General features: G+C 41.4%; 1 protein-coding gene across 2 annotated transcripts; it reads right to left on the reverse strand.

The window, feature by feature from the left end:
• Window positions 1-14,913: 14,913 nt before the first annotated feature.
• ttc14 (tetratricopeptide repeat domain 14) lies at window positions 14,914-28,733 on the reverse strand. 2 transcript variants are annotated; one of them, XM_080032977.1, is made up of 12 exons: window positions 28,216-28,733; window positions 25,057-25,184; window positions 24,498-24,697; window positions 23,314-23,398; window positions 22,264-22,393; window positions 21,764-21,919; window positions 21,444-21,515; window positions 20,607-20,726; window positions 19,864-19,986; window positions 18,236-18,353; window positions 17,145-17,251; window positions 14,914-16,310 (listed from the first exon to the last, which is right to left on the reverse strand). In XM_080032977.1, the coding sequence occupies exons 1-12, from the start codon at window positions 28,347-28,349 to the stop codon at window positions 15,335-15,337; spliced, it is 2,349 nt and encodes a 782-aa protein (XP_079889103.1). In that variant the 5' UTR covers window positions 28,350-28,733; the 3' UTR covers window positions 14,914-15,334. The 2 variants fall into 2 exon arrangements, with proteins under 2 accessions (XP_079889103.1, XP_079889102.1); XM_080032976.1 differs by having other exon boundaries at window positions 25,057-25,187.
• Window positions 28,734-72,089: the final 43,356 nt, after the last annotated feature.

Consider the following 72,089-nt stretch of genomic DNA (forward strand, 5'->3'; position numbering starts at 1 on the left):
TTATGTGAAACACATAATCTCCCTGCTGCACCATCATTGCAATATGACAGCCAAATTTCATTCATCCTATCCAATTTCTTCCTTATTTAAGGAAAGAAAATTACTGGTCCCAGTAATCAGATATGTAGCGAGGCTGTGTGCAAGAGTTAAGCCCACTCCCATTAGGCTTTCTGCCTTGCTCCGGCTATAGACCAACACACGCAGAAGCACAGACACACATACACACACAGAAAGACAGATACACATGTACCACATTTCTGACCCTCCTAATATGAAAAGCATCCCCTTTTTCACCCATTTCAAGGACTGTTATTTGGCCTTGATATATATTCTCTACAACATCATCCGTTAGCGATGCCAGTTTGAAACACAGTGTCCCTTAAGTGGTTTAGAGAGCTGCAGACAGGCAGGAAGGCATACACACACACACACACATCACATTTCAAAGTATCTCCTCCTCTCCTGTCTTCGGAACAAGGCCTGCACAAATGTTCCTTTTCCAAACAACAACATAATTTTTTTAAATTAGGCTAAATTAGATAAGAATGCCATTTTGTCTTTTCTTCTGTGATTATCCTTAACAAAAAATATATAATGATGACACATTATTGTTGGTTGAAATGCATTCCTTGTCTACCTCTCTTTCTCTTTCTATCTCTGTGGACTAAAATCACCAGTGAGCCGCTATATTGAAAACACCATGTCACTTATTGCTAATACACTCTGAATATCATAGGCTCCGGTGTTCACAAACAGAGGGAGATGTATTGAGCCTATGACTGTTTGTTCTCCCCTCCGCACATGTCCAATTTCTCTCTCCAATCGGGAATGCATTATAGGTGTAATTGAAAATTAGTAGTACATCTTTCCATTTTTCTTTCATTTTTTTCCGGGGGGTAATTTATCAGGCTTCATTGTTCCTGTGTGACACCTCCAGGGCCTGTTTCTAACGAGGGAGCCTGGAGCACCGAGAGGCTTTCTGCCTGCCCCGCCGTGCTTTCTCTGCTTTGTCACTAATTGTGGCCTCCCCTCCGCTGAATTGCGATTCGGGTAAAAGAGCTTGTTGGCTCGATGCAATGAAGCTGCCGGTGACGCTCTCGCCATTATCAAAGATACTCTTGATCTTTTCAAAAGCAGGAAATAGATTTTTTTTTCTTCTCCCAAGCCCTTGTTCAATCACACAGGGGGTTGGAAGAGGATGGGGTGGGGGGGGGGGTAGAAAAAGTAATTTGCAATGCGTCCATTAGTTCTTCATTAAAGCAAGATTAAATTGCACCTCAAATCACATCTGCCTTTTTCTAGAGTAAAGGGTGACAGTTTTAGGGCCAAAACTAATTACTAGTGCCAATGAATGAGAGAGGAAAACAGGGCTGTTTTTACATGAGATAGTGTGGCCTGTCATTATATTCAGACTAATTCCACTCTGCCTGCTCTCTTAATGAGACCAGAACGTCCTCACATCTCTCTCCCTCTCTGTATCTGTAGCTGCGCGTTCTAAATGTATAATTTTGATAGCACTTGGAGTTTGCATTAATTAATTTTTCTGAGAGAGCTGCTACAAGTGCCAAATGTATGATGTTCTGAATTATCATTTAGAGAGAAAAAAACAGACAGACAGACAGACGGACAGACATAAAGACCGACAGGGGCCAAGAGAGAGACACACACAGACAGCTGCTGGAACAGTGAAAGAGGAGAATAAAACTGAGACAAACTTCATTTCAGTTCTCCTTTATTTGCTAGTTATGAGATGCCATGTCACTGTGAATCCCGTTACTGTACTTTTCATTTGCCGTGTCTTGAATGTGCTTACTCTGTGTGTAAGTTATTGTTTTACAGCATCATCCGGTTGGCAACAAGATTAAAATTCAGTCAGTGATATTTAATGTCAGATTCAACCAGAAGAACTTGATGTGTGATCGTTTACCTTATTTAAGAACGCTGTTTTTGTACACTATAGGTGGTGAAAGCCACATTCAGGGAATAGTGTTGTGTTCAGAGTTTTGCCCGTTTGAAAAAGAAACTGAGCCGAAACAATTTCAAACTGCTGTAATTTGAATAGAACCAAAACAACTAGTTGATTGATCTGAACATTAACTGAGCCTTTTCCTATTGTTTGAGTCAATTGTCATTAAAAAATGGAATATACATTCTCTACTTTTAGCTTCTCAAATGTAAAGAATCATTTTGACAATTTTTATGCCATGTTTTGGGCTGTTGGATGGACAAACCCAGACACATGTATACATCACCTTGGGCTAACACTGTGATCGGCTTTATTCTCTGTTGCTTTTTGCTCGTTTGTTTCTTTAAATTTGTCATGCAGCTCTAATACAATGACAATTACAGTATATCCATCATGAAGACCAGATATTAAAAGATGCAAACCTGAGCACAACAGTCCTCTGACTCTCAATAAACATCCACCCTCTAGAGTCACTCATGTCAGTTTGAATGTTACCCTGTTGGAACTCTTCTGTATTGATTGTAGTTACATTGAAAGAGGCATCGAGAGGATCGTTGGAGGCACATTCAAACAACACCATTAATGACTAGTACGGCTACACAATCAGCTTCATAAGTTATGTTTTCATGTGAAGTAAATGACCTGTTTGCTTTTTTTTGTCAGTGCTAAACTTTCTTGTATTTATGATATTTATTATATTTTCAGTATGTTACCACCAGCAACCTTGACCATTCTTATAAATGTACTGAAGTTTGAAAGTTCCTGTTGCAGTGTGCATCATCATTTTGGCCTTTTTCCGAATGCAGCCACATTAGCCTATCATCTGCTTGCTAAGAGGCAAAGTACCATTGCACTTTTCCATTTGCAAACGACCCTGTTTTTCTTAACTGATGGGAAGAATTTGCATGTGCAGTAATGCAAAAGGCCCAGCTCCTTTCCCATCTGCCTGGATCGACAGACGCTCTTCTCCTCCTCCTGCGCTGGAGGTTGAGGGTGGTTAGATTAGTCTTAGAGCTGAGAGCAGCCAAGTCTCACAAACAGGATTTAGCATGTTGTCTAACAGTGGCAGCCCTGCCTAGGATCACATGGTGCTGATGAGCCCGCCGAGCGTAACATGCTTATGGCAGATCCACTGCGATTTACAGAGACAGGAGAAGTGCAGAGTACACCAACTTAACATGAGTGCATTTGTTAACAGTGCACAAAGTTGAGATGTTGGCATCTTTAAATGAGTCAACAATGTTGCGAGGCTTTACCTCCGCGCTGTGTATAAATCTCTTAATGCACATTACAGGCTTTTCAGAGTTGCCAGCTGATTAGCCCTCTCAAGACGATTTCTGCCATCCTTAAAATATAATATTTTTTTTTACATGCAGTGCATTTTTTTCTCCTCACAAGGTAGCAAACCTCCTTTCCTTGCAGAAAAATATATATGCACTAGCACTAATTTTTTAAGCAGAGGAATCACCCCACTGGTTTCTGCTGAAGTGAGATTTGGGTGCAGAGTCCGCGGTGGTTCCAGAAATTCAAACCTCATACCATTCCAGGCTGGGCTTATCCTAAGCTTGTTAGTATGTGTGATGCCGGGACCGATAGAGACCTCTACATTACCATAACGCTGCTGAATTAACTATGATCTTCCACTGCACCGGGAGAAAAACTGGCCCACTGAAGTTTTGCAATATGCTGCGCAGGATATTATGATAACATGCTATAATAAATGTTTATAATCTACTTAGTGGAGGAGCAGGGTTCAAATATGTTTCTATATTAGGCTTATTAATGCTCCTACAGATTTTCTGTTCCACCGTCAGAATGAGCCAGTGAAATATGCACACTTAACCAGAAATGGGAAAAATAAAAGGTCTCGGAGTAGTGAGTGAATTAAAGTGGAGATTGTGAAGCAACACAGAGAGAGAGAGAGACAAGTGCTGCAATTTGAATGTAGTCGATGCAGCAGCAAACACAACCATCGAGGATACTGAGGACATGTCCTCGGTATTGTCTCTTAGGATTTGGGTTTTTAGAACTAACTCAAGAGTTTACGTTCTGTTTTTTTTCATCAATTACAAATTATGAGGTTTTTAAAGCTTGTATTTAGAGTCAATATTCAAAACCTGTGTTTGGGTAGTTAAAAAAACTAAAAATATATCCATAATTAGCATTTTGTAGAAATAGCAGGGTGTTGCAATTTGCTAGAACAATGAAATAGACAAAAAATGTTGGGTTATGATGATTTGTTGGTCAGACGCTCAAGAGATGCTGGCCATGGTTGGGCTTCTTTAGATAGAGCCAGGCTAGCTGTTCCCCCCGTTTCAAGTCTTTATGCTAAGCTAAATGGCTACGCATGTGGATAAGAGTGGTATCAAAGTTCTTGTCTAACTCTCAGTGTGCAGAGTGCATAACCATATTTCCCAAAATGTAAAACTATAGGTTTCAGAATCAAATAATTGGACTGTTCTTTTGCCTCATTTTAAATATGCAATTCCTATGACACAACAAAGGAGTCTTACTCCAGCTAAATACCACTGTTCTGACTGTATATAAATGCATAATCAATCATTGCAGGAGCCAGAAGTGCTCTTCCCTGACCTGCCCTGTTAATCTGACTGCTGGGTGAGTGTTTCTGTAGAAATACCATAAGGCCTGTACACATTCAAGACGCATTAGACGATGCATTCCTAAAGTATCCTTATTATACTGCTCGTCTTATTTTGATAAACAGTAATTTGGTGTCACGGAGGGCAGTGAGGAATGAATGGGACTTGTCTGTCTATCTCTCTCTCTGCCACTCACACCATTTGTCTGTTCGGGTTAAGACTCCCCACTCTCTCACTGTCTCTTTCTCTGTGTTGACACATATACATATCACACACCAGGATTAGCATGACGGTGACTGTAACAAACCTCTCTTATGAAAAAAAATAAGAAGAAGAAAGAATGGTGGGGGAAAGCGCCCTATTCTATAGTGGAGGTGCCCAGCCAGAAAATAGCATACTTAGACAACAATGGCGTGGTAAGTACCTTAGCAAGGATCAGCGCTGGCAGAGTGAAACACATTACAAAACAATGGCTGACTGCCTGCCTGCTTGGCTGCTTGGATGGCTGTCAGGAGCCGTGGGACTGCCATGCTGTTATTTGTCAGGGGAGAGAAAGGGAGACAGAGACACACATCATCATCTCGCTCCTCATCGCCCCATAACGGCGACTCTAATCCCGGCAGTAGACCGATCTCCCATGATCCCCCTATGCAATGAGTGGCGTGTGATGTTGTTCCACTACATGACAATAACGTGGACGTGTGGATGCACACATGACAGGAGGGGTTATAAAAGTGTCAATCAGATGGGGTTATGATCACTGCAAATTTAAGTTTGCTCACAAGAACCAGAAAAACAGATGATTAATAAAAATGATGTCAGTTAGTCTTCAGCTATTCTGATTGCAAATTCCTATTTTCAGTCAATATAAAACATATTTAATGTTTTATCGCAAAGATTTTCTATATTTTCTATCTCTGTAAACTGACTATTTGGGAGTTTGGGATCTAAACAAGACTCTGGACCCATGGGAGGAACTGATGTCTTACATTTCATAAGCCCTGAAAAAGCAATCAGTTAATTGAGATATCAAAATAATCTCTCCTTGAAGCCTGAATAAATATGATATAAGAGTAAAACATGTCCAGTATCTTCATAAAAATGAGAGCAACAGTAAGACTAATAACACATTTCCGTGGGTTTTGAGGCCAGAATTGGATAAATTAGAAACGGCTCAAATCGTGCTTTAACAAAAAAAAAAAAAAAAAAAAAGATTAACAGTCCGAAACAAATTAAAAAGCAAAATCATAATTTGAGGAAAAAAAGACAAATAATCCTGCTGTTGAATTATTCTAAAATAACACAGAGATTATCCAGCAATTATTAACCTCCAATATCGTGCGTTTAAAATTACACATTTACATTCCAATATTTTGATAGGATCTAAATCAGGAAGTCAAATGTATTCCAGTTTTATTATTGGGCCAAAAATGAGCAGAGATTGTTTAATGCAAGTTAAAATAGGGAACGGGGCTTCTGTAAGTAGAGAGGGGCGTTACTAATGATATAAGAGCAAATGTTGAAGCATCTCCTGGAAATCTGGCAGAAATCCTAATGTCGCTCCTGTCCCCCCTTTTAATGCAAACCAAATGAGCCTGCAATGTAATAAGAAGCTTCCCAGAATTAGTTTCCGTTTGCAGAAAATTGCGAGAGAAAAAAACCCTAGTACTTTTATCTATGAATTTCACTCCAGCATAAGCGGAGGGGGGGAGAAAAGGCAGACCCTCCTCCGACATTATTTGGATGACGTTCCATCAGTAGCAGCAGCAAGAAATAACATTGTGCAAATTCTATGCATGTTAATGATAAATAGGAATCCACCTGCTCACAGATAAAATGAGTTTAATTTCCCCCCCACCCCTCCCCTCCACCCACGCCCATGTGCCTGCCTGGCCTTTTAGAAATTACTTATGCACAGCTATTATTAAAATAGGGCCAGAGCAAATGAGAAAGAAACGCTATCTCTGGAGAGAGTGGCTGGGTTTAGACTGCTGCTGCTTCCAGGACTCTCTGCTTCTCACAGTCAGCGATTCTCCCTCACACACACATATGCAAAGACACACACACCCATGCAAACACACACACACACACACACACACACACACACACACACACACACACACACACACACACACACACACACACACACACACACACACACACACACAGACGTGTGTTTAAAGCTTCTCCTCACCTCCTCTCAAGCCCTGTCTGGTGGCAGCTCTGACCCTGTGTTTACTAAATTAACCCAAATCCTTTTTTTGGAGGGGAGTTTTGAAGTGTAATGGAATTTTGCAAGCTTTGTGAGAACATCTATTTGTGTGTGTCAATCTGTATGTATGTGTGTGTGTGTGTGTGTGTGTGTTTGTTTGTGTGTGTGCTAATATGCATTTTGTGTTCCAGTGTGGGAGTATGCATGTGTGTGAGTGTGTGTGTTCCAGCATACATATATTTGTAAACTTTGGGCGTGCGGGCCTGCTTCGTATCCAAGAGTAATTTTGTTGTCGGGAGGAAATTTTCCTTAGGGTGCACAATGTGCTTGTCTCTGCATCTTCAGAGCAGCTGAGGATGTAACAATTGAATGCTGAAGGCTCGGAAAATATCAGTCATAAGTGGTGACTGGAATATTTATCATTGCAAGGCTAAAAGGGAAAGTGTGTGGGGGGGGGGGGGGGGCAAAAATTGGGAAAGCAAATGGATAGAACGTATGCCAGGCGTACAAAAAGGTCAACAGTTTTAATAAATAAAAATATAGGTCAGAGCAGGAGTGTTTTTGCACACATGGTGCTGTATATTCTGTGCCACCTCTGGCCACATTAGCAAATCAACAGATTCCTCTCATCGCTCACTTTGGCCTTGAACACTTCCACAACATTCATCCTTTTCATCAACACAATCTGAAGGATGTTCTGATGGCTGGCTGCACTGCCTCTCTCCAAGCTGAACTCCTGCCTCTTCACTGTCTCAACTCAATAATGAGTGGAGCAGGGGGATGAAAAGACAACATCCAAACTGGAACTCATTAGGTGAAAGTAAGAAAAAAAATCGAAGTCGAGACTGAATTGAACACTCCAAGGTGACATTGTGACATTGTATGAAATTAAAAACTGTCTGGCTGCTCGGCACATTTCATATTCAAGGTGGAGTCAGCGATTCTGGAGAATGCTTGTTGTCAAAACCACTTTTTGTCTAAATCGGTGAATATCTCCTCATGATCCGCTACAAGTGCATACTGTGTGCACACTGAAAAACATCCAGTGTTAATATGCAGCCTAGGCTCTGTTAACGGGCATGTTGTTAGCCATGGTGGGCCCCTTTTGTTTACATACCCGTTTACAGAGCCTAGACTGTGTATAACGCCAGATTTTTTCTTTCAGACCACACACAGTACGGACGGGTAGCAGATCGTGAGGAGATATTCACTGGTTTTGAAAAAAAGTGATTTTGACAACAAGCGTTCTCCAGAATCCCTGACTCCACCTTTAAAGCACAGTACTTTAATGGCAAAGTATGTTTAACCACACAGGCCTCTTTGGAGATGAAATGAAAGACACATTACACAATTCTGCCGGGCGGAATAACTCAAGAGGATACACTGATGATGTTTGCATTTTGTCTCGGGGGCATCCTGCTGTGTGTGTGCTTCCTAATGACGGCTCCATGGGAAGGAAAATGGCCCCTGGGGGGGAGTTAAGACTCTCATAAATAAGGGTTCACTCTCCATTGCATGCACTCTCAGGGCAGCAATTATGTCAAAACAGTGTTTCTGGTTGCAACTAACGAATATATTTCTGTCCTGTTGAAATGGGGACCTCCTATGCTTGACAGGTTTTCTTTATGTGCTAGGGCTGAAGTTCAAAATTACTATGCTGCTTTGTGATGATGTCACTAAATGATGTTTCTAAATGATATACTATAGTTTACAAATACTGTGGTTATTATTATTATTATAGAGACCCTGGAGACGTGCTTTTGTGTTGACACACTTCATCATTTGATGGCTGAAGCGTATAGTTTAAGAAGGATGATGTATGTAGAAACACCTATATTCTGTATGGACACAGTTCGGATTAGTATTTAACTCTGTAGAGTTGATTAAATGCAAGAGCAAATCAGTTTGACTTTTGTTTGAATTCATACGTCAAAATCTTGGGGAAATATAAATGAAGTCCATTTGAAAGGCCTTATTTGTGGTTATTGTTAATCCAAAAAGGGATGATAAAGTCAACATATCTCAAATCAAATGATTGGGTTTATACATCTCACTGCACCCCCACCCTCTATGAATCTTTGACAGGCCAGCAGAAAAAGATTATTGCCCATATGCTTTATATTATATCAAAAATATACAGTATATGGTTAATACGCCAGTTTTGAGACGTATAGGCTATGTATTAACACTTGATTTTCCAGATACATAAAGCGGATTGTAAGGAGATATTCACACATTTTCACAAAAAGTGAATTGACAACAAGCATTCTCCAGAATCGCTGACACCACCTTTAAGTGCATTCCCCAGATTATACTCACATTCATTAAACAGTGTGGTAGCTGAACCCCAGGATGAGCTGACGCCCCAAGACCCCCTTCAGCCCACTTCTAGAGGACTACAGAAATAAATTCAAAAATGTGTCTCCACGTACAAGAACTTTAGGCCCCTGTGCCGTGTTGGGGCAGTGACAGCGACGGGGCGAGAGTGTGACTGAATGGCAGCAGAGGAACGTACATCTTTAAATTCCTCATTATCCACTAACACACAAGACGCCACGTCTGCTCCTATTCCATTACTTACTCCATCCGTATTGTCATGCTCAGAGAATTCAATGTAGAACCTTTTATTGTAGAAAATGAAAAAATGTCATTTTCTCCCCTTCTCTCCTCCCTCTCTTCACACTAATTTAAAATGTCTCATCTCCTTTCTGCGTGTTCAACAGTGTGATTGCCTCAGTGCAGAAGAAAGAGGCCTAAGAGGAGGAATCCCCCTCTCTTTGTGAACAGGAGTCCAGGTGGGAGCAGAGGAGGAGGAGGAGAATGGAACGGGGTGATTTTGTGAAGGTGAGAATCTGCAGCTTCATCAGAGTCGGTCAAGCAGGACAGCTGCTGCTGCCGCCACCGCTGACCTGCCCAGCTATTGGAGAGACCCACACACCTTCAAGGACTAAAGGTCTTCTTATGTGTCATTCTTTCTTTTCTACTTTTTCACTCTCAGCTTATTGCGACAGCAGCAGGGTTGGGTTGGGACTTAACCTCTCAGAGAAATAAAGTATTTCAGGTCTGCAGAAATAGAACAGTGGCCAGTGGCACCCTGCAGTGTACATGAACATGTGTTTATGTGCATGGCTAAATGAGGTAATGTGTTATCTAAAGGACGAGGCATGGAGGAAACACTAAGACAACTGTGGGGGAAAAAAGCAACAAAATAAAAATGTATGGTTTTACTCCAGAAAAGTCTGAATGTAACTTATACTGATAACACACTATGATATATACAAAACACATCCATCATTAACTGATCAATAAAGTTGCTAAAGTGTAATGCATGCTGATTCATCCCCAATAAATTTAAGCAAAACTATCAGAGTTTTGTTTTGTGCATTTTCACCATTTTGATTCTGATAAAAAAATAAAAATGTTTTACCTACATATAATCCTTTTTTTATTGATTCCAATAGCAAACATTTTCTGGTTGTAAACGGAGGATCTTTGATCTGAATATGTAACTTTTGGATCTGAGAAATTGTGATGGGCATTCTTTTAAACATTTTACTGAAGAAAAGAAAAACATATATTGATTAATTAAGAAAATAATTATTCGTGGCAGCCTTAGTGGATTGATCTACTATCATGTTCTTATTATGTTATTATTATATTTGTTTTTTATGATAGTTGATTTTGTTTTTTAAACACTGCCCTGTAAGGTGACCTTGAGTGCTATGAAAGGCGCCCTCAAATAAAATGAATTATTATTATTATTATTATTATTATTATTATTATTATTATTATTATTATTATTATTATTATTATTATTATTATTATGTCTGGTGGTACATTGGCTTTTTTGTGTCTACAACTTTTTTGTGTCAACACCTACTTCCACTAATTGAATTTTAGATTTGCGGTTATGTTTGTAAAGTGCCTTACAAAACTTTCAAAAATGTCCAGTCCCCGCCCTGCTCACAAACAACACACAGGCTGCAACTTATAATGTTCTTGTGAAAAAGATTGTTGTTTCACATTAACTCACATGTGGATCTGAATATAAACACATATATTAATATACAAAAAAAAACACTTTTCTTACTTAATTAGAGGTAGGCAGCTTCATCAGTTTGGATGGAGATGTCTACTGTGTCTACTGAATCCTTGTCCTAAAAATCCACCTCAGGAGTAGTGTCGCACTGCCCTCCGGTGGAGAGCTGCAGAACTGATCGGGTTTCATCTTTTGTCTTGATATTTGAAAAACATGTGGGTCAGAGGAGTTGTATATTGTTTTATAGGACATACAGAAGTGACATTCGGACTTTGATGTTTAAAATCTCTGCTGTTGCATCATCGAAGACCCTCTGATGCATACAACATGTTACAACTAGTTTAAAAGAGATAATACAGAGCTTACGCTGCATTTATTTTGCGAAACACACATCTCTGCTTATTTGAAACCAGTAAAATAAATGTACTTTCTCCTGCTTGTGATATTTTCCTCACTGCTGCAAACGGAAAAGTGACGACAGTTTGCTTTTACCATAAGAAAATAAGTAATTGGAATTAATGTAATAGATCTTAATGAACAGAAAATGACTGACATTATCAGATTTCACTGTATTGTCCATTTCTTTCTGTGTGTTTCCTCTCCTGTTTTTATTGTAGCCTATGCAGTGTTTGACAACTATAATTGAAAGTGTGGAACAGCCTATGCTATCCATATACCAGTCATTTTAAGGCAACCAGGATAATCCATGTGCTCAGTGATGCGTCTTGCTCAATGCTCGGGACCCAAAACTCCTCCGATGGCTCTTTATAGAACTAATGATGACCCACAGAGAGAGAGAGAGAGAGAGAGAGAGAGAGAGAGAGGCACTGAGTGAGACCAGCTGCAGTGCCTCCTATATTCAGTATTTATAAAGATTAAGATGTCAGGCACCGTCTGAGACATAACGCACAGGATCAGGAGTGTGTGTGTACAGTATTAGATGAAGAGGCTTCTTTACTGCCTGTATATTAGTGCCTAATCTGCCCTAACAAGATAGACTGGGACATGTGGCCTCTCCGCTGATGATGGAACCAGTAATGATGGAGGAGGAAAGCGAGAGGGTTGGCAGCTAAGCCTGGAGTAAGCTACTTTGGCACGGGGCGACGCACGGCTGGTCGCACAGCCACTGGAGTGTGTGCGAGTGTGTGCGAGTGTGTGTGTGTCCAGTTATTGAATCAAATATGTGACTCCAAGTAGCTTAAAGCACCAATAAGCCATAATGCCACGCTAAGTTTAAAATGTAAAGTTGAAGGTTGAGAGACAGGAATTTGTCATGTGTTTTCAGGCAGACACATTTGAATGACTACTTTGCCCTCTGCAGCAGGAGAAACATCACTAAGATCATCCACTTCAAATCTCTAGTCGATAACAAATTATGAGATTTTATAATTGATTTTTTGTTGACCTTCAGCCATTTCCTTTTAGACAATTTACTTAAAGGTGCCAGGAGGAACTTTTAAATATTTCTGAAACATGATCATATATTACATGTTACAGAAGACAAGACCATCAGTGCAACAAAATTCTATTTTTATATAGTTGTCACCCAGGAACAACAGCTGGAGTAGTAAAAACACTACCGCTTTTGTCCAAAGATTAACACAAACTGAACATTTCTCAGAGCACCTTTTAACATCTGGACGAATAAGCACATTGGTTTTCTTCAGTTCCAACATGACCCCTTACTTTGACTAAATTCAAAATACAAGCACAACTTTTGTTCATTTATTGTTATCACTTATGTAACCAAATAAGCTGGTTTGAAATGATGTATACATTTTTAAGTACTTATCTCCAGTTCCAGTGAGTGATTGATGGTGACTCAAAGGAAATATAGTTCAAGCTCTACATTATCTAGGTTCAACTAGTTCAAGCATTTTTTTTGCATCAGAGGGCCTTGGATGATGTACCCGCAGAGGTGTATTTGAACATCATAGAAAGAATCTCAGTTCTGTTAGTCTTATAGAATGTATTCACCTCATCTGACCCATGAGTGAGTAAATGTTAATCAGATATGAAGCATTATAAAGGAAGACACCTGATCAGTTCTGCTGCTCTCCACTGGAGGGCAGTGTGTGTCTTTGAAAAATGCTAACTCCTGATATCAATCATAAGGACTTAAAAGGAACAGAATGTTGTTTTCACACTTGAAATGCTTTATTGATTCAAACCAGTTTTACTACAGGAGGAAATGGGTTGGTACACAACTGGAGCACATGTATTGTTTCAAGCTTGAACAACTGTTGCAGTACTAACAGGAAGAATGCACAAAATGGCACAAGGCAGTAAACATAAGGCATCACCTTTCTTCAGCAGAAACAAGTCTTAACAGAGACTGACACTAAACAAGACACACGTAGCATATTTAGCCACGGATGCAACGTTAAACATGCTAAATAATGTGTCAAAATGTACATTAAAATAAACCTCTGAATGGAGAACGCCCCCAAATTACAATATGATACACTTAAGATGCAATATCTATAGTTATACAGTATCTCACAAAAGTGAGTACACCCCTCACATTTCTTCACATTTTTCTTTATATCTTTCCATGGGACAACACTGAATAAATGACACTTTGATACAATGTAAAGTAGTCAGTGTACAGCTTGTATAACAGTGTAAATTTAGTGTCCCCTCAAAATAACTCGACACACAGCCATTAATGTCTAAACTGCTGGCAACAAAAGTGAGTACACCCCTTAGAAAAAATTTACAAATTGGGCCCAAAGTGTAAATATTTTGTGTGGCCACCATTATTTTCCAGCACTGCCTTAACCCTCTTGGGCATGGAGTTCACTAGAGCTTCACAGGTTGCAACTGGAACCCTCTTCCACCCATTTATGACAGCATCACAGAGCTGGTGGATATTAAAGACCTTGCGCTCCTCCACCTTCCGTTTGAGGATGCCCCAAAGATGCTCAATAGGGTTTAGGTTTGGAGACATGCTTGGCCAGGCCATAACCTTTACCCTCAGCTTTTTTAGCAAGCCACTGGTCGTCTTGGAGGTGTGTTTGGGGTCGTTATCATGTTGCAATACCACCCTGCGGCCCAGTTTACGAAGGTTGAGTGCACATGGTCAGCGTCGTACACAGAGGTTGGCTTTGGAAAATAGACGTATGAGTGCTGCCAGCATTGCTGAAGGGCTTGAAGGGGTGGGGGGTCAACCTGTCAGTGCTCAGACCATACGCCACACTCTGCATCATACTGGTCTGCATGGCTCATCATACCAGAAGGAAGCCTATTCTAAAGATGATGCACAAGAAACCCCACAAAAAGTTTGCTGAAGACAAACAGACTACGGACATGGATTACTGCAACCATGTCCTGTGGTCTGATGAGACCAAAATAAATGTATTTGGTTCAGATGGTGTTAAGAGTGTGGAGCGGCAACCAGGTGAGGAGTACAAAGACAAGTGTGTCTTGCCTAGAGTCAAGCATGGTGGTTGGAGTGTCATGGTCTGGGGCTGCATGAGTGCTGCCAGCACTGGGGATCTACAGTTCATTGAATTCTAACATGTACTGTGACATACTGAAGCAGAGCATGATCCCCTCCCTTCATAAACTGGGCCGCAGGGCAGTACTGCAACATGATAACGACCCCAAACACCCCTCCGAACGACCACTGGCTTGCTAAAGAAGCTGAGGGTACAGGTTATGGACTGGCCAAGCATGTCTCCAGTCTTAAACCCTATTGAGCATCTTTGGGGCATCCTAAAACGGGAGATGGAGGAGCGCAAGGACTCTAATATCCACCAGCTCCTTGATGTCGTCATGAATGGGTAGAAGAGGGTTCCAGTTGCAACCTGTGAAGCTCTAGTGAACTACATGCCCAAGAGGGTTAAGGCAGTGCTAGAAAATAATGATGGCAAAACAAAATATTGACACTTTGGGCCCAATTTGGACATTTTTTCTTAGGGGTGTACTCACTTTTGTTGCCAGCAGTTTAGACATTAATGGCTGTGTGTCGAGTTATTTTGAGGGGACAGTAAATTTACACTGTTATACAAGCTGTACATTGACTACTTGACATTGTATCAAAGTGTCATTTATTCAGTGTTGTCGCATGGAAAGATATAAAGAAAAATGTGAAGAAATGTTAGGGGTGTACTCACTTTTGTGAGATACTGTATATACAGCCAGGTTATCTTTTTAATGATAGTGTAAAATGCATTTTTCTTGAAATCAGCAGTAACAATAACATGTTATCACGTTATTGGGGTTTAAATGATAGTTTCCGCACATTGAGAGGAACATTTTAATACATTTTGACCAGCCATTATCCAGCAGCATTTACTACTACTTCTACTGAAGAATAAGACATTTTTAAAGTATAAGGACTTTTCTCTGACACTGAAGGGGACAACAACTTAGGACATTCATCCATCAACACATTTGGCTCTTGCTGTAGCAGTGTTATCTTGAAGTCCAGGCCAGAATGAATAAATTCATGGTACACACAGTCTCGTTTCACTAGTATTGGGCACATTCTGGGCATTTTGGTTACAAAGTTATCATTTGGGCCTGACGCCTTTCTCCTTCTCAAACTTGGCAATCTGATTGAAAATACTCAGCAGGTCACAGGGGAGGGCTTTCCTAGGCCCCGCTCCTGCCCCTTGGGTCAAACCGCTCTGGTTGTTTCGATTCCCAGCCACTTCTGATCTTTTTCCTCCATCTGACTTGCTGCTCGCTTCCTCTACTACCCCCTTCCTACCGTCCTTCTCTCTTTTTGCCTTTTCTACCATTTCCTCCCTTCCTTTGTTGTCATACCTACCACCGTCGAGGGAGTTCCTCTTGGAAGAGTTGTGCCTTATCCTACTGTCCAACAGTTTGGACGTGGAGCTCGAATTCATGGATTTCCGCGAATACCCGGACTCTGCGGACGAACAGGATATTTTTCTCTTTCTGTTCTCGTCTAAGCTAGCCCTCCTCTTGGAGTCGCTGCTGTCTCGTCTGTCTTTCCCTCCCTCTGTGCTCTTATCCCTCCTCTCCTCCCTTTTCGGGCTTCTACTCACGCTGTTTTTCCCACCCCTTGCCCCGCTCTCCTCTCTGTCCCTTCCCCTCCTATTTCTACGCGAGGAGTCGGACTCCTCTTCGTCGTCGTTGTCTGAAGCGGCCGACAGAGAATACAGTTGAGAGATCCTTCTATCTTCCACTTCCTTCTCCTCATCCCTCTCTCCAAAATCCGCTGGCGCCCCCTTCTGGTTGAGGAAGGTGGCGGAGGTGTTGGCGGGATACCACTCTACCTCCTCCTCCTCCTCTCTCTCCCTCCGGTCTCTCTCGCTCTTACCCTCGTCACTCCGTCGGCTCTCCCTGGAGGAGATCCTGCGATGGCGCTTACCGCTACTTCCTCGTTCTGACCTCCTTCTCCTCTTCTTCTTCTTTTTGTTGGACTTCCTGCGCGCTGAAGAAGACGACGCAGAAGAAGAAGAGTTCCTGGAGGAAGTGGAGACCGATGAAGAGGAAGATCTCTTCCGTTTTTTCTTCATCCTGTAGAAAAGACAAGATTAGCTGAAAAACTTATTCTGACTTATCCCCTTAAGTCCCTTTATCTGCATTTACCTGCTATACCTTTAAGGAGGTAGATATCATGAAACCAGTTGGTTACTTACATTTATTTTAAACAATAATTTTTTGCATTGCAATTTTTTCAGAGACTCTGTTTGAATATGCATGCAAATTTGGCAGTGTATAAACGATTATGTGGAACGTTGCCTCTCTTTAAAAAAAACTAAACATCTAGATGTTGGATAAAGACAGAGCTTAAATGTTAATTTAATTTCTACAAAATTAAATTAGATTTTATGTAATTTTGTTATGTAAAATTAAATTAGATTTTACAAAATTAAATTAGATTTTACATAACACATTTTGGATACAACCTTTCTTGATTTTATTTAAAAAAAATGACTATGTACAGTTCTTAAATAGGCCTTTTCTGCATGTTTCTTAGAACGAAATGTATCATAAATCAGACAATTAACAACGTATGAGCAACTCCTTTTGTAATATCTTCAGAACAGTACTAAGAAAATTAAGGAACCTTAAGTTGATGAAAGTGCTTTAGAAGTTGATATTTTTGGTTCAGACTATTGAAAATAACAAATTTTTAGATAATGGCTGTAAAAGATGGTTTAATTGGAGAGAAATACAGACGCAGGGGTAGTAAAATAAACAACTAAATCTACAATTTATTTATACTTTAATGAAAGAAAACATGTTATGTTAATTAAATAGACAAAATTTCGCAAAATGTATTAGTGCTTGAAGAAACAATGTGTTTGGCTGCAGTGTCTCGCCTTAAAAAGATCAAAGCCAACTCACCTCTTTTCCTCTTTTAAGATCTTACGCAATTTCTCAGCGCTGGTCTGGCTGCTCGTAGCCTTCGCCTGCTCCTTGGCCAGCGCTTCTTCTCGCAGGCGAATCGATTTCTTTACAGTCGCCGGGCAAGGCATGACAATGGCAGCCAAAAGTCCACACAGACATATCCAAACACATACATGCCATAACCCAAGACAGACATGCAACAGACGCCCCCCAAATGAATTTATTCGGCCATTCGTGTTGGAGTAGACAGAATGGAGAGAAATAGAAACGCCAAAAGGTTTGAGAAAAGACAGAAAGACGTCACAGTGACAAACCAGAGATGAAAAAAATTATCGTAAAACATATATACGGCGAGTCAATTATTTATTTACCGCAGAAGAAGTAGTGCGATCCGAGAGAACGATAGTTGGCATAGAGAGCAGATGGATGGACAGAGGTACAGGCAGAGATGTGCATAGAAAAACAAAGCATTTTGTTTGCCCATTGAGACAGAGAAGGTTTTCAACGTTACCAGATTTGGACCGGGGAGACACACAGCGCACAACAGTTTTCAGTGGAGGAGTCGTTGTAGAAGTCGTTGTGCAGTTGGTTTTGTTTTTTTACGCCACCCCCAGCAAGGCAAGTGACAAGGACGTGGCAGTTGGAGGGTCCCAGGGTCGCAGACACAGACACACACACACACACACACACCAAAACACTTCATCAGTATTACAAACCAGATAGCATGTTCATAGGAGACAACAAGCGTTCTCCAGAATCGCTGACTCCACCTTTAATGTAGAAATATTTATGGTTCCTTTATGAAAGGAAGACTGGATCATAAATCTTTCTCACAAAGACGCACAGCATCTTTTACATGTGTTTTTGACACATGACTAAATGCCTATGGGGACATAGTCACAGTTCTCTTTCTGACACACCCTCACCAGAGGCTGTTGTCTTTACTGTTTTATCTGATGGTTGGTATCGGGTCCGATATGGATGCATTCTACGTATCGGATATCGGACAGACAACAAATATTTTTTTTAAATCTAAATTATATGAAAGCGCGAGTGTGTGTGTGCATGTGTGCTTGTGACCCACTCACCTGTATAGTGTCTGAGATCTTGTTCAGGGCCTCCTGTGCCTCAGGGTTTAGGTCATCAAGAGACAGAGCTCTCCTGTATAATCCCTCAGCTGTTACTAGTTTCTCCTGTTCTTCAAGTCTGGACACACACACACACACACACACACACACACACACACACACACACACACACACACACACACACACACACACACACACACACACACACACACACACACACACACACACACACACACACACACACACACACACACACACACACACACACACACACACACACACACACACACACACACACACACACACACACACACACACACACACTTCTTCAAAAGACAGTTCACAAATATTTCACAGTAACAATTGATTATAATATCCCTGTAACCACTCCCATCTACACAAGCTTTTTCTATTACGGGAAAAAAAAACAGACGCTCACTTGGCAGCATTTCTGTCATTCTTTTGTGAAGTCAATTCAATGTTGACTAAGTTCAAACCGTGTTCAAACCCTGGTGATGATTCTGCAGTCATCTACATTTTATTTTAATTGTACACTACTGCAAGAGGTTTGACAGGGGAGGAACAGCCATGTGAGCAGAGCAGACAATAACATGTGCTTGTGGTGCCTTTTCTATCATACATGTGGGCTTAGCAGCATAATTCTGATTAGTTTTGGATATGTAACTATTTAAAGACAAGCAAATAACAAAACAGATTAACTAGAATCTGTGGCAATTTATCTGAGAAAAAAAGGTGCATCAAAAAGGCACAGGCCCTCGATTTGGGCTGTGAACAAAACCTTGCACTTGGCCTTCTATGAACAAAAATGCAATTAGTTGAGTTTGTGGCACAGCGATACAGTATATGCGTGGGAGTTAGCACTGCCTGACAATCTCAGCTAAGGTCAAGGCAGTCATTTAACCTAAAGTTGCAATAGAAGACTGCCTGCCTGTCTGCTTGAATTCCTGTCTTGAAATTGAAGTTTAATGCCCACAGTTCCATTAAAAAAAAAAAGAGAGACTCGGTCAAATCATCGGCAGATACAATATTTCGTCAGTGATTCAGCATGTAAATAGTTCATTCAGATAAGATTAAAGTGAGTGATTAACTTCTTATCAGGAAGTAAAACAATTTAGTTGCAATGAAACAAGTGGCACAATTAAATGCTGCCTGGCATGATTAACCAGTGTTACCAAGTGAACTAAATCTTAAAAGTGATGCAGCTCTTGAAAAAAACAAAATAATGATGGCCCAAAATTCTTGCCGTTTGTCTGCAGCACAAGGCAAGGCAAGTTTATTTATATAGCACAATTCAGACACAAGGCCATTCAAAGTGCTTTACAGGCACAAGCACGGACGAACCCCTCAATCTGAGTACCATCATCCCTATGAATGAAAACCATCCACTTTTAAAACTATTACACCAACTGGAGGTGGGGAAAGTCATTTTTTTTATTTACTAAAACAACCTCGACAGATATCCTTATCCTTGTGAGGAAGATGCTACAGTATGTTCATGCATTAACACGGCTTGATCTTTATAATTTTCCCCTTTTTATTTTCATGGTAGATTTCAAAGATGTGACACCTCTGAACTTCCAATCAAAGCAAAGGGTAGCACTGCTTACTGTTTCCCTCTCTCCACCAGGGTCTGGCAGAGGTACTTCTTGGCGTTGCGGTGATCTGGACAGCTCTCCAGGGCCAGTTCAAAGTCTGATATAGCCTTCATGATGCTGCCTTTGTTAGCATACCTGCCAAATACCAATGAAGGAAACACACAGTAAGAATACAATGACAAAAAAAAGAGACTCCTTATTTCTACAGGAAGTCACACAACTGAGAAACACTTACATTTCTAGAAGGATTTGAATTTTCCTTAATAACCTCAAACTTCCTAAACCTTTTCCTTTAGTATTACCGACTAGATTACATTGTTTTAATCTATTACGCATTAATTCATACAGGGGGATTCTATAGTCTAGGTTGCAGTTTAAGTGTGTATAACCGACAATGAAGGGGTTTCTGTGAACAAATGGTATCAGTGGTTCATCAGGGTTCAAAGTCATAAATGTGTGTGTTGTTATACTGAGCAGGCACTATGCCAAAGACATTGAAATGATGACGGGAAAAAGGTTAGGCTTTAACAAATGTACAACATTACTGCATCAATTATCTATTCTATTTATAAAGGAGTTTTAATCCTGTAATATAACAATCTCAGAGTGTCATTAGGGCTTAAACTCAAAGGACTATCATTATACTGAGCAGGCACCAAGCCAACAACAGCTTACAATTATGACTGGAACAGGTGTGGTAACCAGAAATATTGTTATAAATATTTTCTTCCTATAAGAAAGAAGAATAGACTCACAGAGCTCCGCGTGCCACCAGCGCTTCTACATTATTAGTGTCGATGTCCAGGGCTTTGTTGTACTCGTTCATGGCTTCCACGGGATGACCATGTTTGAAGTAGTCCACACCGGCACGGACACTGAAAGAACAGACACACACAAGGAAAAATACACTTTTTTAAGTTTGATATCTATTATAACATTTTTATTTATATTTATTATTAAGCATTTATCATTTTGTATTTTTTCATTATAAATACACAGCCACTTTTCTCCATTTCCGATTAGTGGAATTGAATAACTGCAGATACAAATGCTGATTCCAATATCAGAGCTCTTTATTCTTTAATATTACATTATTATTATGGTTGATAGTATGTGCATGTTTTCATGAGGCTGTTGCATCAAATTGAAATGCATTCCCACTGTTTTGAACTGTTTTGGACTGTTTCTACACACAAGTTCCAAAATATAATAACAGTATTTCAGTATTTCAAAGAGTTAAATGGCAAATTGAAAACTCCACATGGTTTTCCAAGTGAATATTTAGAATAAAAGTTCAAGAACTGTGAAGAGAAATAAATATCTGCGGTATCAAAAAATATTCGAGGATTTTGGACCAAACAGCCCAAAAAACATGCTGGTTTGCATGCTGCAAAATGTGAGCGCATGTTAAGGACATCCAGGTATTTTTGTCATACTGCATGTTACATGTATTGGGAAGGACCTCCCAAATCTTAATAGCATGGAAGTATGGGTATTGGACCGCACCCTATGAGAGACAATGAAATCAAAGACTTTGAAGGTCCTAATCCATCTACGTTTGTCCTGTAGTAGAGTTAAAGTGTAAGAATTACCACTTCAAGGCCCATGATGCAGACTGTTTCTTCCGGATTGCAGAGGCAAAATCCTCCTCTTGGAAAAGCTTACTGTGGAGAAAAGAAGCAGCGCGAAGAACTCTAGTGACCTTCAAAGCAGTCCCCTCTCAACAATGTACAACACTAATTGAAAAAAAAATATATATATATATGATAACCCGTAAACAGTGTCTTTATCCTTTTTTATTAAAAAATAATAAAAATAATTATTTTTGTAAATAAAAACGAGTTCTGTTTTTTTTTTGTCAAACTCCACAAAATGTGGTGATAGTAGATGTGAGCCAGTGAAGCATGTTTACCTCTGTAGTCCTCTCATCATGGAGGGCGGGTGGTTGTCACTAATCCCCACCTTGTTCAGGAGGAAGTCCACTACAGAGGGGTTGTGGTAACCGTGGCAACTCTTCAGTATACACTCGTACCTCTCACTGGAGTTGGTGGCTGCTTGCACGCTGCGACTAGGAAAATGAAATTATTTTAAGTTGAAGCAAATTCATAGCAGGATTATCTGTGATTTAGTGGCTTTATGTATCTCCCATGTTGAAAGAAAAAAACATTTATTAATTAAATATCACAGGATCACATGATAGGCTGAAATGGTTGCAAATGTAGTTTTAAACAGATTTACTAGTTTGATATTTTTATCTGCATCCCATATTCGACAATCCTGATAAAATATCAGTATTAATGTTTTGTTCAGAAAAGTTTCTCCCTCAAGCATTTCTCAAACTACAACCATTCCGGGCCTATTTTAATTCATTTTTTTACACATAGTTTTTTTCATGTCTTGTGGTGCAGTTACATGTAGTGAATAGGCAGCTCCTCCCGGGTAATGACACCCAGTTTGATGTCTTCCAGGTTGGGAGAGAGAGAGGCCTTGTGCAGGGACACTGTGATTTTCTCCTGGTAGCGGTCGATATCCTTCACTGCAGCTGCACAACAAAAAAATGAGATGGAATAAGAAGAAGTCTATCACAGCACACTTAAGATCTTTGGGGTTTTCCACTGGCAGTCGAACAAATCCTTTCATCTTGGACTATGGAAAAGAATGGACATTTTATAAAACCAAAAAGAGAAAACATAATTGTTCCAGGCAGCCCTTATGTATTTGCTTTTTCTCACAATATGTAGTTATAGAGCAGATGAGAGAAAGACATCGCTGACATCCACACTTCCAGCTAACTGAGTACAATGTGCAACAGCCACCCTTCACCACCTATCAATGGTTTTGTTACACAAAAACTTATTGGCATCTTAAGTTTGTCAAAGCTTGTCAGTTATCAAAACACTGCACTGTAATTGAAACAATGAAGAAGAAATATTCTGCATAGTTATCACACCTGTATCATTATGTTCTGAGTCAAGACAAGGTGTGTTGTCAGATGACAATAACATAACAAGTTGAGCCAGGCTAGGCTTTCAATCAGAAACTATCCTATTTTGTTTATGTTGGAGCCTTTTGCTGGATACTTTGCATTTCCTGGTAAAAGGAAACAACTAAAATGTGCATGATGCAAACCTATATGAGGATTTAAGGTGGAGTTAGTGATTCTGGAAAATGCTAGTTGTCCAAATCACGTTCTGTCTTGTACTGTATGTGCGCTGAAAAGGATATCTGGTAATACACTACTATACAATACTGTTTACTGAGTCTAGGCTGTGGAGTAACTAAGGCTGAATTTTTTTTTCAGCGCACTTTCAGTATGGACATGTAATGGATTGTGAGGAGATATTCACTGATTTTGACTAAACGCTATTTTGACAACAAGCATTCTCCTGAATCTCTGACAACTTCCAGAGAAACAAGCCAAAAGGTTTGGCAGTCAGTGACAGTCGGCACCAAAACACTGACCTCTGATGAAGTCCCCGTTATGGTAGTAGGACAGAGGATCGTCATGGCTACCAGTGGAGGGAATTTCTTTGATGTGACATAGAGCCTGGCGGGTGAAAGGAAAACAAAACATGGGTTTAATTTATATGGGATATTTTAGACCTATTTTACACCCAAACTGGCAACAACAACAAAAAGTGTCAGGATGTGAAGCAAAATACCCACAGCACCGCAAAGTAAAATAATTTGTTCACATTCAACCGAATTCTATGTTTTTATGTTGGTTTTGGAGCATTGTTACAGTGTGGTAAATACACATATTTAAAGCGAGTATGACATTTTCAAGTACTGTTAACTTCATAATCGAAGCAATTTTTAAGACCTGACACAATCGTATTAAAGACATTTTTAGGCTATATGGCAGACCATGGTGAACTATAGCAAACACTAAAGCCTGATTTATACTTGTGCGGTACCGCGTGCGCAGAGCCTCCGCGGAGCCGCAGAGATCCTGTGCGGTGGCCTCAGACCCCCGCAGAGCCAGGTCGCATACCAACTGAAAATTGTGACTACGCGCCAGATGCCGCAGACGCCGCAGAGATTTGGTTGGGCATCAAAGCAACAAGGAGGGATTTCAACAGCACAGGAGCTCTTCCTCATTGTCATCAAACTCAAAATCTTCCAGTTTTCATTTGTTTAGCAACGGATTTCGCCGATAACATCAAAAGTGCAGTGTGCAATCTGCGACACGGGCGAAACTACTACCAACGGTTCATGAGAACGTTCGGTGTCCGTGCTACCCAGCAGAGAACGCAGAGGCGCAAAGCCGCACAAGTATAAATCAGGCTTAACAAGTTTGCAGTTCACTCATAAATGTGACTGTAATACAAAAAATATGGGAATCAAAATAAACCTGTCCTATTGAATACATGGGAGCATATTTTGATATCCAACCTCACTGATCACAGAGCGTTTGTCTTATCCAAATAATTACAGTAACAGAGAGAAACTAAGATTAAAAAAATGTGCCTGATGAGTCACAGTGAAAAAAAGTTAACGGGTGTGCTTATTTTTTTGTTTGTCTTTGGCAAGAGTTTGGAGTTGTGAGGCACGCACATAGTTTACTCCCACTGCCAGTCATTCAGGAACTCACAGAACAATGCTGGACTAATTGCTTTCGATCTGTCGCATTGTTTTTGACTTACCGACAACTCTAGGTCTTCAATGTCTCTGTTTAGTCCTCCCGCGGTGCATAGGAGAGTGAGAAAGAAGCCGTATTCTCTGATGTTGTTGATCCTCCCCACCAGAATGTCTCCTTTTTCCAAGTCCCTGTACAGCATGGCTCTTCTCTCCTCATAAGACACTTCCATGAATAACTCCAGCGGTGGCATGATGGCGTAGGGCTCTGGTGAAAGCACAGGCACAACGCTGGATCAAACATTTTGCATAGACACGATGCATTTCTAGACTGAGACAAAATCCACGTTAAAAAGGTGGAGTCAGCGATTCTGAAGAATGTCTGTTGTCAAATCACTTTTTGTCAAAATCAATAAATATCTCCTCACGATCCGCTACGTATGTAGAGTGAAAAATCCAGGGTTAATACACAGCCTAGGCTCTGTAAACGGTCCGGTTGCTAGCTAGAGTGGGCCCCCTTTACTTTGTTTTACATATCCTTTGTTTGCCAACCAGTTTACAGAGCCAAGGCTGTGTATTAACACCAGTTTTTTTTTGTTCAGTGCCCTGGTTAAACACAAGACCCACCTGTGGCCTCCTCCGTCTCCTCAGGCTCCTTTTCTTCATGAATGGCGGTCCTCCATGTAGGGCAGAACAGGATGTCTGCCTTCCTGGCAATGAACTGCTCCACCAGGGGGTTGTCCTGCCCTTCAGTCCTGCTGCACAAAGAAAAATCCTTATAATGACAGTACAGCTGAATTAACCATCAACGTCTGCTGTCCTCAGTTTTATATCGTAGTAAACTAAATATATTTGGACCGCTGGAAAATAAATACCCCTTTTTTTTTTTTTACAAAGATTTTACAGTCTATTGAAGACTGCCAATGTGTCAAGATTCATAAAATACTAACAAAAAGCAGAGAAATAGAAAATGATAAGATGGGTGGGCAGTAAGGGATTTGTTTTCTACATGAGAAGCTCACAGGGTTCCTTAAGCTAGTGGCAGGTTATACATAAGACTCTTTCTTTAATTATACGTACATTTATTAAGGAATTTTTTTTTCAATTTACTAAGGTTTATTTTTGCATTAAAACACGACTTGTGTTGCAACATGATTACATCTCATGCCATGGTTATCATTTGTAAAATGATTTAAAAAATGTATGTAAAAATGTAGAAAAAAAAAACTTCTCCCCATGTCTCAGCATTTTAAACACTTTTGAAGGATTGATTTAAGAAATGTAACTACTAATTAATCTCATTATATGATGAATGAAAGCCTTTAAAGGCTTGCTTTTTTAAGAATCTGTGGAAATCCTGAGCTAATACGTCCAATCTCAGAGTAAATTTAACCCTTGGGTATCCTTAACTTTTACTACGCCTTGGTTACCTTAGAGGACAAAAACGTCCTCTCCCTATAAACTGCCATAAAAACATTATACATTAATATTTTTTTCTACTTTTTTTTTACAAACCTTTTATCTCACTTGACCTCTTCACATACATATCAAATATTCATTCATTTGTAATTGCTTTTAACCCTTTACATGCAAGTTTATGTGATGACGTGAGCCATTTTTATTTAAAAAAAACACAATAATTGAAAAATTTCTCTTATAATAGATGCAAAGTGGATTTTTTTAAGTGGGATAATTAGACTCTAGGATATGTTAATGATTTGCAATAAAACTGCTTTTGATATATGTTTAGTATTTGTGCAGTCACAGATGCAAATAAATACTCCCTCTCATGACCTTAGAGGACAAAAACGTCCTCTCCCTATAAACTGCCATAAAAACATTATACATTAATATTTTTTTCTACTTTTTTTTTACAAACCTTTTATCCCACTTGACCTCTTCACATACATATCAAATATTCATTCATTTGTAATTGCTTTTAACCCTTTACATGCAAGTTTATGTGATGACGTGAGCCATTTTTATTTAAAAAAACACAATAATTGTAAAATTTCTCATATAATAGATGCAAAGTGGATTTTTTTGAGTGGGATAATTAGACTCTAGGATATGTTAATGATTTGCAATAAAACTGCTTTTGATATATGTTTAGTATTTGTGCAGTCACAGATGCAAATAAATACTCCCTCTCATGACCTTAGAGGACAAAAACGTCCTCTCCCTATAAACTGCCATAAAAACATTATACATTAATATTTTTTTCTACTTTTTTTTTTTAAAACCTTTTATCCCACTTGACCTCTTCACATACATATCAAATATTCATTCATTTGTAATTGCTTTTAACCCTTTACATGCATGCTTATGTGATGACGTGAGCCATTTTTATTAAAAAAAAACACAATAATTGAAAAATTTCTCATATAATAGATGCAAAGTGGATTTTTTTGAGTGGGATAATTAGACTCTAGGATATGTTAATGATTTGCAATAAAACTGCTTTTGATATATGTTTAGTATTTGTGCAGTCACAGATGCAAATAAATACTCCCTCTCATGACCTCCCTATAAACTGCCCTAAAAACATTATACAGTAATATTTTTTTCTACTTTTTTTTTTAAAACCTTTTATCCCACTTGACCTCTTTACATAAATATCAAATATTCATTCATTGTTAGTTGCTTTTGACCTTTTAATTCCAGTTTCTTTGATGATGTCAACAAATAACAAAGTAAACCTGCAGCCACCTGAAAACCCACAAATTGCACATTACAGCTGCACACATATGCATGCGCACAAAGACACACACACATACACACACAGTAATTTCACAACACACACACAGACACAACCCTAAGGTATCCATATGGATCCACACTTTCCATTAATTTCTCATATTTCTTATGTTTAGGCCTGCAACTCTAAAAAATTACAAAAAAGTACAAAAATGGTTTTAGGGAGCATATTTGATCCTCAAAAAAAACTGAAGAAAATAAATGATTGAGCTAGATAAGGCTAAAAAAGCTATTTTGGTGTCTTAAGTGTTGGATTATTGCCTAATATCATCAAATTTACATGTGTTTGTCATCATGGCTATGGTTTGAAAAAATAAAGTTTAAATTGGGCCATTTTTTCCATACACGTTTGAGTTTGTAAAGTTTGGCTGTGTGTACACAAACACACACACTATATTTTCTCAATACACACATATGCACCTCACACTAGCATCCCTACCAACACACTCACACCATTTAGGTTGAATTTTTTTTTTTCTATTGCACTGTGGGGGGCAGGACCGAAAACCTGGAAAATGCTTGTAATTCAACCCTATGCCAAATATAGGGAAATGGCTCAAAATTTTGATGGTGTTGAAAATGATCAATTTTGATGCTTTGTGTCTAGGATGAAAGCATAAAATCATTGAAAAAAATATTTTATGCTGTAATGACAGCAGGATCAAATTGGTGAAAAAAGGCCATTTTGAATGGGAGTCAATAGGGGACAAAAACGTCCTTAGGGAGCTGAGAGGAACAAAAAAGTGTACAGCCTTTATAATAGATGGTACAAAGTTGCTGAGTAGAAATAAACAAAATATTTGAAAAAAAAAAATCCCTGGCCAAAAATATTTCAGCTAACATAAGCACAGCCAAAGTTATACACAAAAAAGAGCGTAAAAAAAGTGCGAAAGGACAAAAACGTCCCCAAGAGCACCAAAGGGTTAAATGACAGTAGAGTTAAACAACAAACATTTTGCAAAGTAAATTAGATGTTCTACTCTCACACTTGTATGATTAATACCGTGGAGCTGGAATAACATAAGTTACCTTTGACACGTGGCCTTGCACAGGTCAGACACCACCGCTTGGAAATCTGGGTTTTCTGTTTGTTCACATTTCAGTTTGTTGAACAGTGATTGTCCATGATATGTCAGACACTGCCTCAACAAGTCTCTGTCCATTCTCAGGTTGTTCGTTGTTTATTTTCTTCAGGACTACAGCAGCCAAACCATCGATTTAGCTGTTCTCAAAAGTTAGCAAATGTAATATACGTCTTGCGGTAGCGACATCTTTTTTTAAATATCAGTGGACACATCCATGAAACAGATATGTGAAAGACATATTGAGTTCGGATAACAATGTGGCTCTGAGACGCTTAGATGGCTAGCAAAACAAACGCTAGGTAGTCGTGCTAACACTACAAACACGTCCAAATGTGGGCTGTGTTACCTCCGTGAAAACTCAAAATGCTCCGACAGTTTCAAGCAGAGTTCCAACGTTACAGAAAACACAATACATAAATGTCGTTTTTGTTTTCAAAAGTTTAAGCAAACTAAACTAACGCTGCTCAAATCACCGTGTAAAGCTAATAGATATTGTCTAGTGCGCATGCGCACGGTGTGTTACACTGAAACTGTCTTGAGAAACTTGCTCCACGTAGGAACTATAGACAGTAGGAAATACAGTTAAGGCTGATTAGTCTTCTTTGCATTTCTTGGCGATGTGCAACCAGCTTTTAAATTGCATATCGCCACCTACGGAACCTAATTATGCAGGGCATGACCTAGTAAACATAATTCTAAATATTAAAATAACTATGTTCTATTATATAATCCAGTTTTTTTCAAAAATGTATAAACCTTCCGTTTTTCCATCACCTTGTCTCCACTTGTCCGCAGTGACCCTTCCAAATCCCATTCTTGTCCAGTCTCTCTCACCTTTTCTTGCAGTAACCCATTGTTTTTTACAATATGCACATGCTTGTAAATTTGCTCTCCCCAAAATAATTACAAATTTAAACCAGCGTGATCAAATCTGTTTCTGGAAGAAAAAAAAAATCTCCTGTCTTCAATTTCTTCCTTTAAACTAAATTCAAAACAGCTACTGCTACAGTATAGGCTATCATTGTACCTCCTTTTATTTTATAAAATGGAAATGGCTCACAGGTATACGTTTGACTGCTCACAGACAGTAATGTGGTGGGTCAAAGTTGCAGTTGAAAATGAAACATAAATGCCGTACACAGGATACACTTTTTCCCATTTTGGCTTTAGCTTAACATGGGAATTGTCACCTTTCGGAACATAGTTATTTTACTGAAAAACATTCAAACAAAGAGGAAATGTTTTAAGACGTTCCAAACTTACCAATCACTGGAAGTAAAACTAATAAACAATTAATCTTAAGAAATTGGATTTTCTACCTAATGCTTTATGGTGTGACTGTGTGAAGTCACTGCAGATTCTTTCAACTGTATAATGTTTCCCTGATTAAGTTTGTTTCCTTTATTTTTTAAACTTGTGTCTTGGACATTCCTGGTTTTTCAGGTTGCATGGAGGTGAGCTCTGTCAGCAATGCATTGTCACTCCCTCCATGTCAAAGGGAGGAGTAATTCATGTATGAATACAACCTACAATCAGAAACAAAATACTTGTCTGCACCTGGAGTGGTGACAACACTATTCATCATGGACAGAACAATCCTTTGTTGGATATTTTTGCTTGGACTTGTGCATTCATCTTCTGGACAAGGTAACTATTGATTATGGCTTTAAATGTTTGTATATTTCTAGTCTGCCTTGTTGTGTCAGAGTAGACTGGAGGCAGTTTTTAGTGTAAATAATTTGGAAAGTTAGTATTGAAGTCGGTCAATGCCATGCACCTGTTGCATTTTACAATAAGTGTTATCTCTTGTGTTTCCTATCCCCTTTAAGGAACAATTCAACTTTATCTTATGAAAAAAGAACTACGTACATTTCTGCAAGTTTGTTCAGACATTAGAAGAAAAATTGTAATGCAATGGCTATATCTAAAACTAATCACGCACCTATGACTATTGTCCTGAATCATTTTTAAATCATTATTATTTCATGATTTAAAAATTGCAATGAATGATTATGTTGATACGTTTGCTTTGGATAATTTTAAGATTTACAGATGGCATATGCTGCCTGGATGGGTCAAACCCAAGCATAAATCTTGACTGACATATACTGTAGCATTGCGTACTCTGACTAACTATAATAGAAGTCTTGAAAATAAAAACAAAACAAAAAATAGAAAATAGAAAATGCATTTCCTGCAGAAAAGTGCTTGAATGCTGAATAGTGAAAAGCTGATGCTAAACTGGATTGCTGAAGGACTATGCAGTCTTGAAAAGCTTGAAAGATCTATAAGTATGAAAGGAGTTGAAAAGTTAAATGCACACAATGACAAATTTGGAATACAAAGAAGTTTGAATGGAGTGTCTTGCTGAAATTATGAACACGTTGAAGACACAGTGAAATAGTCCTTTGGAGGACTTGGAGCTAAAAAAAACTTGCTTGAATTTATATGGAGTATGAAGATGTGGAAAAGAAAGAGTAAATATAAGTATGAAAGGGAGTGAATAGTTGAACTCTTATAATATAAGAATGATGTAGAATATTAAGAAATTTGAATGATTTTTCTAGTTGAAATTGGAAAGACATGAAAAATATTTTTAGATGTGTGAAATAGTGCTTTAATTGGCATGAGTCATCCTGAGTGTGTGTGCCTGTGATTAGGCAGACATCTTAACTGTTAGAGGCATCAAAAAGGTCATTTCATCCAATACTTCCCATCAAACTGCAGCCTTTAACTCCAAGACTATGAGACAAGCTGACTACAACTGACAAAATAAATTGTATATGATGAAAATGCAGTGTGTGTGTTTCGACTCTGCAGTTACACTCTCTCCTGTCCACCCATGTTATTGTCGCTGTCATTATATGTTTCTTGGCGAGGTGTGAACTGGAAGGCAAATTTCATTGTTCTGTAACGGTGCATATGACAAAAAAAAAAATCTGACTTCTAATGTGAAAAATGTGAGAATCAGAGCAGGTATGCCTTTCTCCAGAAATGTCAGGCCCAAGTTATTATTAATTGGAGTCTATGCAGCCGTTGGTTGGACACCATTTATCTTGCAAGCTCACCTGTGTAGGTCCGTTTGGTTCAGTATACTATCTATGGTATAGTCACATGTATGTGACCGGTACACAATTTGAATAATGTGTTGAAAGAGCTGACCATTTTGAAAGGTATAAATAGCTGAAGATTTGAAGGAGTTACAGCAAACTTTAAAAAAAGAGTATAACGATTTGAATAAAAGTGTACCAGCATTCAGACTATTGTGAATACTGGTTGAAAGTGTTAGTATTTGGGCTTCAGTTTAAGTGCTTATTTAATTGTTAAAAATAGAATATAGCAAAATCATTGTTTCTGATTGTGATTATTATTGAAACCCCAAACTGATGTTGAAAATAAAACCAAAAATCACACATGTAACTGTTTAACCATCTAAAGTCAAGGGTAGTTTGGCAGAATGGTTGATAATAAAGTTAAGGTGGGAGAGTCAGCCAAATGCCTACGAACTGAGAGCATGGATGTTCATATGTTTGCAAAATGTGGAGAATAGTATGTTCTGTGAGAGTTGAAAAAATTGAAATCCAAGGAAACCTGTTATTTTGCGGTCCTCAAGTTATAAAAAAAAATAGATTATTATTAAAAGAGAAATGTAACTAATGATGTAACTGATTTTTTTTCTTCTCTCCAACCAACACAACTGCAGCCACCACAGCTTTAGCAGCAAGCACACCTGCTGCTCCATCCACCACAACTGCGGCTCCAGCTGCCCCCCCAACTACCACACCTGCAGGTCCTCTAGGTGTGTAACTTACAATTGTTTATAATTTAACACATTTCCTGATAGACTAACTCACTTTCTCAAAACCCTAAACACAAATCTCAAAACTCACACGCAAAATGCAATGCTCTTGCTAAAGCACACTTTGCCCTCAGAACAGTGTTAACTCTTCACTAAATGGTATTTTCTTTTCAAGTGACAAACACATATCATATGAGTAGACATTTTTAAGCACCCGTTGAACTGTTGTGCAGAATGGAATACACTATAGTATAAATGCAAAACACTATATTAATGCTTTATCAGTAGAATTATGCCTTTGCATGTTCAGTGTTACACTTTCACCTGTTGGATGTAAAATATTACCATATAATGTTTTAACTAGGGCTGTAAAAATGAACGCGTTAACGCAGGGTGATTAATTTCTGGAATTAACGCTTTAATTAACGCATGTGCAGAATGATCCGCCCCGTGCATCCCACCCGCTCTAAACTACAGTCACTCTAACGTTGTGGCTGACCCAGGATCAGTAGCTGCGCGTGGCCAAACATAGCAGCACACTATAGTCTGTGTTTTAAACTGCTAACCACGGACCTATAACTGCTGCTAACGGCCACGTCTGTGTTGTGGGCGGCAGTTAATCTCGGAAGCAACAGTAGAACATTCTGCTCCATTCACGGGAGGAAACAAACCTCTGCAGTTTTCAGAGGTGTGTGTGATTAATACGTGACATCAACATAACGTCGGCTTTCTGTTACAAATGAACAGTCCCATAGAACGTGGTCGCGCGTGCAAATATAGCCTACTATGGTGCAAACACACACACACACACGGACTAAAATCAGGTTGTATTCAGGGATGCAAAACCATGGATTCACCAAATAAATGCCATTCTATACATTTCGGGTACAAATAAAGTATTTGGTAACACTTTACAATAAGGTAAACAAAATTGTAGTACCTACATAGTTTTTTTTGTGTTACCTAATACATACCTACTGCAGTAAATGTGTTTAAGCAATTGTGAAAAACTGTAATTAAAGTGATTTGGTAATGAATCACCCTCATGCATCCCATGAATCATAAACCAATAATTTGCTAATTTTAAACATGTTCCATCAGGATGAACTTACAGAAATATAGATATGTGTGGCTAATATAACATAATGCCAATATTTTACAATCCCATTGTTTTATTATTATTTTAATTAGTTGTGTTTAATTAATAATCAACTGGAATGTTTTTTAAATTGTTTTATTCCCTACAGAGTTAACGACTCACCTAAAGATGAGGATAACTTCCAGTGGAGAGATCAGCAATGCAACCATCAAGGATATTCTTGAACAGGTATGTAAAACTGAACGTGTAAATAAATTTAAAGGCTATTCAGTTAACATGATAATGAATATAAAGGGTCAGGTAAAGGAAATTAGATAAACTTATAAAATTACATTTTAAAAAGATTAAAATGTTATATAATTCCCTGTGTTTTCATCCATTTAGTTTTTTAGAGCGCAGCTACCACCTGGGACATTCTTGTCAGCCAGACTGATCAACATAAGTGCAATTCCAACGACCACAACTGTGGCTCTTACCACCACAACTGCAGCTCCAACCACCACAACTGCAGCTCCAACAACCACAACTTTAGCTCCAACCACCACAACTGTCCCTCCAACTACAACAACTGTTGCTCCAACTACCACAACTGTCCCTCCAACTACAACAACTGTTGTTCCAACTACCACAACTGTTGCTCCAACTACCACAACTGCACCTCCAATCACCACAACTGTGGCTAAAACTACCACAACTGCACCTCCAACCACCACAACTGCAGCTCCAACAACCACAACTTCGGCTCCAACTACCGCAACTGTCCCTCCAACTACAACAACTGTTGTTCCAACTACCACAACTGTTGCTCCAACTACCACAACTGTTGCTCCAACTACCACAACTGTCCCTCCAACCACCACAACTGTCCCTCCAACTACCATAACTGCACCTCCAACCACCACAACTGCTGCTAAAACTACCAAAACTGTCCCTCCAACAACAACAACTGCTCCTCCAACTACCACAACTGTGGCTCCAACAACCACAACTGCCCCTCCAACCACCATAACTGCAGCTCCAACAACCACAACTTCGGCTCCAACCACCACAACTGTCCCTCCAACTACAACAACTGTTGTTCCAACTACCACAACTGTCCCTCCAACTACAACAACTGTTGTTCCAACTACCACAACTGTTGCTCCAACTACCACAACTGCACCTCCAACCACCACAACTGTGGCTAAAACTAGCACAACTGCACCTCCAACCACCACAACTGCACCTCCAACTACCACAACTGCAGCTCCAACAACCACAACTTCGGCTCCAACCACCACAACTGTCCCTCCAACTACAACAACTGTTGCTCCAACTACCGCAACTGTCCCTCCAACTACAACAACTGTTGTTCCAACTACCACAACTGTCGCTCCAACTACCACAACTGTCCCTCCAACCACCACAACTTCAGCTCCAACCACCACAACTGCACCTCCAACAACCACAACTGCCCCTCCAACTACCACAACTGCACCTCCTACTACCACAACTTCAGCTCCAACCACCACAACTGCACCTCCAACAACCACAACTGCAGCTCCAACCACCACAACTACCCCTCCAACTACCACAACTGTGGCTCCAACAACCACAACTACCCCTCCAACCACCACAACTGCTGCAACAACCACCACAACTGCAGCTCCAACTACCACAACTGTTGCTCCAACTACCACAACTGTCCCTCCAACTACAACAACTGTTGTTCCAACTACCACAACTGTTGCTCCAACTACCACAACTGCACCTCCAACCACCACAACTGTGGCTAAAACTAGCACAACTGCACCTCCAACCACCACAACTGCACCTCCAACTACCACAACTGCAGCTCCAACAACCACAACTTCGGCTCCAACCACCACAACTGTCCCTCCAACTACAACAACTGTTGCTCCAACTACCGCAACTGTCCCTCCAACTACAACAACTGTTGTTCCAACTACCACAACTGTCGCTCCAACTACCACAACTGTCCCTCCAACCACTACAACTTCAGCTCCAACCACCACAACTGCACCTCCAACAACCACAACTGCCCCTCCAACTACCACAACTGCACCTCCTACTACCACAACTTCAGCTCCAACCACCACAACTGCACCTCCAACAACCACAACTGCAGCTCCAACCACCACAACTACCCCTCCAACTACCACAACTGTGGCTCCAACAACCACAACTACCCCTCCAACCACCACAACTGCTGCTACAACCACCACAACTGCAGCTCCAACTACCACAACTGTTGCTCCAACTACCACAACTGTCCCTCCAACTACAACAACTGTTGTTCCAACTACCACAACTGTTGCTCCAACTACCACAACTGCACCTCCAACCACCACAACTGTGGCTAAAACTAGCACAACTGCACCTCCAACCACCACAACTGCACCTCCAACTACCACAACTGCAGCTCCAACAACCACAACTTCGGCTCCAACCACCACAACTGTCCCTCCAACTACAACAACTGTTGCTCCAACTACCGCAACTGTCCCTCCAACTACAACAACTGTTGTTCCAACTACCACAACTGTCACTCCAACTACCACAACTGTCCCTCCAACCACCACAACTGTCCCTCCAACTACCACAACTGCACCTCCAACCACCACAACTGTTGCTAAAACTACCACAACTGTCCCTCCAACCACAACAACTGATCCTCCAACTACCACAACTGCCCCTCCAACTACCACAACTGCACCTCCTACTACCACAACTTCAGCTCCAACCACCACAACTGCACCTCCAACAACCACAACTTCAGCTCCAACCACCACAACTGCACCTCCAACAACCACAACTGCAGCTCCAACCACCACAACTACCCCTCCAACTACCACAACTGTGGCTCCAACAACCACAACTGCCCCTCCAACCACCACAACTGCTGCTACAACCACCAGAACTTCAGCTCCAACCACCACAGCTACCCCTCCAACCACCACAACTTTGGCTCCAACTACCACAACTGCCCCTCCAACTACCACAACGGATGCAACCACAACCACAACTTCAGCTCCAACCACCACAACTGTGGCTCCAGCCACCACAACTACTGCTCCAACAACCACAACTGCAGCTCCAACAACCACAACTTCGGCTCCAACCATCACAACTGTCCCTCCAACTACCACAACTGTTGATCCAACTACCACAACTGCCCCTCCAACTACCACAACTGCTGCAACCACCACCACAACTGCAGCTCCAACCACCACAACTGTCCCTCCAACAACCACAACTGCAGCTCCAACAACCACAACTTCGGCTCCAACCATCACAACTGTCCCTCCAACTACCACAACTGTTGCTCCAACTACCACAACTGCCCCTCCAACTACCACAACTGCTGCAACCACCACCACAACTGCAGCTCCAACCACCACAACTGTCCCTCCAACAACCACAACTGCAGTTCCAACAACCACAACTTCGGCTCCAACCATCACAACTGTCCCTCCAACAACCACAACTTTGGCTCCAACTACCACAACTGCCCCTCCAACTACCACAACTGCTGCAACCACCACCACAACTGCAGCTCCAACCACCACAACTTCAGCTCCAACCACCACAACTGCAGCTCCAACAACCACAACTTCGGCTCCAACCATCACAACTGTCCCTCCAACTACCACAACTGTTGCTCCAACTACCACAACTGCCCCTCCAACTACCACAACTGCTGCAACCACCACCACAACTGCAGCTCCAACCACCACAACTGTCCCTCCAACAACCACAACTGCTCCTCCAACTACCACAACTGTGGCTCCAACAACCACAACTGCCCCTCCAACCACCACAACTGCAGCTCCAACCACCATAACTGCAGCTCCAACAACCACAACTTCGGCTCCAACCACCACAACTGTCCCTCCAACTACAACAACTGTTGCTCCAACTACCACAACTGTCCCTCCAACTACAACAACTGTTGTTCCAACTACCACAACTGTTGCTCCAACTACCACAACTGCACCTCCAACCACCACAACTGTGGCTAAAACTAGCACAACTGCACCTCCAACCACCACAACTGCACCTCCAACTACCACAACTGCAGCTCCAACAACCACAACTTCGGCTCCAACCACCACAACTGTCCCTCCAACTACAACAACTGTTGCTCCAACTACCGCAACTGTCCCTCCAACTACAACAACTGTTGTTCCAACTACCACAACTGTCGCTCCAACTACCACAACTGTCCCTCCAACAGCCACAACTGTTGCTAAAACTACCACAACTGTCACTCCAACCACAACAACTGATCCTCCAACTACCACAACTGCCCCTCCAACTACCACAACTGCACCTCCTACTACCACAACTTCAGCTCCAACCACCACAACTGCAGCTCCAACAACCACAACTTCAGCTCCAACCACCACAACTACCCCTCCAACTACCACAACTGTGGCTCCAACAACCACAACTACCCCTCCAACCACCACAACTGCTGCTACAACCACCACAACTGCAGCTCCAACAACCACAACTACCCCTCCAACTACCACAACTGTGGCTCCAACAACCACAACTGCCCCTCCAACCACCACAACTGCTGCTACAACCAACACAACTTCAGCTCCAACCACCACAGCTACCCCTCCAACCACCACAACTTTGGCTCCAACGACCACAACTGCCCCTCCAACTACCACAACGGCTGCAACCACAACCACAACTTCAGCTCCAACCACCACAACTTTGGCTCCAGCCACCACAACTACTGCTCCAACAACCACAACTTCAGCTCCAACAACCACAACTTCGGCTCCAACCATCACAACTGTCCCTCCAACTACCACAACTGTTGATCCAACTACCACAACTGCCCCTCCAACTACCACAACTGCTGCAACCACCACCACAACTGCAGCTCCAACCACCACAACTGTCCCTCCAACAACCACAACTGCAGCTCCAACAACCACAACTTCGGCTCCAACCATCACAACTGTCCCTCCAACTACCACAACTGTTGCTCCAACTACCACAACTGCCCCTCCAACTACCACAACTGCTGCAACCACCACCACAACTGCAGCTCCAACCACCACAACTGTCCCTCCAACAACCACAACTGCAGTTCCAACAACCACAACTTCGGCTCCAACCATCACAACTGTCCCTCCAACAACCACAACTTTGGCTCCAACTACCACAACTGCCCCTCCAACTACCACAACTGCTGCAACCACCACCACAACTTCAGCTCCAACCACCACAACTGCAGCTCCAACAACCACAACTTCGGCTCCAACCATCACAACTGTCCCTCCAACTACCACAACTGTTGCTCCAACTACCACAACTGCCCCTCCAACTACCACAACTGCTGCAACCACCACCACAACTGCAGCTCCAACCACCACAACTGTCCCTCCAACAACCACAACTGCAGCTCCAACAACCACAACTTCGGCTCCAACCATCACAACTGTCCCTCCAACTACCACAACTGTTGCTCCAACTACCACAACTGCCCCTCCAACTACCACAACTGCTGCAACCACCACCACAACTGCAGCTCTAACCACCACAACTGCAGCTCCAACCACCACAACTGCAGCTCCAACAACCACAACTTCAGCTCCAACCACCACAACTGTCCCTCCAACTACAACAACTGTTGCTCCAACTACCACAACTGTCCCTCCAACTACAACAACTGTTGTTCCAACTACCACAACTGTTGCTCCAACTAGCACAACTGCACCTCCAACCACCACAACTGCACCTCCAACTACCACAACTGCAGCTCCAACAACCACAACTTCGGCTCCAACAACCACAACTGTCCCTCCAACTACAACAACTGTTGCTCCAACTACCGCAACTGTCCCTCCAACTACAACAACTGTTGTTCCAACTACCACAACTGTCCCTCCAACTACAACAACTGTTGTTCCAACTACCACAACTGTTGCTCCAACTACCACAACTGCACCTCCAACCACCACAACTGTTGCTAAAACTACCACAACTGTCCCTCCAACCACAACAACTGCTCCTCCAACTACCACGACTGCCCCTCCAACTACCACAACTGCACCTCCTACTACCACAACTTCAGCTCCAACCACCACAACTGCACCTCCAACTACCACAACTGCACCTCCAACCACCACAACTGTGGCTAAAACTACCACAACTGCACCTCCAACCACCACAACTGTCCCTCCAACTACCACAACTGCACCTCCAACCACCACAACTGTTGCTAAAACTACCACAACTGTCCCTCCAACCACAACAACTGCTCCTCCAACTACCACAACTGCCCCTCCAACTACCACAACTGCACCTCCTACTACCACAACTTCAGCTCCAACCACCACAACTGCACCTCCAACTACCACAACTGCAGCTCCAACAACCACAACTTCGGCTCCAACCACCACAACTGTCCCTCCAACTACAACAACTGTTGCTCCAACTACCGCAACTGTCCCTCCAACTACAACAACTGTTGTTCCAACTACCGCAACTGTCCCTCCAACTACAACAACTGTTGTTCCAACTACCACAACTGTCGCTCCAACTACCACAACTCTCCCTCCAACCACCACAACTGTCCCTCCAACTACCACAACTGCACCTCCAACCACCACAACTGTTGCTCCAACAACCACAACTGCCCCTCCAACAACCACAACTTTGGCTCCAACCATCACAACTGTCCCTCCAACTACCACAACTGTTGCTCCAACTACCACAACTGCCCCTCCAACTACCACAACTGCTGCAACCACCACCACAACTGCAGCTCTAACCACCACAACTGCAGATCCAACCACCACAACTGCAGCTCCAACAACCACAACTTCAGCTCCAACCACCACAACTGTCCCTCCAACTACAACAACTGTTGCTCCAACTAATACAACTGTCCCTCCAACTACAACAACTGTTGTTCCAACTACCACAACTGTTGCTCCAACTACCACAACTGCACCTCCAACCACCACAACTGTGGCTAAAACTAGCACAACTGCACCTCCAACCACCACAACTGCACCTCCAACTACCACAACTGCAGCTCCAACAACCACAACTTCGGCTCCAACCACCACAACTGTCCCTCCAACTACAACAACTGTTGCTCCAACTACCACAACTGTCGCTCCAACTACAACAACTGTTGTTCAAACTACCACAACTGTCCCTCCAACCACCACAACTGTCCCTCCAACTACCACAACTGCACCTCCAACCACCACAACTGTTGCTAAAACTACCACAACTGTCCCTCCAACCACAACAACTGCTCCTCCAACTACCACAACTGCCCCTCCAACTACCACAACTGCACCTCCTACTACCACAACTTCAGCTCCAACCACCACAACTGCACCTCCAACTACCACAACTGCAGCTCCAACCACCACAACTGTGGCTAAAACTAGCACAACTGCACCTCCAACCACCACAACTGCACCTCCAACTACCACAACTACAGCTCCAACAACCACAACTTCAGCTCCAACCACCACAACTGTCCCTCCAACTACAACAACTGTTGCTCCAACTACCGCAACTGTCCCTCCAACTACAACAACTGTTGTTCCAACTACCACAACTGTCGCTCCAACTACCACAACTGTCCCTCCAACCACCACAACTGTCCCTCCAACTACCACAACTGCACCTCCAACCACCACAACTGTCCCTCCAACTACAACAACTGTTGCTAAAACTACCACAACTGTCCCTCCAACCACAACAACTGCTCCTCCAACTACCACAACTGCCCCTCCAACTACCACAACTGCACCTCCTACTACCACAACTTCAGCTCCAACCACCACAACTGCACCTCCAACAACCACAACTGCAGCTCCAACCACCACAACTACCCCTCCAACTACCACAACTGTGGCTCCAACAACCACAACTACCCCTCCAACTACCACAACTGTGGCTCCAACAACCACAACTGCCCCTCCAACCACCACAACTTCAGCTCCAACAACCACAGCTACCCCTCCAACCACCACAACTTTGGCTCCAACTACCACAACTGCCCCTCCAACTACCACAACGGCTGCAACCACAACCACAACTTCAGCTCCAACCACCACAACTGTGGCTCCAGCCACCACAACTACTGCTCCAACAACCACAACTGCAGCTCCAACAACCACAACTTCGGCTCCAACCATCACAACTGTCCCTCCAACTACCACAACTGTTGCTCCAACTACCACAACTGCCCCTCCAACTACCACAACTGCAGCTCCAACCACCACAACTGTCCCTTCAACAACCACAACTGCAGCTCCAACAACCACAACTTCGGCTCCAACCATCACAACTGTCCCTCCAACTACCACAACTTTGGCTCCAACTACCACAACTGCCCCTCCAACTACCACAACTGCTGCAACCACCACCACAACTTCAGCTCCAACCACCACAACTGTGGCTCCAGCTACCACAACTGCAGCTCCAACCACCACAACTTTCCCTCCAACAACCACAACTGCAGCTCCAACAACCACAACTTCGGCTCCAACCATCACAACTGTCCCTCCAACTACCACAACTGTTGCTTCAACCACCACAACTACTGCTCCAACAACCACAACTGCTGCTTCAATCACCACAACTGCGGCTCCGATTATCACATCTGCCCCCCCAACCACCACAACTACCCCTCCAACTCCCACAACTGCACCTCCAACCACCACAACTACCCCTCCAACTACCACAACTGCCCCTCCAAACTCTCCAACAGCCCGACCAATTGCCACAACTTCTCCTCCAACCAACACAACTATAACTCCTACTACAACAACTGCCCCTCCAACTACCTAAATTGTCCCTCCAACTACCACAACTTCCCCTCAAACTAGATCAACTGCACCTCCAACTACCACAACTGCTCCTCCAAATACCAACCAGTGACCAACATTACAAAGGGCTTAAGTTGACCTCTAGAACCTTTTATGTAGGCAAAAATTGTCAAAGGTGAATTGATAAAAAAAATGATTGAACACAAGTGTACCCTGAATCAGGGCTTTTAACTGTCTGTCGAATATTACTGACACAATTAAATGTGAATCCTCTCTGTCCTCTCCCCTCAAGAATGGATGTGTCAAGCTTATAGAATGTATATTTTTAATTATCTGGAAAACCAGTTGTTGTTTGTTTGTTGTATGTGTTTTGTCCTATAAAACACATTAATTTCACTACAGAGAAGGACGTCTATAGTAGACTTAGTTCTGCGTACAGGTTGCCATTTTATTTTTTAATGTTTATGGTTCAATTATTAAGGATTCGATCAAAATAGATGTTTGTTTTATATTGTGTCAAATTGAGTGTTTGTTTGTTTTTTTTGCATTTTTTTGTGTGTCCCTTTTCCATTTTGGTAAACCTGCCTGTCCTGGTGTTGCTTTTATGTATGGAATATAAAGTATATAAATATTTTTGAAAATAATGCATTTCCTTTGTGATCCTTACCTTAGGTCAGCAGGGCTATTGTGCAAGTGCTTTTTCAAAACAATATTATTTTGTACTGACATAAACTTGTATTGTTCATATGTATATTTGACTTTAACTCTAAAAATGTCATGTGATGTTTTGTTTGAGCCCCAACCATTTTTTCCACATCATTTAAAACTATAATACAAGTTGAGCATTTATGTTATTTCATCTTGTGTTATACCATTTCTAAAGAAAGAAAGAAATATATCCATTATTTGTTTGATTATATGTCGACACACACAACGGACACTTTTCAATACTACATTATTAAGCTACTGTTAAATAACATGGTTAGGTTCGCCCCACTTTTTTGCGTCACCAGTGATGATATATTGTAGCTCATGGTTTGCACTTCTTTCCCAGATAGCAGTAGTTGCTGGAACTTAAACATTTGCCTTGTCTACTTGTTAAAGTAATTATTTACATATTTATTTACAGCCAACTCTGATTGCATCCTTCCATTGCTCCTCAAAGACATTGAAAGTCATGATTTTCTCTGACAGCATCTCAAATGTACTGTGTACCAACTGAAGTTAGGCTAGACGATGTCAACACTGAGAAATATTTGAACCTAATAGTCTACTAAATGTCTTTATGGCAACACTATAACATTGAATATAAATACTCTTGGCATTACTTCATTAAGAAACCTGTTAGACAGCTTTGATTAAGGCTTCCAGTAATAGTTTGGCTTTGGCAAGAGCACATTAAGTGCAAAGGCATTTTAACCGTGGAACACAATGTTAAAGGCCTACTTAACCGGTTTGAATATGAAGGTGTATTGAATTCTGAGATCCTATGTAGTATAAATGTGCAAAAAAAATTAAAATCGGTTCATCCTAGCCTGAGAAAAGGCAGAAAGAGTGTTTTTTTAACCCTATATTTCTCCTTCTCGTGACATCACAGAAAGAGAAATATAGGGTTAAAAAAACGTACTTTGTAAATATTACTGTGATGTCACAGTAAAAGACAATTCAAATATAAAAAATTGTATGTGTATCTCTGAATTTAGTCTTTGACTAAGCAAATGTATGTCCCTCGGTTCGAATAACACTTGTAATCAAAAATCACTCATGGGGCGCCCTTAGCTCAGTTGGTAGGGCGTCCCCCCCCATGGGCCTTGGCCAGCAGCGGACCGGGGTTCGATTCCAGCCCGCGGTCGTTCTCTGCATGTCACTCCCCTCTCTGCCCCATTTCAGCTCTGTCTCTATACTATCAATAAAGCATAAAAATGCCAAACAATCTTTTATATCTTTAAAAAAAAAATCACTCATAATAAATATATGATAGAAATCTAGATCCACCACTTTCAATCAGGATTTTAAGGTTAAACTTATTGAACCTTGTATATATAACAAACAAAAACTTACTATGGTTGAAGATTTTATGTTAGCCATGGAAATTGGACTTGATGAGAATTGTCATATATTTGAGAGGTTCACTTCACTGACGACAAACATTGAAACAAAGACCAAAACTCAGACTATCACACTTTACCAATCCTGACTGACTAGAAGCTGATCCATACAGCAGCAACTTAAAAAGGAAATTAATTGTCATGGTGTATGGTGTAAGGTCATTGCAGATTATTTGAACTGTCTGATGTGTTTTATGATTTTGTTTGTAGTTTCTTTCGTTTCGAAACATATAACTCACATGACCTGCTTTTCAGGTTACACGAGCAGCCCGCCTTTGTTTGTAATGCCTTGCCACTCCCTCCATTATTAAGGGAGGCGTAATTATTAAAGACAATCTGAAATTTGCAATAAGCAATAACAAAATACCAATATATCTTTAGTTGGAGTGGTGAGAAGTAACAGCATTCATCATGGACAGGAAAATCCTCTGTTGGATATATTTGCTTGGATATTTGCATTCATGGTCTGGACAAGGTAAATATTGATGATGGCTTTGATTGTGACTTTTTAATTGCATAAGATTTTCATTGTATAAGATTATACAAGAATCCAGATGAGACTGGAGACAGTGTAAGTGTTTAAAAAGTTGAGAATTTAAGTCTTTGTTTTGTGATATTCCAAAAAATATTGCTGTTATTGTTTGCTACAATAAACCGCAGTTGATTATATTTTTTATTAAATAAACTTGACTAATGTTAACAGTGTACATTACTACAAACAAAAGCATTCAACAACATTTGCACAGAAAAAAAGGTTATTTGTTGCTGTAAATTGTAATAAATTAATAATGATGAACATGCAAACACATATGACTAAGCCCGACTCCCCTTACAATTAATCACACATATCATAGTGCATTTAAAACAATTCAATCCATTGTAAGCCATTACAGTCCCATGTTATTTATGATTATTTTTACAAAGAGAAGAATTGCAGATTCATGAACTATTTTCCCCCTGCAGCTGAAGCACTCACGTGTCAATTGTGCACCGATCCGGAGGATAAGAACTGTTCAATCACAGGACCAGTTACATGTACCTCAGGGGAGATGTGTATGACTTCTTCCATTCTAAGTAATGTTTTCTTTATTTCATCCAGTACTTTTCAGTAAAGACATGTACAGCAGAGCTAGCCTGGAAATCCAGACCCACGGAGCAAATTTAAATTTACTAGCGGCAAGTCTGGATTTCCAGGGTACAGCAGAGCATTATTTTCTGACATTAACACATTGCACTGATTTTAAACCTTTTATCAGGTGGAATGTTGTTAGATGAAAATCGAATCATCAAAGAGTGTGCATCGCCTGACCTGTGTCCAGATCCAGATATAGGCTTTCATAATTCTTCATCCAACTTCGGTTTTTCACGTGAAGTTTCATCTACTAAGTGCTGCAACACAGATGACTGCAACTCAGAAACTCTTCGTTGTGAGTACAGATGGATAATTATCTTATTTAAGATAAGAGATGATAACATAGATGACAATGTTCTATTTTTGTTTTGGGGCACTTGAATATTCTCTTTTGGTCGACAACATTTTTTTAAATTTATTTTTTCAGTCCCTGGGGATCAACCAGAAAACGGATTAGAGTGTTTCACTTGTATCGGATCTCAATGCACTTCTACGCTAAAATGTAAGGGAACGGAGGACCGTTGCGTAAGTGCAAGTGGTGAGTCTTTTGAACAAAAATTATCTCTATATGTCTTTTACCTGAATACTTCTGTTCCACTACATTTCAGAGGTAAATATACGGCACTTTTACTGAACTTATGTTTATATGATGAGTGAATTTACAAATAAAATAAAATTAAATACATTTGTATCAGATAATCATCTCTTAAAAACTACATTAGTTTAACATGTACAAATTTCTCCACTTCAACCTCTTAAACTTTAATGATACATCTCTAACAAAAAGTACAGTATATATGGCAGTCTTGGAGGGACCATTTAGCACAATAACTACTTTTACTTTAAAAACTTTCTTGCACACTACTTTTGTACTTTTGCTAAAATAAAAATGTTTTTATTGACAGTTTACTTGTAATACAGTATATTTACATTGTTGTATTATACAGCTCTAAGACAAAATGAAGAGACCAATCCAAACAATCAGTTTCTGTGGTTTTACTATGAAGAGAGCCAATTAAAAAAAGATTCCAATTTAAAAACAAGAGTGGTCTATTATTTTTTCCACAGAGCTGTAGAATTTTAATCAAGATGTACAGTAGGATGTAGATTTGTTTTCCAGGAATCTCTAATCGATATCAATACAGGGCAGTAAAACAGTTTTTTCATCAACAGTGAACATTGGTCTGCGCTCCTTTCCGGTATTTGGCTGCATATCTAGAAACCTATGTGCCGCTGCTCCCTTTTTAAGAAATTTGTTTCCATCTTTTGATGGAATGAGCATCACCGTTGTCCCAGAGTGTTGTGAGGGCTCCTTTTGTAATGCTGTTCCAACTGCGGTTCCATCAGGTATGTATCTTAACCAACATGTGTTTAGAATCCACTGACCCCAAGTTTATATACACTTCTTCTCCACTCAAAGACATTTGATCCTTTTCCCTGTTCTTCATCTCCAGCCCATTTCCTTATTCCCCGGGTCCTTCTTTTGCAATTTTTCATCCATCCACCAGAGGCCCTCAGATTTTCTCTCTTTTTCCCAACACCTCACTGCCTCAGCCACCTTCCAACCTGCTCTCACCTCCCCACTCTGATCTAATCTAATCACATTCAAGCTATTGACAAATACCTACCTTTGCCTGTCTGCCAACTAACCTGAACCATGGACGTACCTGAACCCATACTTGCGTAAAACCCAGGGTTTGGGATGAAGTTACTGTATGTTATATGACGTAATGATTTATCTATGATCTGTGAGTCCAGCTGGGAGAAGGCCTTGGGGAAGACCTAGGACTAGGTGGAGAGATTATATCTACACAGTGGCCTATAGTAATGCCTCGGGATACCCAGCCCCCACCCGATCCTAGATAAGCGTTTGATGAGGATGGGTGAGTGATTACATAATAAACAAGGCTTTTCAGCTATTACGTCATAGACAAATAAATAGGTAAAGCACAATGCATACAAATACTGACAATTGATTATTTGAAGGTATAGGCATATACAGTATGATGTCAAGTATCTAAACAGATAATAATATTACTCGAGTTCACAGCATGTGTACAGTTATAGCAGTAAAAAATAATAATAACAATAATTGAGTTTAGACTAGTAGAGTTTAAACCAAGAAGTAAATAAAAAGAGCAGACAGAAGGAGGAGAGGAATTGCATTACATCATAGCATTCTGAAAATAGGTAACCTGTTTGACAACCTTGAAGAAAGGATCTATGGTTTGGCAATGGCCCAAACAGCATTTTAGCCTCTATTTAATTTACATGTATTTGATGTCAGCTAAAGTAGTTCTAAAAATAAAGTTATATTACTGATACCATTTGGTGTTCCAAATCTGGTATTTGTGTTGAAGACAACAACATTAAATGTAATGACATACCCTCAGTAAGTATTTTCCATCTTGGCCTATACCTTAGAACAGGGGTGCCCACTGTTTTTCAGCTTGTGAGCTACTTTGAAAATGACCAAGTCAAAGTGAGCTACCACCTACTATTAGGGGTCAAAAGTCACGGTTCGGTACGTCCCTCGGTTTTTAAGTCACGGTTCTGTTCTGTACGGTACGGTTCTCAGTTAAGAGGAAAAATGTGTGCAGAATTGCAGCCTAAAGGTATTTTCCAGTATAGAAAAGAAAAAACTGCTGCATACAACCAAAGTCTCCAATAAATAAAATACTTCTTAAATAAAAGTAAAAGTTCTGCACCGCAAACCAAACAAGCCTGTACATATTTATTTAAACATATTGAAAATGAATGTACAATATAAGTTGGTGTACCTTGCATAACTGCATGAACCTAGGGATGCACCGATCCACTATTTTTAGTTCCGATCCGATTCCGATATCTGGGTTTTGGATATCGGTCGATACCGATACTGTCCGATACAATATCATAATTGTTTTACATTTTTTTGTTGGTGGTGATGTTATGTATTAGGCTAGGAAGGCTTAAGCAATTCTAATTTAAAAGAACAAGAAATATACACAAACGCATATAGGTTTATCTTAAAGGCAGAATTATAGTCATACAAAAAAAATCCTTCTCAATGATCACTTCTGTCCCACTAGAATATGTGGTGGTCTGTCGGTCTGAACAGTCTTCCTCTCTCTGGCTGTATTTTACATAGTAGAATTTGTCACAGTGCAGAAGCCTCTCCACTTCCTTGACTTGGATTAGCTTTGGTTAGCTCACTGGCTAACAAACTGATATGCAGGGGTGCAACTACCCACTTTCTGGGGGGTATGCAGGCACTTAGCAGGCGCCCTCTCCCCCCCCCCCCCCCCGCCCCAATTACAGACTTCCATTTTAAGTTGCATATTAGAGCAGGTGATCGGCTCAACCATGACATGTCTGCCTGCACTGATTCTCCCAAAAGTAAAGGACACAGTGAATAACAGGTTGGTCATCAGAAATAAAACTATATACTGGGCATTTAGGTTTTTGTGGCCTCACTAGTGTCAGGCATGCATACTCATAAGACATGAAAAAGATGACATGTCCGAAAACACACCCCTTTAGGGGGGTCTGTGGTTTTCCCACCCAGAATTTTTTGTGATTTGAACATGTAAAATAAGCAATTTGGTGTACTCTGGTGAAGAGAATTAAAGAAAAAGAAACGTTTTATTTCAGTTCAAATGAATAGTAAAATGAGCCAAACAAGTTAGTCAGCCAACCATCTTGACTTTATCCATACAACGTGTGTATTTACTAAGAAAAACGTTAAAAAAACAGCTCAGAAAAACTGGAAAAACCAGCTTGTTGATAAAACAATTTTTTCAAGTGAATGAGAGAGAAAAGGCAATAAATAAGACAAAAAAACTTAGAGCCACCAATCTATTGCACCAAATTCCCTTACATTAAACTATTATATACTCTCTCTCTCTCTCTCCTGTAATACTGTATGTGTAACTTACACACTATTCAAACCGATCCTGAATTGTAATGCTTTGGGGGATTCTGAATTGAGATGCTTTGTGGTGCCCCCCCCCCCCCCCCCCTTCCTTAGCCTTGTACATCATACTTAGCATTGTACAACATACTTCAAACACTATACATGTACATAAGCCCTGCAGCTCACCCGCAGAAAACATTTCCTCAGAAACATTTTCTTTGTCGTTACACTCATAGCTCCAAAGAAAAACCTATTGTTCTAGTTGGGCTTACCTGGGAATCTTATCTACTGTCTTATCAGGACCTTCAAATATCTCTTTATCATTCATCCAAGCGAATCCATCATCTTGTTCAGTGAATTGGAAACAGAAACTAAGACAAACTGTGTGTGTGTGTGTGTGTGTGTGTGTGTGTGTGTGTGTGTGTGTGTGTGTGTGTGTGTGTGTGTGTGTGTGTTTGTGTGTGTGTGTGTGTGAGTGTGTGTGTGTGTGTGTGTGTGTGTGTGTGTGTGTGTGTGTGTGTGTGTGTGAGTGAGTGAGTGAGTGAGTGAGAGAGAGAGAGAGAGAGAGAGAGAGAGAGAGAGAGAGAGAGAGAGAGAGAGAGAGAGAGAGAGAAGGGAGTACGGTCTCCTTACAGAGGCAATGTGCCAGACTCACAATTTCAGTTGATTAAAATGTATAAATAACTAAACATGAAAAGTTGAGGTTAAGTTTGTCTAAACACGCAATCTTTCTCCATATCAATCTTCCCGTTTTCGGTTTTGTGACCCCGAGAGCTTTCTTTTCTGCCTCTCCAACTTTAGGTCCCTGTCATCAGATGACAACACGATTCAAATGAAAGCTCTCGCGATCCAGCGCGTGCTCGAGGGGGCGCGCACTGGAGCGCCTATAGTGTGGGGAGGACGAGGCGAAGGAGCGGGGGGCGCCTTATCACTGACGTGCTTCTGTTATTGATCATATCATTTACACAAACGCTGTTAAATACAGAAAAATGCCGACTCCAAATAATTTTCCCCCGATCGCTTTGGCGCCCCTCTAGTGCGGCGCCGCATATAGGCCTAGTGCATACCCACTTTTTGCGCCACTGCTGATATGTACTGCATGTCAAATGTGGTGTCCTCTCTCCCTCCACCGAACGTCGGCGCATGCTCGCACAGCTCGTTCGCTCTTTCAGAGTTAAAAATAAAAATAAAAATAAAAATCACGATCGCGATCGACCTAGTGGGCACCCCTTCCTTAGAACATAAAATGTTTTCCGTTTTTTCCAGGGGAAAAGAGCAACATAATTGAAATACATTCAAACATAGACCAAAATGTGTGAAGACCAGACTAGACTTAATCTGCTGCATGGCAGCACTGTAGATTGTATCTGAGACTGGATGTGCAAGTTGTATGGAAGTGTATGTCACCTTCTCACCCCTTACATAGCAGAGGGAGGGGAAATTCACAAGCTAGACACGGAAATTCAATAACAGACAACACTTACCTGGAGCGGTGACAAGTAACACCTGTTACAATGGAAAGAAAAATCATTTTCTGCATATTTTTGGTTGGATATTTACATTCATCTTCTGGACAAAGTATGTATTAATTCCACATTTCTTTTCACATGATATTTTTATTCCTTTTTACTTTCCATTTTACTTTCTAATACACCTTATTGTATGAGTACACTTGAGATTGTACAAGTGTTAACTTATGGTCTGTGTTTTATATTTGAGATTCTACTAATTATATAAAAGATATATTTTTCCTTCTATTTCCTTTGATGAAGATACAATTACAATCATTTTGACAATATGTTACAATCCTCTGACAAACAAGCAACATTGGATATTGTTACCATATTGTATGAATATGTCACACAAATGTAAAACTACAAAATATCTGATTTTGATCCACATTTTAACCACTACTACTCAACAGCCGCAACTGTGGCTACAACCGCTGCAACTGCCGCTCCAACCGCTGCAACCGTGGCTCCAACCGCTGCAACTGCCGCTCCAACCGCCGCAACCGTGGCTCAAACCGCCGCAACCGCCGCTCCAACCGCCGCAACTGCTGCTCCAACCGCCGCAACCGAGGCTCCAACCGCCGCAACTGTGGCTCCAACCGCTGCAACTGTGGCTCCAACCACCGCAACTGCCGCTCCAACCGCTGCAACTGAGGCTCCAACTGCCGCAACTGTGGCTCCAACCGCTGCAACTGCCGCTCCAACCGCCGCAACTGTGGCTCCAACCACTGCAACTGTGGCTCCTATCACCGCAACTGCCGCTCCAATCAATGCAACTGTGGCTCCAACCACCGCAACTGCCGCTCCAACCACCGCAACTGTGGCTCCAACCGCCGCTACTGTGGCTCCAACCGCCGCTACTGTGGCTCCAACCACCGCTACTGTGGCTCCTACCACCGCAACTGCCGCTCCAACCACCGCAACTGTGGCTCCAACCGCCGCTACTGTGGCTCCAACCACCGCAACTGCCACTCCAACCACCGCAACTGTGGCTCCAACCGCCGCTACTGTGGCTCCAACCGCCGCTACTGTGGCTCCAACCACCGCTACTGTGGCTCCTACCACCGCAACTGCCGCTCCAACCACCGCAACTGTGGCTCCAACCGCCGCTACTGTGGCTCCAACCACCGCAACTGTGGCTCCTACCACCGCAACTGCCGCTCCTATCAATGCAACTGTGGCTCCAACCACCGCAACTGACGCTCCAATCACCGCAACTGTGGCTCCTACCACCGCAACTGCCGCTCCAATCAATGCAACTGTGGCTCCGACCACTGCAACCGAGGCTCCAACCGCTGCAACTGTGGCTCCTACCACCGCAACTGCCGCTCCAACCGCTGCTACTGTGGCTCCAACCAACGCAACTGTGGCTCCAACCGCTGCAACTGTGGCTCCTACCACCGCAACCGAGGCTCCAACCGCCGCAACTGTGGCTCCAACTTTAACAAATGCCCCTCCAATTTCCACAACTGCGACTCCATCTACCATATCTCTAGGTATGTAACTTACAGTTTTTCACAATTGCTTAAACACATTTCCTGATAGACTACCTCACTTTTTCAAAACCCTTAACACAAATCTCAAAACTCAAACACAAAATGCAAAATTCTTCACTTCTCTTGCAAAACCACACTATACCCTCAAAACAATGTTAACTCTTCACTAAATGGTGTTTTCTTTTCAAATGACAAACACACACATCATATGACTAGACATTTCTAGCACTCATTGAACACTAGTGTGCAGAATGGAAAACACTATAGTATAAATGCAAACCACTATATGAATGCTTTATCAGTAGAATTATGCCTTTGCATGTTCATACACTTTCACCTACAGAAACAACAAATACTTTACGGTTTTTGCCAAATGCTAACACACATGTTGCAGAATAGTTTATTTTGCCATTTCAAACAAACACAATGAATAGGTAAGACTGCAGTTCAAGCAATCAGTGTGTCAGTATAAACTACAGTAAGAAACAATTACAGTAAAATTAGGGAACAATGGTATAAAAAAATACAGTGTTGTAAGGAATTGGGTGCTGGATTATGAATCCTTTTATGGATACCGCCTCCTGTTTGCGTCTGGCCACATCGCCTCATCAACATCTCACTCAATGTCATCCTTTGAGAAGCAACAGGGAAATGATCACCTGATATCCAGTCTAAATCTCCTAATTATGGAGCGACTCAGGTTGGGCTGCACTCTCTGTCCAGGCTCCCTCATTGATAGGCCATGATCTATAACATAGTCCACTATAGTGTTCCTGTTGTATGTGTCTCCGTCTGTTGCCTTAGTATTTGTCCCCGTACTCCTGTCACTCTCTCTCCTCCTCTTCCCCTGACTCTTACTGTTTCAGAAAGGAGCTGAGCTCACCTGGGGTCTATTTGTAGTGCTAAGGATTAGACTGATTGGTATTCAATTAGTTAATTCTTTTTTTCAAGAAGTGTGTTGGAGAATTTCAAACACAGTGCAAAGCATATAGGGGAGAGTGGCCTAAGTTGTGCATTTTGGAAGTTGTGCCACCCCTTGTTTCTAGAAAACCGTGGAAGAAATTGGAAATGTGACCACATATTTAAGAAGAGCCATCCATTTCACTCATCCTGTAAAGAAGGGAGACACAAGGAATAAGATATAAGCACATTTAAGCTCAAAAAACTGTGTTTTGCCTTTCAAAGTAAAATTTCCATGATCAAGGTTTTTTGATTATTGTGTCTGAACAATTATAGACAAGTTTGAAAACATTTGACACATGTTTTAGTGCTTTGGTATGCTACATTTTGAGTCTATACAGTTAGCACGATGTCAGCCCTAAATTGCTGCATCATGCTTATTATCCAAATTTCTGGGATTGGGGTGATTTGTGCCAAAGGGCCTGGGTGAGTTATAAGTAAGTAAGTAAGTAAGTAAGTAAGTAAGTGAAATGTATTTATAAAAGCACATTTATGACAGTTTGCACTGTCCAAAGTGCTGTACATAGTGCATTCAGTAGGTAAACAATGAAGGTAAAATAACAATAACCAAAATAAAAGACGTAAAGCCCATACATCCACATAAACACAGATAGTAGTGCAGAGGTAAGATAGTTAATGGGGAGGAAACACCAGGGTGTACATATGGGTTTTGAGCCTTGATTTAAAGGCAGAAATGTAGGGGAATCACATTTGTCAGGTGGCAGTTGGTTCCACAAGCACGGAGCAACTAGTGCAAAGTACATTTCTGAGATGTGCCAGTGGCATGGCTGTATACGCTGGTCACCAAAAGAAAGTGATTGTCTACAGTAGCTCAGAAGAGAGTGACATCTCAATTCCACTTACAGTTTTTGCCGAATGCCTACACACATGTTGCAGACTTTGGCCCACTGTGTCAAAACTTAACACACAGGCCGAATAGGACAAAGCACATGGAGATAAACTTCTAACTTATACGGCAAAATTAAACTCTTGAAACAAAACCTAACAATCCCATTTCAAAACTGTTTTTAGCATCAAAACAATACACACATGCACTTTTGAATTACTCTTTCCTAGCAGCAACAACACACAGATGTGCTTTATCCAAAACACAGCTGTATTCAGTACATTGGATGGTTTTTGACTTTAAAAGTCTCATACAGATTTTTTTTTGTGAAAGAATTATCCACTACAGTTGATCTAGACACATGAAAACAAAATGTAAACGCTTCAGATTTTTTATTTTATTTTGCCATTTCAGGTTTTTGCAAAAGTAAAAAAAGAAATGGTACAACTAGAATATTCTACAAAACATAGTGTTCTAAGGGAATGATTGGAAGACATTTAGGCTATGAATCCTGTCTCCTGTTGGCATCTGGCCACATCACCTCATCCACGTCACAGGCAATGTCCTCCCTTGCCAAGCAACGGGGGAAATATCGCCTTGCGTGCCGTATCCAACCTTTTGCAGAATTTTTTGGAAAGATTGATCCACTATATTTTCCATTAGAAAAGAAAACAAGTTTATATTGCAATTTCATGGTTTTGGCCAACAAAAGAAAAAAACACAACGAATAGGTAGGATCGCAGTTCAACAAGCAATGCAGTGTGTCACTATGAACTCTGAAACAATTACAGTAAAAAAAGAGGTGTTGTAAGGAATGGGGCGAGTGGATTATGAATCCTTTGGACACCGCCTCCCGTTTGTGTCTGGCTACATCGCCTCATCGACATCACATGCAATGTCATCCTTTCAGAAGCAACAGCAAAAATATTCCTGTTATCCAGTCTAAATGTCCTAATTATGGAGCTATTGTGTTGTTGGGCTGGAATCTCAGACCAGCCTCCTATATTGTTAGGCCATGATCTATAACATGGTCCACTATAGTGACCCTGTCTCCGTCTGTTGTCTCCTTTGTCATTGTCCTCCTGCCGCTCTCTTTTGTCCTCTTCCCCTGACTCTTACTGTCTCACAAAGGAGCTGAGCTCACCTGAGGTCTATGTGTAATGCTAAGGCTCACACTGATTGGTATTATATTAGCTTTATTTTTTATTTTTCATGTGTGTGAATCCGTGTGCTTTTCCAATTTTAGTTGTGTTTTGTATTTTAAATAGATGTGTTTTCCAAAGGATTGCAGGTGATTTCCTTTTTGACCAATGTGTCTTATGTAAAACACTGTGTGTTTTGCAAAAAGTGTGTTGGAGAATTTCAAACACAGTGCAAAGCACTTGTTGTGTTTGTAGGGTTGGTGCTTGTGTTTAGGGCATGGTCACCAAAGTTAGAGGTTGTGATGCTTTGGGCCTAGCAACCACTATTAGTGTGTAAGCATTAGGCAAAAACTGTAACGACACCACTGATGAGAGTTCAGATGGCCAGAAAGATGATGATGGTGACTTTGTCATTGTGAGCTTTGCAGGTAAAACCATTAGATCTGCTAGGCCTTGTTTAAGAAAATTGTCCTTCAATCTTTGTCAACTATTTACTTTATTTACTTTAAATACACCTTAAATAAGTGATTGTCTAATGGATTTGTCTTGCATTACAGTTTATGAGATATACATCAATGGCACAATTCACCCCATGGTATTCTCTCCAACCGCACAACTTACACCACACCGGGGGCAAGTTGTGCATCAAGACAACTTTTTTTCCGAAAGCTATATTTCTTCAACAGTTTATTCCAGATCCAAAGTTTTTATTGCCAGGGATGCACAACACCCTGAAATATATGTACATATTTGAGTTGGAGACTTTACTGTCAAGGCCTTACTTTAAAGTCACTTTGAGTGAAAAGTTGCACAACTTAGGCCACTCTCCCCTATCGTGTTTTTAGGGTTGGTGCTTTGGTTTAGGGCATATAGGCCAGGCAACCATTTTTGGGCCAGAAAACAGACAAATTGTAAAATAATTTTTTTCAGCTCAGATAATTTCTATGAGGTGTCCAGAACAACATACTAAAAGTCCTAAGAAATCGTAATTGAGGAAATATGTTTAATTCTCATCAATCCGAGATGTGTGCCAATAAGGCGAAACACCAATAAATCCCAATAGGGCTATTTTTTCCTTTAGTCCTATCAAAATGAAACTTTACACAATGAAAGTATCCATGACAATACAAATAAATTGTATTACAAGTTTCTTTGAAAATGAATTTTAATATGCAAATGAGCTATACACTAATCGTACATACCCAAAATAAACCCAAATAGGCTTAATTTTTTCCTTTACTCCTACCACAATAAAACTTTACATAGTAAAAGTATACTTGAAAAATAACTTTTTTTGTATTACAAGTTTCTTTTTAAATGAATTTGAATATGCACATCAGCTCCACACTTATTGAATATCCAATCATCCTACTGCCAATGGGTGATGGCAATGCTGCTTTTAGACTGGCCTCTAACCTGAAAAACGATAGTTACGTATGTAACTACGGTTCTATGAGTTCCGGATGACCGCCAGAGGCGGTGCTTGTAGCACTGGATGTTCCATTGCGCGCATGCGCAGGTCGAGATCTTTATACCAACAAAGTCACCTGTGACACCCGGGTGACTCCGGGAATGTCTATATATTCCGGAAGTCACCAGAGGTTCTGTTCCAACTGGATCTTCTCGCGGTGTCTGAGAAGTCTGAGTGACAGAGAACTCTGGCGGTCATCCGGAACTCATAGAACCGTAGTTACATACGTAACTATCGTTCTATTTCGTTCCTACTGACCGCCAGAGGCGGTGCTTGTAGCACTGGATGACTTATACCAAAAAGGTCACGAAGAGTACTCATCAATTAAGGGCTTGCAGCCATCAACAAGACAGCTGTCATCCCACCGGATGAGGTGCAGCAACATTTACTCTGTAGAGCCGCGCAACGTACATGATGAAGACCATGTAGCCGTGGCGCAAATGTCCTGCCGTGAAATCCGCTTCAAGGCAGCCCATGATGTAGCCATACTCCTGGTAGAGTGGCACTCAACGGCCAAGGCATGGGGAGCCCCTGTGCTCTATATGCATTCAGGACCACATCCACAAGTCAGTGGGAGTGTCTCTGTTTGGGCAGGGCAGCCCCCTTCCTGCGGCTCCCATAGCAGACAAAGAGGTATTTGTCTTACGCAAGCTGGTTGTTGCCACAACCTATGCCCTAAGCGCCCGCACCGGGCACCGTGGGTCTGACATTCTTTCTGCACCCCCTGGTGAGCCCAGGGGATTGAAAGCAGCCAACTCGATCGATTGGTCTACATGGAGGAAGACAATCGTTTGGACAGGAAGGATGGATTTGGCGAGAGCACCACTCCTGACCCTTTTACACGCCAGCGCAAGCACGCCTGGCTTACTGACAAGGCATGGAGTTCACCGACCGATTGCAGTCGCAATGGCAAGGACGAACGCCCTATTCATAGACAGCCGCGTCAGGTCTGCCTGACTCAGCGGCCCAAATGGGGGTAGACCTAAGGCCCTCAGGACTACTTGCAAGTCCCATGAGGGTGCCCTCAGGGGTCATTGTGGCTGAATGAAGCCTCTGGCCTCCCTTCAGAAACTGCCTGACTAGGTAGTGGGACCCTACCGTCTGGTTATCCACCCCTGCATGTGCGGCCGATATCGCAGCCACATAGACGCACAGGGTGGAAGCAGCTCTCCTGCTGCCCAACACAGACTGCAGAAAGTGTGGTATCACTATCACTGAGCAAGTCCATGGGACTTCGCCATGTGCCATGCACCACTGTGAAAACAGCTTCCACCTGTTTGCATAGTGCCATGTAGTGGAGAGTGCCCCTGAAGTCAAAAACGTATGGACCTCTGACTGGTCGCAATACATCACAGTGGGTCCTGGCTACCAGGAGCCCCACGCACAGCTGCAGGCGCCCCGAGTTCGGGTGCCACATGTGTCCGCCTACCTGAGACAGAAGGTCCTGTCTCCCTGGAAGGCACCAAGGCTCTCCTTGAGGAGTTTAGTAACGCTGGGATCCATGGCCTTCCTGGCCAATGTGGAGCCACCAAACGTAGGCTGTAACTGCAATGCTGGACCCCATCCAGTGTTGTCAGTAACAAAAGAATTGTAGGAAATGCATAAAGCAGGCTGACTGGCCAAGCATTAGCCAGAGCATCCTGCCTTAGGGGACTGGTCCTCTCCATCTAGGAGAACCCAGGGGAACAGTGGGTCATCTCTTCGGAAGCAAAGAGATACGCCACTGCCCTGCCATACTTGTCCCAATCATGCCCACCACCTCCGGATGGAGTCTCCACTCCCCGGGGGTGGCCCTTTCCTATCGCTGTGTTCCGGACACCTGGAACTTGGACAGCTTAGATAATGATAATTAGATAATGCTGAGGTCAGCATACCTATCAATCGAAGGAAGAGGCTGTACTCCAGCAGCCTCCATTGCATGAAGTGCTGTAGTAGCTGCTGAACGGTAGCTACGCGCCACAGAGAAAGGCAGGCTCGCATGGCCGCCGACTCGAGCACCAGCTGAGCTGTAATGGTGGCAGGGATGCTGCCACACACTGTTTAATATACGCAGAGCCAGGGACGGCCCAACGGAAGAACCCTGACTGGTACACCTTGCCCAGAAATGCAAAGGGGAGGACCACCTGTGACATTGGGCAGTAGGGACCTGAAAGTAGCATCTTTCAGGGCTATGACACAACCCAGTCCGCCTGAGCGATAGACTGGAGGACCCCTGCAACACGCAGCATGGGGAAAGGAAGAATCGTGAGGCACTGATTCCGCCGTCCTAGTCCAGAACGGGGCGACCCCGCCCCACCTCCTGGTACCTGAACTTCGGTTGAGTAGAACCTACCGAGCATCGAGTAGCACCCCCAAGGACTCTGGGGGAGGGCGGAGGCTGGACGCCGACCTCCTGGCGCTTGAATGCAGCTGTAGCGCAGTGTTACGGCGCTGCACAGAATGTGCTGAAAAGCACTGGCCCCTTGATTGTCCACCTGAACGTGGTTGAAGCTATTGGCACGGGGTACCACAGAGGTTCCCGGCCTGGAATCAGGCAGAGGTGCACGTCGCAGCGTGCAACTACTGTCTAGCCTGGTCAACCTGAACACTTTGCTCTGGGGCCTGAAGAGCAGCTGGCCGAACGTCTGGCCTGGGATCACTGGAGAGAACGGAGGGTCTGTCGACACACCTCCGACTGGGACGACTGCGCCAGCCAACCTTGGCGGCGCGCCACGTCACAGCTGATCAACCTGCCTAGCCCTTTACCTGTGAAGCGACCTTGGGTACCTTGAAAGGCGCTGTATAAATTCAAATTATTATTATTATTATTAGCTCCCTAAGTCATAATGCGAAGTCTGCAGTGAAGCATCACTGAGGGTCCGTGCTGAGTGACCAGCACCTGACCCCTGTATGGTTTGCGACCGAGCCAGGACTGTGTGAGAAAGCAAATTCCCAGATGGCCCCCACAGGCAGCAATGTCGTAACTCCTAGTAAGGAGGTCGCCTGAAATCCGGCACTGGGGCCGAGGGCCACATCGGCTCTCAGAGCCTCGTCTGGGGAGACAACCAGGGATGCTATAGCAGGCTCAATCGGAGCTAACCAGTCCGAGCCCTACTACCAGCATTGTGCATGGCTGCCAGAGCTCTGCTGTCACTAGTGTGATGGGAGAGAGCCCTTAAATCTGGCCAGCATCTACGGAGCTCAGCGGAATAAGGCTCAGAGGGAGGCACACAGAAACGGAGGATTGAGGGCCTGCCGAAAGAAGGCATTCGTGGGTGCAGATGAAACCAGAGCTTCATCTAACCCCATACTTGGCGAGTCACGGACAGACACTGACTTCTAGCCGAGCTGCCCACCTGTAAGAGACCACAGGACGCAGCTGTGGACAGCATGCCATCCCCCGAGTAGGAAGGATGCACAGCCGCAAGGTTATTCACTGCACTGGTACCATGAACTGGTTGGAGGCTAGTAGAAGAGCCTCTACCTAGCAACCTAAGTGCCTGAGACATGAAACTACAGTTCATGCGTGGTTATCTGACAGCGCTTCCCTCAGGTGCTCAACCCTGAGACCTGCAGGGCACTTGTCATGGTCCTTCCCCCCATATGGAGGTCATGAAGGCGTAAGCTGGCCTACTGTTGAGCCAACGAAATATGCATCTGACTAAGGTATGCAACCGGGCTTCAGGCGAGAGCAACCGAACCACGGTGCGACACCGCCAGAATAATACAGCGGCTACTACAGCGGCGGTGCAAACTATAGCGCCCCCGCTAGAATAGTACATTGGCAGTGTAACCATGCCGCCCACTGGCGAGCAAGTTACAGTAGGCTAGGCAATCGAGCTCTGGGCGAGAGCACCCAAGCAACAACGCGACCTGTCGAGCCAATTAAAATGTGTAATCCGAATAAGGTATGCAACCGGGCTTCAGCGAGAGCACCCGAACCACGGTGCGACACCGCTAGAATAATACCGTGGAGGTGTAACTATGCCGCCCACTGGCGCTAGCAAGTTACAGTAGGCTAGGCAATCGAGCTTTACGAGAGCGCACCCACGACCCCCTAAATAACACAGTCCCTATTCAGTTTACTTAAGAAGGGGATAGTGCTAAATAACACGGTGAAGGCGATTTAGGAAACTAATTCGTCCACCGGCGCACTTTACTTAAGAAGGGGACAGTGCAAATCAATAAACCACATGATCATACATGGGTTAAAAAATGCTAGAATTAGCCAAATGCTATGCTCCACCTGCAGTCCCCTGGCAGTGTCAGCGGCTCTTGGTAACCCCAGCCGCCCACTGGAGAGCAAATCAACGAAGGCTATAGGCAATTGAGCCTTAGGCGAGCGCACCCAAGCAATAATGCGCCTTAATAACACAGTGACGCAACGACGTTCACTGGCGAGCGTAGGCTACAATTTAAGTAGCCTATGCAGTCAGGCGTGAGCTACCGTGCAACACGGCTATAATAACACAGCGGTGTGAACTAAGCTGCCAACTGGCGACACACTACAGCAGCCTACACACGAGCAACAGTGTGACACGGCTAAATAACACGGTGAAGGCGATTTAGGAAACTAATTCGTCCACCGGCGCAGCATACAGTGTATACAACAGCATACTAGTGTGTGGCACGGCTCACCCACTGGCAAGCAAATAAAGTAAGCTATGCAACGCAAGGCTTAGGTGAGAGCACACGATTGGTGCGACACAGCTCAAACACAACAGTGAAAGAGACTTCTGACCCGAAGCCGCCCACCTGACGAGCAAATTAAGTAGCCTATGCAACTGCTCTAGGCTACTCACAATGCTAAAAAGTACTGTGGCGGCGGCTTGGTACCCCCAAGCCGCTCGCTGTCGATTAAATCAAAGTAAGCACCGGTCGGGGGGACGTAGCCCCCGATCAACAGTGCAACAATGCTAGAAAGACAATACATTTGAGCATACAATTAGCAACCGGCTTAGCGAAACACACAAGCAACGGCGACAATGCTACACAGTACTGTGGCGGCTCACCTGACGAGCAAATTAAGTAGCCTATGCAACTGCTCTAGGCTACTCACAATGCTACAAAGTACTGTGGCGGCGGCTTGGTACCCCCAAGCCGCTCGCTGTCGATTAAATCAAAGTAAGCACCGGTCGGGGCGAACGTAGCCCCCGATCAACAGTGCACAATGCTAGAAAGACAATACATTCGAGCATACAATTAGCAACCGGCTAGCGAAAAACACACAAGCAACGGCGAAAATGCTACAAAGTACTGTGGCGGCTCACCTGTCGAGCAAATTAAGTAGCCTATGCAACTGCCCTAGGCTACTCACAATGCTACAAAGTACTGTGGCGGCGGCTTGGTACCCCCAAGTCGCTCGCTGTCGATTAAATCAAAGTACGCACCGGTCGGGGCCCGAACGTAGCCCCCGATCAACAGTGCACAATGCTAGAAAGACAATACCTTCGAGCATACAATTAGCACCCGGGCTTAGCGAAACACATAAGCAACGGTGCGAACGAAGAATAACACGGCGACTGTGAAGCCGCCGACTGATCTAATCAAAGCAAGGTGGAAAGGTGATATTAGCTTCCGCGGTAGCCTCGGGCTACGCGTAGCTTTACTCACCCCCTCCAAGTCGAACGAATTGCAAGTCGCAGCCCTTGGTGGTCGAAGTCAAATCGAAGCACCAACCCTAGGGTACGAGCTACTTGCGACAAGCTAGTGGTATATTAGCACACAACAATGTGTGCGACCTGCTATCCGCGAGAAAATAGAAGGAACAGAACCTCTGGTGACTTCCGGAATATATAGACATTCCCGGAGTCACCCGGGTGTCACAGGTGACTTTGTTGGTATAAAGATCTCGACCTGCGCATGCGCGCAATGGAACATCCAGTGCTACAAGCACCGCCTCTGGCGGTCAGTAGGAACGAAATAGAACTGCCTGGCTTACCTGCCAGGGGTGCCTCTCATGAATTAGATTTGTCTCTTCAAATGCCACTGCACGCAATTTGATAGCACTACAACCAATCAGAGCAATGAACAATGTGATGTATTAAGCCCCGTTCATTTAGCGAACAGCGGGATTAACTGTTAAATTTAACTTTTGCCGTGGTCGGTCTGCAAAACAGAATATTCCTCTTTCTTGCTAATGAAAGATTTGAGTGCCGTCTTCCAAATTGTAAAGGGTCGAGGCCAAAGCCGTCTCAAACGCAAACAACATATCCGCAGCTATCTTTGATGTTTACTATCACGGCTTTGACGGCGCATGATGCACAGCACTGTCGTAATCCGTTTACGTCCGCCCCAGAGCACCATACATAGGGCTCTGGCCCTCCCATAACAGATATAACCAATTGAAACGTAGCTCAGGATTTCTTGACATATTTAATGAGCTTCAATGGAGAGTGCCCAGACCAACAGGCGCATCACATTTAATTTGCCAGCGCCTAGTGGCAGGTCTAGATTTCCAGGCTAGTGCCATTCCCTTTCCTATGCCAAATGGACGAGATGTAGAATCACAGCCTGAAATGGCATGGAGAAAGAAGAGATTGTCACACACCGTGCTTGGGCCCAAGTAACTCCTTTGTCTACTTTATGCACCATATCCGTCTTGTTTTTGTTGCTTACTTTGGTTCTTGTGCCATAAACAGCTTGTGTGCATTCACGTCAGCATGATGCAACTAGAGTTCTAACAAGTCTGTGTCATCACCTACTGAGACTGTGTCTTTTGTTCTGGCAGAGGTAATGGCAATTTGGACAATGAGCACATCTGCATCGTGCTTTGCATGGTTTGTGATATTCCATTTTTATCTTTGAAAATTGATTTTAATATGCAAATTAGCTATACACTAATCAAATATAGGCTACCCAAAATATATCCGCATAGGCTTCATTTTTTCCTTTAAAGATCCAAGTGACTGCTGCAGATATTGCTGCGGTTGGTCGCATACACATTCAGTACTTTCGGATTCCTCCTATACGTGAACCTATTCATCACTCACTGGCTCTGTTGCCAGCAGATAACAAAACATCACAGTTGGATGTTTTGTGGAAGACATCCCTACTCCTTCACTCTCAAAGGCCATCATGGTCTGGTATGATGCAGATCCTGCATCTTCTAGATGAACACCCTGGGAGAGCTTCAGTAACATTCCTTCCAATGATTGATCTTGATCCCAGTGATGAATCCTGCATATACTCAACATTGAGGTTTGTGGCAACTCAAGCTCTGCAGTATGATGTGACCCCTGTTCTGACGTTCAACCAACCCCTTCTGGAAAGCCTTGACCATTATAAGTTAACTTCTAATACAAATGTTTTACTTTTCATGTAGACTTTCATTGTGTAAAGTTTTAATGTGGTAGGAGTAAAGGTTCAAATTAATGCCTATGCGGATATATTTTGGGTAGCCTATATTTGATAAGTGTATAGCTCATTTGCATATTAAAATTCATTTTCAAAGAAACTTGGAAGACAAAAAATGGTGTATCACAAACCATGCAAAGCACGATGCAGATGTGCTCATTGTCCAAACTGCCATTGCCTCTGCCAGAACAAAAGACACAGTCTCAGTAGGTGATGACACAGACTTGCTAGTACTCTTGTTGCATCATGCTGATCTTAATGCACACAAGCTGTTTATGGCACAAGAACCAAATAATCACATATCACATCTCTCTTCATGAGATCCTCTGAGATTGTCTTTCCCTTTTGGCAAGTCTGATCTGTATGGGTTCACTTTGGTGGGCCTACACTGACCTGGTTTGATCTCTGTTTTATCGAGTGCCGCCCAATTTCTTCCCTAAAGATCTCTCATTACATTGGTCCATTTCATCACTCAATTTGGCCCACCTGATTATGTTTACCTGCTATTGAGCAGGGAAACATAACCCTGAGCTGCATTGGTTAAATTGTTAACCAATGAAGCTCAGGGTTCACAAACTTTTTCACATACAAAAGTTGGCAAATAATTTTTTTAAATCTGTTTTAACAATTGATTTCTGGAAAAGAAAATGTTTTAATTGATAAACAAAAATCTGTTATTTCATATAAAAAATACTGGTATTGATAAATAAAATTCATAAATGCTCAAGGGGTTCACATACTTTCAAGCAGCACTGTATGGTGCATAAAGTAGACAAAGGAGTTACTTGGTCCCAAGGTGTGTGACAATCTCCTCTATCCATGCCATTTCAGTCTCGTCTATTTGGCATAGGAAAGGGAATGGCACTGAAAAAAGTAAAACATTACACTAGCTAGGGGAGGGGTTAATCTAATTCATGAGAGGCACCTGTTATACCCCTGGCAGGTAAGCCAGGCAGTTTTTCAGGTTAGAGGCCAGTCTAAAAGCAGCATCGCCATCACCCATTGGCAGTAGGATGATTGGATATTCGATAAGTGTGGAGCTCATGTGCATATTCAAATGAATTTAAAAAGCAACTTGTAATACAAAAAAAGTGAATTTTATAGTATACTTTTACTATGTAAAGTTTTATTGTGGTAGGAGTAAAGGAAAAAATTAAGCCTATTTGGGTTTATTTTGGGCGTGTACGATTAGTGTATAGCTCATTTGCATATTACAATTCATTTTCAAAGAAACTTGTAATACAAAAATCTTTAATTATCATGGATACTTTCGTTGTGTAAACTTTCATTTTGATAGGACTAAAGGAAAAAAATAGCCCTATTGGGATTTATTGGTGTTTCGCCTTATTGGCACACATCTCAGATTGATGAGAATTAAACATATTTCTTCAACTAGGATTTCTTAGGACTTTTAGTATGTTGTTCTGGACACCTCATAGAAATGATCTGAGCTGAAAAAAATTATTTTACAATTTGTCTGTCGAAAAACGCTATTTTGCCTGGACTATTAGCTTTCATTTGTACATTTGGCTGGACAATCAACAATGTCATAATCAGTTGCTGGTAACAGTTACTAATTCTGGACTCTACCTATGACCTGAGCTGCTAATATCACTGTTGTATGATTACTTGTTAGATAGTAGGAATGAGTTTGAAGGTATTGTACATTGATGTTAGGAGTCTTATATTTTCATCTAATTATATTTATACATTTGTTTTGTCACAGGTTTTCACTCTTTGTTAAATTGTAGTAGGTTTGAACAATAGTTTGTCCCTTTTAAAAGGTTTGAAAAACATGTACGGTACATGGAAGTTTCCAATGCTCTAAGTCTAACTACATGTTGAAAATAACTAATTATTACACTTTATTTTGTTTGATGCATGTACATTCAGACTGTCTATTGATGTTAGCGGTCTAAGATTTGTATCCAATTATACGCGTTTGTTTTTTGACAGGTAGTTTGACATTGTTTCATTTCAAAGGCAATATATGTACAGTACATAGGAATATCACATGTAACATCTAGATGTAGACAATAACTAAGTATTGAGACTAAAAAGCCACAACCTACCCAATTATATGTATGCGTTTGTTTTTCAGGCACTGTGGCTCCTGAGGTGACTACAGGTAGGCCAAAGTTTGGATAACCTCTTAGCTTTCATTGTTTAATTTCAAAGGTTTGAAATATATGTACAGTACATAGGAATTTCACATGTAACATCTAGATGTAGACAATAACTAAGTATGGAGTAAAAAAAACACACCCTAAAGTCTTGTACATTGATGTTAGGAGTCTCAGATTTTCATCCAAGTATATGCATTTGTTTTCTCACAGCCAGTGTTGATCCTCAGACGACAAGTAGGGTGAACTTTGATAGACTGTTAGCTTTCATTGTTTCATTTCAAGGGATTATATATATATGTACAGTACATAGGAATTCCACATGTAACATCTAGATATAGACAATAAGTATTGAGACTAAAAAGCCACGACCTACCCAATTATATTTATGCGTTTGTTTTTCAGGCACTGTGGCTACTCAGACAACAACAGGTAGGACTACATTTGGATAACCTCTTAGCTTCCATTTGTACATTTGGCTGGACAATCAACAATGTCATAATCAGTTGCTGGTAACAGTTACTAATTCGGGACTTTACCTATGACCTGAGCTGCTAATATCACTGTTGTATGATTACTTGTTAGATAGTAGGAATGAGTTTGAAGGTATTGTACATTGATGTTAAGAGTCTTAGATTTTCATCTAATTATATTTATACATTTGTTTTGTCAAAGGTTTTCACTCTTTGTTAAATTGTAGTAGGTTTGAACAATAGTTTGTCCCTTTTTAAAAGGTTTGAAAAACATGTACGGTACATGGAAGTTTCCAATGCTCTAACTACATGTTGAAAATACCTAATTATTACACTTTATTTTGTTTGATGCATGTATTGATGTTAGCGGTCTAAGATTTGTATCCAATTATACGCGTTTGTTTTTTGACAGGTAGTTTGACATTGTTTCATTTCAAAGGCAATATATGTACAGTACATAGGAATATCACATGTAACATCTAGATGTAGACAATAACTAAGTATTGAGACTAAAAAGCCACGACCTACCCAATTATATTTATGCGATTGTTTTTCAGGCACTGTGGCTCCTGAGACAACAACAGGTAGGCCTAAGTTTGGATAACCTCTTAGCTTTCATTTGTACATTTGGCTGGACAATCAACAATGTCATAATCAGTTGCTGGTAACAGTTACTACTTCAGGATTGTACCTATGACCTCTGGGTTCCTGCTAATATCTATCTAACTTGTATGATTAGTTGTTAAATAGTAGGAATGAGTAGTTTTGGACACAATATGTTATCTGCAGCTCATACATTACAAAGTTATAATTTCAATCTATTAGTCTGTTTGACAGGTTTGAAATATATGTACAGTACAAAGGAATTTCACATGTAACATCAGAACATTTCCACAAAAAAAATCAAACTACTGGTCTTTGGAGTACTTCAGGCAAGGAGGGCCATTGCTCTATGTTAGAGAAATGTGGATCCTCCAACGCTGGCAATGTGGAAAGGCTGACATACAGCCGCTGAAAAAATTAAGAGACCAGTCTGGATTTTTCTTAAATCTTTATCTCTACATTACTTATTGAAAATGTTCTAAATGACAATATTTTTATTGTGAACTACTGACAACAAGAAATGTTGTCAGTAGTTTATATTCTAAAATCTAAATGTTCATTTTACTCAAACATATGCCTCTAAAGAGTAAAACAAGAGACACTGAATATTTGGAGTGGTCTCTTAATTTTTTACGGAGTCGTATATTGCTAAGGAAAAGCGGGAGGACTTTGACAAGCTCTGGAAGCCATATATTAATATAATTGCGGTCGGAAACATTGGATATATTTGCCTTAATTTTTTGGTTTGAAAAAATATGCACGGTACATGAAAACTTACCATGCTACCATGATGGAAATAACAGCCACAACCTGAAGTTTTGGTTATGAGTCATGTTATTACATTACATCATTTACATCCCTTAACAGTGTTTTGTGTGATCAGTGCTAGGAGTGTGGATATGTGGGAGATATTACATTCATGTATCACAAGCGCAAATACAGAAGCATATTTTTGCACATAGGATCAAACAATAATTGTAACAAATTGATGTTGGATAATCATTCTATTCTGTTTTTTTTGTGTTTTTTTTTAAACTTCTGTTCAATGTGAGATTGTTTGTTCTTTCTAGGACCCCTCTACCCAATGGCTAAAAACTTAGCTTTGGGCCGAACAGATGATGAAAGTTCTCCTCGAATTGAACTAAAACAGCCTTTCCTTTACTTCGGAGAAATATACCGTTACATTTACGTATGTAATACATTTCTATTTTTTTGGAAACAACATAATTCACATCTTTTTTAAGGTTTAGGGAATCATATCTTCACCCACTGTATGTTATAGTACTGAGTTAGTTGTAGTCTAAGTATATGGTCTGGATCCGGACTAATATGTTTGTAGTATACAGGGTAAAACTAGGCTGGCCTGTATTTATTTATTCAAACCAATCACAATTGTCTCTGGTGGCGTTAAGCCCAGGAAGCTGCAATGCGTCCTTTCAAATTAGTGCAAAAGGTGCCGCCTCAAAATCGTTAATGACACACACATGTGTGCAGTAACATTATGAGCTGTATAATATACAACCGTATCAGACACATGCACACACTTTCTGTTGTCTCCCGTTTTGAGCGGAGCATAAACGGTAGGCTACAGCGGGGAAGAGGAAGGGGAGGAGTTTGACAACGCTCTCGGCTCCATTTTCCCGGAGCGCTATGCAAGTTGTGTATATCCGGTCAGCCAGACTAATGTATTTTTATATGCTTTATCTATAATATAGTTATAAAATGGTATGGCAATCAAAATGTCTATATTTTATAACATGTCATTGTAAATTACTGCAGTTAAATTAATTAATTAATTTGTTTTCAGATCAACAACAATGGATACTTGACCTTTGAAGAGGAATATCGCGTATTTATTCCTGTAAGGTTTCCATTAAATGGTTCCTTTGGCATAATTGCTCCATTCTGGATAGATTTAGACACCAGGGTTCGTGGTGCAGTGTACTCCGACCAATACACCAATGGAAGTGTTCTACAACAAGCTACTGAAGACATTAATGAGTATTTCCCATGGTTGAACTTTACTGCCAGCTGGGTCATGGTAGTAACATGGAATGACGTGCCCTTCTATGAGCATTCAGTTTTAGTAGTAAGTGAACTTAATCCTTCATCACACCCAAAAAATGGACACACTCAATGAAAAATATACACACACTTGTATGATGTGTATAGGTTTAATGCAGAACAAAAACACAATGTCCTAGAACTGCATTTTGTGTTACAAGTGTTAAAAATTGTTGTGGCGATCATAATCCGATTCATTATAGTCATTCATTCTGTGACGAAAAGTGACTCCTACTGCAACACAGTGCATTCTCTGTACATAATGAATTTTATAGCATGAAAAATGCATTTTGTGTTTAAGACGAGACACTGCAGGTTAATAGGGTAAAACATGTTTAATTATAAATATCATCATGAAACCTTTTCAGTTGCTTACTTACATTAAAACAATTGTCTTTTGCGTTACAATTTTTTCAATAAACGTTTCAACCAATATGAAAATTCGGCATCATCAGCTAATTATGTGAACATTTGCATATCTTTAAAAAGCAAAAGTCTCAATGATCGATAAAGCCTTTGAAATAGAGTTAAATCTTTATTTAATTTGTACAACATATTAGTCTCCAAAATCGTCACAGAACAGATTTTGGAAACAGCCTTTTTTTCATTGTTTAATAAAAAAAAATTTAAAGATGTAAATCTAACATAAATCACACAATTAACAAAATATGAACAAATCATTCTGTAACAACCTTCAGAATAGTGCTTAGAATGATTATGTAAAAATAAGTAGATGTTAGTGGATGAGATAATGTCCATTAAAGATGGTTAACCAGTCCTCCAAAAAACACTGTTTTGCCTGCCATGGCTCGCCTTATACTATAAAAGTTAAATGAGCGTAAAAGGAACAAAAACTGAGGCAGTGACAAAGTGTTTCTTAGTTGCAGTATATACTGACCATCATAAAAGCAGTACATGTGTTAAGGAATTAATAATTTTCCAGACCGTAACTTTCCAAGCTGTGTTGATCTCTGGAGATGAGGACTCGTTTCTGCTGATGAACTATGGGAGAATTGACTCAATACCTCATGATGTTGAAACAATACCTTATGGTGTTCAGGTAAGAGCCCTTAAAATGATATGCAAAGTTCTACCAAAGATGTTAAAGTAGACATTTCCTACTTAAATTTGAATGCAGTAATGGAAAATGTAACATTAATTTTTATGTATGTGTAATGTATATCTAGGCTGGATATGACACAGTCAACTCCACTCACCATGTCATCCTCCCTGGATCATTCGCCCTTAGTACACCTACTAACTCCACAAGTTTCCACCTGAGCAGCAATGTTAATGAAACTGGTCGCTGGGCTTTCAAGATCGGGAAAGGCTACTCTTTCAATGGTAAGACCAGCATTGGACGTGTTAAAGGGGCACTGTGTAATATTACATCATCAAGAAAGTTCTAGAATGCAACGCTCCCTGGGTAACCCCAACCCTTTTGAATAATACCAGAAGCTGCATTGGCCTTCAAGGACAAGAACAATACTAAATTCTAAACAATGCACCTGATGACATTCCAAAAACATGGATGCCTCCATAAGACATGCCTGCTAAATGTACAAAATGTAATATTAATATTTGTAATTCTCCGCTCAGGAGGATAATTCAGATTATTGGCAGAGGTGATTTTATACCAATGAGGACATATTTATGAATGAGGATATTGATTTTAGCTAATACATAACTTAACATTTTACACAGTGCCCCTTTAAGTAATGCTATGTAACAGGGACAATGTACAAAATAAACATTAACCTTGTTCATGGCAAGGAGAGATGCACTGTACCAGGTTTTAGCAAATTGCTATATTCCACCTGTAGTCGGTGGGCAGGTCAGTATGATAAATACTACAAAACTAATAAACAAGATTTATCATATATAAACATGGCAAAACCTAAACAATTCAAATTGTTTCAATGAACATTGAAGTGAATGCTTTTTATCTCTGACCTGTCATACAATTCAATTTGGTCCTCCTCACTGACAACTATCACCGACCTATCTCATGTGCAGTGTGGCTCCTCAGACGACAAGTAGGCTAATTGAACTTTGATGACCTCTTAGCTTTCATTGTTTAATTTCAAAGGTTTGAAATATATGTGCATTACATAAGACCTCCACATGTAACATCTAGATTAAGACAATGACTAAGTATTGAGACTAAAAAGCCACGACCTACCCAATTATATTTATGCGTTTGTTTTTCAGGCACTGTGGCTCCTCAGACGACTACAGGTAGGCCATAAGTTTGGATAACCTCTTATCTTATTAATAGTTACAAAAGTTAAAGGTTATGGTCATAGCAATCACTTTTAAGGCCAGGACACACCGGCCCGATAATCGCCGTCGTAGAGTTTTGAGGGGACGGAGACACGAATCTGTTTGGTGTGTGCCGTGAAATCGGTCGTAGTTGATGTCGTCGGGCTTCTTTTGAGCCGATTGGGCGGCGGACAGTCTTTCAGTTTGAGCAATTTGATTTGTGGAGGGCTAGCGAATCAGTGAAGCCCGGAAGTGAGGCGGGTAGCACAAACAGCTAACAACAGTTAGCCATCGTTTTAATGTGTTTGTTTGTTTCGTTCAGCGAGTACTCACAGGCATCAACCCTTGTTGACTGCTCGACACCATGCTCGACACTCTTTGCTAAAAATGGTGCTCTTTATGGTCCATAAATATAAATACGTATTTATATCTATGTTACAGTTTTTCACAATTGTTTAAACACATTTTTTGGAACATCAGACACAATGTGCACAATCTGTAACTAATTTACCAACTGCTTAACCAATTCTGCTGAACTCCAAACACATTTCCTGCCTTAGACTCATATTCTCATTTGAAAACACACATTTTTCACAACATTAAACCCAATTTTCTATATATTGCACACTCTTCCTGAATTCTCTCTCTTGGTGATCACACAGAACACACTGCCAATCAC

This window comes from Ammodytes marinus (genome assembly GCF_949987685.1).
Source record: "Ammodytes marinus genome assembly, chromosome: 8".
Classification (NCBI taxonomy): Eukaryota; Metazoa; Chordata; class Actinopteri; order Uranoscopiformes; family Ammodytidae; genus Ammodytes; species Ammodytes marinus.

Bases quoted from the DNA above. Each gene is read 5' to 3' on its own strand.
- ttc14 (XM_080032976.1), bottom strand. From the start codon at position 28,349: ATGGACAGAGACTTGTTGAGGCAGTGTCTGACATATCATGGACAATCA. The intron at 23,399-24,497 runs GTAAGTCAAAAA...TTCACCCGCCAG, and splicing joins TTGAAGACCTAGAGTTGTCG to GCTCTATGTCACATCAAAGA. The intron at 21,920-22,263 runs GTAACTGCACCA...TCATTTTCCTAG, and splicing joins GAGCTGCCTATTCACTACAT to TCGCAGCGTGCAAGCAGCCA.